We start from the raw sequence: 70,836 nt of genomic DNA on the forward strand, positions 1-70,836 counted from the left end.
ACTAATGTAGCTGGGGTGTGAGCAACTGGACTGACTCGTTCCCTCAGGGGCAGTGGGGCCATATTAACTTTCTGTTTCAGGAATTTAGGAATGTTGAATCGAAACCAGAATATGAAGTCTATTTCTCTAAGAAAACTCGATCTTCCCTTGGAGCTGTTGGCCCAGCTGTCAGCTTATTCTAGCCTCCTGGTTGTCCTCTTGCTCTTCTCAGCCAAGAGTCCAATTCCTGTAGGATGTAGTGAGAGAAACAGCCTATGATCCTGAGGTTCTGTTTCAAATCTTCTCAATAAATCAGATGCAAAGCGATTTTGTGTCTGTCCCTGTTTTCACTCATCTTTGATGCCTGAGGTCTTGGGTTGGGAGGTGATGGAGACATGAAGTTGTCAGTGAAGCTGGTGATGGAGCCCATGAAGTCCATGGGTATGAATTGGAGGGGGTTGTCCATTTTCCTGAGTACTGTCAGATAACTTTCTGAAGCACAGGGGATCCGATCCTTTTAGACCCTTTCACTTATGGGTCATGTGATATGCATGGTCACCTAAGCTGTCCATGTCATCACTTCATTTTTGGAAAATGGACAGGCATAATGCAGGTTAGACATCCTCAGAACAGCCATGGTAATGGGTCATTATCTCCTTCTTGAAAGTGACCAAGAGTCAATGACTACAGATGTCATCCTGCCAGCCTGAAGGAGCTGAGCTAGGGAACCCAAAGAGATCAGCCCTATTCAGTAAATCCTGATGAAGCTGCTCTTGTGTGCAGATATGTATGGGGTGGTGGTGGAGGTGACATGTGAAGCACACTCTGACCTCTGCACTAAGAGACCTCACTGAGGGAGTCTGGCAAATGCAGAAGACCCCCACCTGGATGACAATAATACATAATAAATTGGAGAAGAGTCACCAAGTGTTGTTCGAGGTGTGACAGAAAGGTCATTACCACTGGGCTTAACATTAGAAGCTGAGTGTGCAAGGCATGGCAGGGTAAGACATTCCAGATACAAAGCCTAGCGCTGGTCAGATTGGGGATGTGCATGAAAAGTGATGGGGTTTGATTAAGGCTCATGCCACGGCTAGAGAAGAAAGAGAGAGAGGAATCCAGGTTTGCTTGAGAACAGTGTGTCTCACAGTGTCTGAACTGGTCTAGAAATCCAGCCTGGTCCAAAATGAATGGGGCTTAGGGCTGCAAGGAATGGAGTCAGTGATGAGCTTTGAGATTAGTGATAGGAGCATATCTTCGCTTTGACAACTTAAGTTTAGCAGGGATGTTGCAGGATCAAAGGGACTGGCAGAAAGGGGTCAGGAGGTGACCTGGAGGGGGAGAGAGGACAAGAGGGAAGAGTGGGCAGGAGGCGACTGCAAGAGTCCAAGCAGGAGGTACTGATGATCTGTGCTAGGCTGGTGGTAATGGGGACAGAGAGCAGAGGACCAAGGCAATAAATGGAGGGCAGGGGAATCAACAGGATGTAGGGATTCATTGACTCAGCGGTAAAGACGAAGGAAGAGGCATGCCAAGCATGAAGGAGGTGCATGAATGAGGAATGAATGAATGAAAAATCATTTACTAAGCACTTCCTGGGTGCAAAATGCTAGTGCAACGATCAGAAAAGCCAGACAGTCCCTGCTTTTTAGGCGTCCATATTATAATAAAGGGAGACAACATACACTGGAGATTTCCACATCAGGACAGGTAGGAAGGCCCAATGGCTGCTTCCGCACAGTTGATAGTAATGAATCTTCTTTCTTTTCTTTCTTTTGTTTTTAGTTTTCAACATTCGCTTTTATAAGATTTTGAGTTCCAAATTTTTCTCCCTCCCTTACTCTCTCCCCAAGACAGCAAGCAATCCGATATAGCTAGAAGCAACAGGGAGGAGCAGGGAGTTTGCCAATCCCATTTTCTAGGTCTGTGACTCAGGGGGAGTGGAAGAAGATCATCCATTCAGGCACTTTCAGTAGGGGAAGAGTAGTGGTGACTGATAAGTAGCTGAAGAGCATCAAGAGCGAAGACCCCAGCACAATGGTGGGAATAGAGATCATGTCATGTGAAGGTCAGGTGAAGGAACCAGGGGATGTTTCACCCAGAGGAGAGAAAATTTGGGGGCAGCCACGATGGCAGCTGTGCTAGTGTATTTGAAGACTGTCACGACATGGAGGGATTGGACTTGTACTGTTTGGTCCCAGAAGAGAGAACAAGGAGCAGTGGTGGAGGCTGCAAAGGGGCAGGTTGGGACCAGACAGAAGGAAACACCTCCCAAAATGAGGGCTGTACAAAAGGAGATATGCCTTTGGAGACAGAAGCTTCTCTCTCACTGGAGGTCTTCAAGAAAAGTGGGTGCCTACTCGAAGAGCTTATAGGGGGCATCCTTGATCAGGTGCGAGTTACACTAGTTGGCTTCAGTGGGCGCTTTGCAATTCAAGAATCTAGGATTCATACACAACTATGGAAAGTGTTCTTGATGTTATACACAAACCTTTCCAAGGAGAGGCTCCATCCAGCCAACAGCTTCCTCTTCTCTGCTCATGTCTCCTTCTGAAAATCCAGGATCATATGTTATACCCAAGAATAATGAAATAAAGTATGAGATCTACAAGAACCCAGTGGAATTGAATCCTTCTGAACAAAATGAACTGGACCCAGGAGGTTTTGTTATTCCCCTATACTTGAGCACCACAGAACCCTACTTAAGCAAAAGAACAGAATCCTCTCAGGCAATCGAGCAAGCAAGCACCAGACAGTTATCAAACCCTTATTATGGAGCAACCACTGTGCTAGGTGTTGGAGATAAAAAGCCACTCCAGGAGCTTCCACTGTATCTGTGGGGACAGCAGGCACACATATAAGCATGTTGGGCATAAATACAAGGTAACTGGGTGGGGGAGGGAGGAAGGGAGGGAGGCAGATGTAGAGGGACTAGTAAATGGAGGAAACAGGAAAATCTTCATGCAGAAAGTAGCAGCCACATTTCCCACCCCCAAAGTAAACAGCTTTTGAATGGTGAAAGGGTTTGTCTCTAGCTAGAACATGGGACACTAGAACTCAACCTCAAGGACTTACACATACACTACAAAACCTGTATGTAGGGCTACATGGAAGTGCTACAAATGCTTCCCAAGGTTACCTAGTGAAAGCAGTGGTGTTGAGGTATCAGCACCACGGCCAGGGGCAGCAGGAAGCCTGAGAGTATAGTTCAGTCATTGTTCAGTCCTGTCCAACTTTTTGTGAGCCCATTTGGGGTGTCCTCGGCAAAGACACTGCCAAGATACAGTTTGCGCACTGTCTTGGGGAGGAAGGGGGGAGAAAAATTTGCATCTCAAAAGTTTATGGAAGTGATTAAATAAAAAAAAAAGCTGAAAGCAAGTGGCAGAATCAGAAATCTCTCTGAGACGGAAACTGAGGCACTGATGAGAAGAAAAGGTGATTTTCCAAGGGTCATAGGTCTTGTAAGTGATTGACCCAGGCTTCCTATCTTTTCCCACTTACCCAACTCCACTGACTATAATGCCATCCAGTCTTCCTGACTCCACCTCAGCACTCACAGCTGAGCTCCAGACCCACGTGTCACTTACCTGTGGAACACCTCCATCTGGATGGCTTACTGGCCCTTCCAACACAGCCTTCCCAAATGGGGTTTTCTTCCCCAAAACTTTCTTCTCCTTCTAGTTCTCTATTTATGGGAGCAATATAAATTTACTCTCCTGTTTTAATCCCTTTTTTTTTCATCTTTTTGGTGAGGCAATTGGGGTTAAGTGACTTGCCCAGGGTCACGCAGCTAGTAAGTGTTAAGTGTCTGAGGCTGGATTTGAACTCGGGTCCTCCTGACTCCAAGGCCAGAGTTCTATTCTGCACCACCTAGCTGCTCCTGTTTTAATCCCTTTCAAGCTGTCTATGACTGGTCCTTCCTCCTCCCCTCTCAGAGCTGATGAGTTGCAAGTCCCATTGCTTCTTGCTGCCCAACACGTCTTGCTTTGGTCCTCGGTTCTCTGTCCCCATTATCACCAGTCTGATGCAGGCTCTCAGTACCACCCACCCAGATTACTATAGTCATCTCTTACAAGCTCTTCCCTCTTCCACTCTCTTCCTCATCTGTCAAACTTCTAACCTCCTTTTGGCCTTCACTCTGGTTCCTCCAGTATCTCTGCCAGACTTATCTCAATTAGGCAATGATCTACTTTTATCCCTGATTTGCTCAGAAACTATCAGAGACTCCATTAAACAAACAAGGACTGTTTTTTGTCCTTCTTCATATCCTCTGCATGTAGCATGGGGTCTGGTACTTAAGAAACATTTGCTGGCTACTGACCGACTTGACTTGCTGAACAGAGCTCTGTATGTTCTGGCTCCACTCTGTGTTCTCAGTATGATCTCATGCTCCTCACTACCATTTAATCTCTTCTCCCGAAAATGTGCCCTCCACTCTGGCCTCAGAGAATCCCCTACAGTTTCATGTCACTGACTTGATCCATACTGTCCTTTATATGTGGAATATATTACCTTGGTGGTGAAGACAAATGGAACTTCTTTTGGCTGACACATAATATTCCATATCCCATCTCTATGTTTTTGCACTGGCTGTGCTCTGTGCCTGGAGGTGCCTTCCTCCTCACCTCCACCTCATTCAACTCCTTATGTCCTTCAAAACTCAGCTCAAGGGCCATCTACATGAAGACGTTTTTGACTCAACCATCTGCTAGTGATCTTTCTCCCCCCCAAAAAATGACCTTCTGAGCATTCACAGAGGAGATGACTCCTGAATTGTGCCTTGAGGAGAAGGAAACACACTCTAGACTTTGGGAAAGGCATGGGCCAGCATAAATAATTGTCCACTTTGGAAAATAGAATGACTGTGTTAAACTAGACCAGTAGCCAGATTTCAAAGAGCTTCAAAAGGTGGGCTAAAGAGTTTGCATTTTATCCCATGGTCAATAGGGAGCCACTGATTTTTCTTAAGCAGGAGAATGACATAGTCAAATCCATGCATTGGGGAAGATGATTGTCTTCAAGTCAGGCAGATAGAGACATGTTCAGGTGAAAACATCTGTTTTCTTCTGGCTCCATGAGAACTCGATGAAAATGAGATCTACAAGACTGTCCACATCATTTTCTATTCATGGTATTAAATCTTGGCAACATGGGGCCTTGTTTCAACCTTGGAGATCTTGCATTCATGTGCCAATTGTTCTTAGGGGCAAAGGAATTTTGTTTACTTTAACTGAGGAAGGTAGATACATTTGGGGGACAGTTCTAGCACCATACTAATTAGGAGGTAAAGGAGGTCCAACTTCACTACTTCCCTCCACTATTTGGGAAATATCCCAGATCTGAAGGGCTGAATTTCATGTATGTTCTAGCTTAGCAAATTGCAATCAGGTATAAGAGCCAACAGAGGAAATGGAACGTATGTGTTGAAACTCCATTAGGCACAAACACTATTTACGAGCTTCTTGTGTTCTCACTGCCGATTATTATGATCTATTTTCTAAAGATTCCCAAGGCAAATAGCCAGACACCTTCTCCCTTCTTCCCATGGGAACAGGAGGTTATTTCTTCATAGACAAGTTATAACTGTGACTTTTTACTCCAAGGAGAACACTTTTAAAGAGAAATGTTTCCCAAGTCACCCTCTTCCCTCTTGACTGCAAATATAATTCCCATTGGCCCCATTATTGACTGGCATCAAAGAATGTCTGCATGGCTCTCCAAGCCACAGTTGAATCTCTCTGATTCAAAATCATGTTCCAAAGAGCCAACTCCACTAATATAAAAGGATGCAAACAATCCCATAGCTTCATTTTCATAGGTTTTGACTTGGAGACAGAACAAAACCGATAATCTTAGTTGCATATATTTCCTCTATGAATGGAGAGAAAGTACAGGTGTGACCATGTCAGTCCCCTATTCAAGAAAGATCAGTGGCTCCCTGTTGTCTAAGGGACAATATGTCAATCTGTCAGCAAGCATTTAATAAGCACCTACTGTGTGCTGGGTACACTGAAAAACACTGAGAAGATGGCATTTAAAGGCATACTCCATCTTAATCTTAATATTTTAAAGCACTTAGCACAATGATGAGCATGTAATAGGTGCTTATTGATTACTTCCTCCCTCTTCTTCCACCTGGCTAAAGATATCAACCCACCCAGGTTCATTTGCCAGTATTCTCCATCAGCCAAACTGGCTTCCTGATCTCACTCTGCCACCACCAGTTGTCACTGAGTCCTAGAACGTACCCTTTCCTCTCCACCTACTTAAATCCTCTACATTCATCCTGCAAGGCCCAATTTCAGGGTCACTTCCTCCATGAAATCTTCCCCAAACCACTGGCTGCAGACAATCTTTCTGCCTTCCCATTTCTCCCCAGGCTCCTTGTGGAGATCTCCACCTCCTGGCCTCCCTGGCTTCCTTCTAGTCTCAGCTAAAGTCTCACCTTTGACAAGAAGCCTTTCCAGTCCTCATTCATCTTGGGGCCTTTCCTCTAAAATGATCTCAGTGTGTTCTGTACACATCTTCTTTGTTTACAGTGGTTTGCATGTTGTCTCCCCCAGTAATCCTTGAGGGCAAGGATTCTCCTTCGCCTACATAGTAGGCGCTTAGTCAATATCTGTTGACTTGTTGGACCTCTACTTCACCACATCACATTCTATATTATATTTATCTCTACACATGCCCTTTCCTAGCAATAGGAGGTAGCTCCTTGAGAGTAGGAACTGTGATACTTTTCATTTCTGAATTCCGAGTCAAAAACAGAGCTTATTGCAAGGGAGTGGCATTGAACTGAAGAAGACATAAGCATTTGTCCTGAAGATCAAAGCATCCCCTCAATTTCCAGTTCTTTGCCACCACAAAGAGAGATGATATAGTTTTGAATATGTAGGTTCTTTTCCTTTTTCCATGATCACCTTGGGAAACAGACCTCATCGTGATATTGCTGGGTCAAAGGATATACACTGTTTTGTAACTCTTTGGGCATAATTCCAGATTGCTCTCCAAAATGGTTGGATCAGTTCACAGTTCCACCAGCAGTATATGACTGTCCCAATTTTTCTACATCCCCTCCAGCATCTGTCATTTTCCCTTCCATCATGTTAGTCAATCTGACAGCTGTGAGATGATATCTCAAAGTTGTTTCAATTTACATTTCTCTAATCAATAATGATTTAAATCATTTTTCATATGACTAAATGATACCCATGTTGTAAATATTCTGATTTCTTCATCATAAAACTACCTGTTCATATTCTTTGACCATTTATCAATTGGGGAATGGCTCATATTCTTATAAATTTGACAAAGTTCCCTATATATTTGAAATCTGAGACCTTTATCTGAGAAACTATCTATAAAATTTCACCACCACCACCACCCGATTTTCTGCTTTCCTTCTAATCTTGACTATACTAGTTTTATTTATTTAAAAAACACCCTTTTAATTTAATGTAATCAAAATTATCCATTTTACATCTCACGTTGCTCTCTCTTGGTTATTCATAAATTCTTCTCCTATTCATAAATCTGATAGGAAATATGTTCCATGTTCTTCTAATTTACTTATGATATCTCTCTTTTACATCTAGGGCATGTGTCAGTTTTCACTTTATCTTGGTCAACCCCAAATCAGTTTCAACTGTGAATTAAAACACTGGATGGGAGGAGCATATATCGCCACCATGTGGCTGACTGACCCAACTGCTATTCACCAGCCTCAGCCTCCCCAGAAGCAGAGGACTGTCTTTTTACAGGTATGGTTCAGTTCCTCTAGCGCTATCTCAGAGCTAAAAGAGACCTCAGAAATCATCTCCCCTATCGAACTGGGGAACAAATGGCAGAGCTAATTAAAAGATTTCAAAATTTCCCTTTAATCATAAATGCTCTCAGTCAATTGAGCTTCTAGGGCTGATTTAACCCTCTGTCATGTCAAACCAAATGGCACATAAAATGATTTGTAAAGTGCTATAGATATGTTAGCTAGCATTACTGTTATCATTATTATTATAATAGCTGATGGAGAAGGAACTAACCCACATCCTGGCTTGAAGACTCCCATGGAAGTAGGCTACGTCTGAGATTTCTCAAACAGAGGAAGACCAAGCCTAAATTGATCCACACCCTGTTCTGAAGCAGAATTCCCCACCCTAGCCCCATCCCCCAACCCTATTCTCAAGCTCAAGATGCCCAAACGCCATGCATCCACCCACGAGGATGCTAGGGGCTGTCCTGATATCAGCACCCTGTTCATTCAGGTTCAGTTTGGGAACAAAATGAGACATTCATAAGTCATTGGACTCTTAAGAAGGAGAGGTTTACTTTGCCCCAACACAGCAAGGACATGCAACAAGGAATACTGTGACACTTAGTTTCTATAGACCCTCCCTCTTTGTCTACCTTAGGAAATCTGTCTGGTCAGCATTTTCCCTGAGAGAGAGAAAGAGAGAGAGAGAGATGTCAAGAAGGTGAAAGCAACAGGCCTTGGCAACAAAGGACATGAGGGGGTGAGAGGGGGTGAGGGCTCAAGGAAGACACCCAGGTTGTGAGCCTAGGGGACTAGAAGTTAGGTGGTGCACTCAATAGTAATAAAGACATTAGGAAGGGGGGAGGATTTGAGAGGAAAGATGATGAATTCCATTTTGGACATGTTGCGTTTAAGATGGCTACTGGTCACCCAGTTTGATATCCCCAATAGGCAGTTGAATACTCAAGACTGGGGGGGGGGGTCACCAGAGAGGTTAGGACCAGCTAAGTAAATTTGAGATTCATCAGCATAGAGATAATAATTGAATTCATGGGAGTTCTTGAGATCACCAAGTAAAAAATATGGAGGAAGAAGAGAAGTTGGCTAAGGACAGAGCCTTGTGGGACCTCTATGGTTAATGACTATGAGCTAGATGAAGATCCATTAAAGGAAATGAAGGAGAGATACAATAGGTAGGCGGAAAACCAGGATATCATGAGAACCTAGACAGAAAAGAATGTCAAGCAGAAACAGTGCTGAAAGCTACAGAGATGTCAAGAAGGATGAGGACTGAGAAAAGGTCATTAAATTTGGCCATTAAGAGATAACTAATGAAAATGAAATTGCTGCAATTATTAGGAGTTATTTTGCCCAGTTAAAGGTCAATAAAACTGACAATCTAAATGAAATAGATAAATATTTACAAAAATATAAATCATCCAGATTAACAGATGAGGAAATAGAATATTTAAATAACTGTTTTAGGAAAAGAAAAGTCATAAATGAGCTCCTAAGAAAAAAGAAAAAAATCCCCAGGACCAGATGGATTTCCAAGTGAATTGTACCAAACATTTAAAGAACAATTAATTCCAATACTATATAAACTATTTGAAAAAAAAACAGGCAAAGAAGTCCTATCAAATTCCTTTTATGACACAAATATGGCACTGATACCTAAACCAGAAAGAGCAAAAACAGAGAAAGAAAAGTATAGACCACTTTTCCTAATGAATATTTGTACAAAAAATTTAAACAAAATTACAGCAACATATCACAGAGATCATACCCTATAACCAGGTAAGATCTAAATCCAGGAATGCGGGGCTGGTTCAATATTAGGAAAACTAGCAGCATAAGTGACCATATCGATAACAAAAACAACCAAAAATATATGATTATATCAGTAGGTGCAGAAAAAGCTTTTGACAAAACACAATACCGATTCCTATTAAAAGCACTAGGAAGCATAGGAATTAATGTAGCCTTTCTTAAAATGATAAGTAATATCTATCTAAAACCAAGAATAAGCATTATCTGTAATGGGGATAAACTAGAAGTCTTTCCAATAAGATCAGGGGTGAAGCAAGGATGCCCTTTATCACCACTGGTATTCAATAATGTACTAGAAATACTATAGCAATAAGAGAAGAAAAAGAAATTGAAGAAATAAGAATAGGTAATAAGGAAACAAAACTATCACTCTTTACAGATGATGAGAGGTTATACTTAAAGAACACTAGAGAATTAACAAAAAAACTTGTTCAAAAAAATTAACTTTAGCAAAGTTGCAGAATATAAAATAAACCCACACAAATAACTGGCATTTCTCCATATTACCAACAAAATTCAGCAGCAAGAGACAGAAATAGAAATTTGATTTAAAGTAACCGCAGCTAGTGACAGAAATAGAAATTTGATTTAAAGTAACCGCAGCTAGTACCATATAAAATACTTGGGAGTCTATCTGCCAAAACACACACAGAAACAACAAGAATATAATTACAAAAAAAAAAAACTTTTCACACAAATAAAGACAGATCTAAACAACTGGAGAAATATTAACATCTATGCATAGGCTGAGTCAATATAAGGAAAATGACAATTCAATCTAAACCAATTTATTTATTTAGTGCTATGCCAATCGAGCTTCCAAAGAATTATCTTAAAGAGCTAGAAAAAATAACAAATGTCACCTAGAAGAACAAAAGGTCAAGAACATCAAGGGAATCAATGAAAAAAAAAGTGAAGGTAGGCAGCCCAGCAATACCACATTTCAAACTATATTACAAAGCAGTAATCATGAAAATAATCTGCTACTGGCTAAGAAACAGAGAGGTGGATCAGTGGAATAGATTAAGTTTATATCGTATAAGATTATAATACACAGTAGTAAATAACCATAGTAATCTAGTGTTTGATAAATCCAAAGATCCAAGCTTTTGGAGCAAGAACTCACCATCTGACAAAAACTGCAGGAAAAAAAGGAAAGCAGTCTGGCAGAAACTAGGTATAGATCAACATCCCAAACCACATATCAAGAGAAGCTCAATATAGGTACATGATTTAGACATAAAGGCTCATATCAGATGGCAATTAGGAGAGCATAGAAAAAAATTACCTGTCAGCTGTCTGGATAAGAGAAGAGTTTATGATCAAACAAGAGATAGAGAGGATCATAGGAGGCAAAATGGATTAATTTTTATTATATGAAACTAAAGAGGGTTTACACAAACAAAGCTAATGCTCCTAAATTAGAAGGAAAGCAGGAAACAAGGCAGGGGAAAGGAGAGGCATAGGATTATAGCAAGTTTCTCTGATAAAGGCCTCGTTTCTCAAATAGATAGGGAACTGAACCAAATTTATAAAAATAAGAGCCATTTACCAATTGATAAGTGGTCAAAGGACAAACAGGCAATTTTCAGAAGAAGAAACCAAAGCTATTAATAGTCATGTGAAAAAGTGCTCTACATCACTAATAATTAGAGAAATGCAAATTAAAATAACTCTTGAGTTGCTACCTCACACCTAACAGATTAGCTAACATGACAGAAAGGGAAGTGACAAATGCTGCAGGGGATGTGCGAAAATTGGGACATTAACACACCGTTGGTGGAGTTATGAACTGGGCCAACCATTCTGGAGAACAATTTGGAACTATGCCCAAAGGGCTATGAAACTATGTATGCCCTCTGAACCAGCAATACCACTACTAAGTCAGTATCCCAGAGATTTTTTTTAAAAAGGGAGTATAGGGGCAGCTAGGTGGCACAGTGGCTAGAGCTCCAGCCTTGGAGTCAGGAGGACCTGAGTTCAAATGTGGACTCAGACACTCATTAGCTGTGTGACCCTGGGCAAGTCACTTAACCTCAGATTGCCTCAAAAGAAAAAAAGAAAGAAAGAAAAGAAATAGGGGATAGTTTCAGGGCAAACCCAGGAAGACATATTAACTAATGCAAAGTGAAGTGAGCAGAACCAGAACAGTGTACATAGTAACAAAGATATTTTAACAGTGAGAGACTTGGCTACTTTGATCAAGACTGTAAAACAGTTCCAAAAGACTCGTGTTGAAAAATGTTATCCACCTCCAGAGAGAGAGAGAACTGATGAATTCTAGGTGCAGATTGAAGCATAGTTTTTCACTTCATTTTTCTTGCTTTTTTTTTTTTGCAAGTAGTGAATATGGAAATATGTTTTACACGGCTTCAAACTTATAAAGAGTATCTTATCGCTTGCCTTCTCAGTGGGTGTGGGAGGGGCTGGAGGGAGGGAGAGAATTTGGAAGTCAAATTCTTAAAAAACAATTTTTTAAAAGAGAGAAAGATCATTGGTAATTTGGCAGAGAGCAGTTTCAAGTAAGTGACAAGGTCAGAAGCCAAATTGTAGAGAATTAAGAAGAGAGTGAGAGGAGGGCAAGCGGAGGCACCTGCTATAGACGGCTTCCTCCAAGGAGTTTGGACGCAAAGGCAGGAGAGATACGGAATGACAGTTGAGTGAGGATGGATGGATCAAGTGGGCGGGTTTGAGGACGGGAGAGAAGTAGGCAGTAGGGAAGCATCCTGCAGGGAAATATTGAAGATGAGTGAGGGTGAGGATGACGGAGGGGGCAATCTGCTGGAGAAGACAGATGGAGCGGGGTCACAGCAACCCTGGCAGGAAAGGGCTGTAATAGTCCCCATTTTACAGATGTGGAAATTGAGGCAGGTATAGTTTGGGGGTTTTAAGTGACTTGGGCAGGGTCACACAGCTAGTTAGCGGAAGAGGCTGAATTTGAACTCAGGTCTCCTCCTTGGGCCTCAGTTTCCCCGGTACACCATGGGAATTTGGATGCTCCTCGTCCTAGCAGAGCTCCCCGCCCTTCCCTGGCCAAGGGAGACTTTACCGTAATTACCACCCCCATGAGTGCGGGAAGAGAGACTTTACGGTGACACAGTAAGCTTTCCCTCCGCTGTGCCTGCCCGGGGCAGAAGACCGAAATCGCCCCTCCACGGCTTCTGCAGTGGAAGAGGCTTACCGTAATTACCTAGGGAGCGCCTAAACCCACCCCCCCACCCTACCCTAGCCCAGCGGATAGACGCCTTTATCGTAATGAATCCACTGGGGCTCCCACCCCCCACCCCCAAGCAGAGCAGGATGAGATAGGGCAAGACAGACTAGCCCCCACCCCTGGGCGCAAGGCGAGGGCCTTGTACCGTAATCACTACTCGCTTGGGGCTTGCGAGAGGGTTTACGGTAATGACACCCCTAGGCTTCCATTCTGTACCGGCGTTCGGGGGCAGGGAAGAGTGGCTGTACCGTAGCGACTGCGAGGGGGCGCCCACGAGCCTCTACCGTAATGATTGAAAGGGGGCGCCCCCGAGCCTCTACCGTAACGACTCCGCGGGGGGCGCCAGAGCCCTTTCCCCGGCGCAGGCGGGTGACACTGGTCGCGTAACTGCCCTCGAGCCGCCCGGTAATGACTCTGCTGGGGCACCTCCCCCTACCGTAATGATCCCCGCGGGCGCCAGCTCGCTTGTGCGCAGGCGCAAGAACGGTTTTCACCCCGCGGCCGCCTCGGGCGCTCTTATTCCTGGGGGGACGCTTGAGGTGAGAGGCCGCAGGCTGTACGCCTGGGGCCGTTGGGGTCGGCCCTGGTCCGGAGCCGGCCGGGGGGAGCTGTCAAGGGCCCGGGTCTGGGGGAGTCCGGGGAGAGGTGCTGCCCCCAGCCCCAGAATGGGGGGAGGAGCGGGACGCAACCCCTAGCCCAACGGAGGAGGGACTCCTGTGGTGTTGTTGGTGATTGACAAGTTAGTTATTGACAAGTTAAAGAGTTCTCCCGCCCTCTCCTCCACCTGTCAACCTCTCCCGCCTCCCCTTCTCCCTCCCCCTCCCATCTCAGGTCTCCCCCTTCCCTCCCCTTCTCCCTCCCCCTCCCATCTCAGGTCTCCCCCACCTTCCCCTCCCCCTCTCATCTCAGGTCACCCCCCCTTCCCCTCCCTTTCCCCTCCCCTTCTCATCTCAGGTCTCCCCCTTCCCCTCTCCTCTCCCTCCGCCTCCTGTCTCAGCCCTCTCTATCCCCCTCCTATCTCAGGCCTCCCCCTCCCCCTCCCCCTTTCCACCTGCACCCCAGTCTCCTGGGTGACCTCTCCCCACCCTCTGCATTGGAGCCCTGCCTCTCCCCCATTCGTTAAACCCCTGTGGCTCTCTGTCACCTCCAGGAGTGCTCGGCTGCTGTCTGAACTAGGCTCCTTCTTCCTAGTTTTAGTGAGTCTGCTACCCACCCTGTGTCCCCTCACCCAATGTTACTCTGTAATTGCTATTAATATAGTTTGTTTTTCTTGTATCCCCAGAGCATTTAGTGCCTGGTATATCGTAAGGGCTTAATAAATGCTGATTGACCCGCGGAAGGGGACTGATCTTGGAATAGGAACTGTGAAGATAGGGCCCTGGTTTTCTCTGTCTTTGTGTCCTCGGGGGCTTACCATAGTCCCAGGCACACAGCAGATGCTGGATAAATGTTGATTGACCTTTTGGTCAGTCCTTTGGTCAAGGCAGGTAGCCTGGTGAAACCTATTATGGCCTGCTTCTCAGAATCACGTTTTCAAGGTCATCGGAAACCAGTGGTATTTAGACACAGCTGTCAGCATGTGAAAGACACCCCAGGTTAAGGATCCCTGCCCTGGGGTCAGATAGCAATAGAATAGACCATGTGCCTGCCCGGCTTCCTGGTTTGCCTCTCTCTGTGGCCGTAGCTCCTGGGGCTGTGTGGGGCCAGTGGCAGGTGCTTAATCAGTGTTTAGTGACTGACTGAGTAGAAGGGGGGTTTCTTTGGCCGGTACCAGAACTGATTCAAGCCAACTTTTTTTTTTTTTTTGAGGGAGGGGGGTGTGGATTCCCTGCATGGAATCTCCTTCCACTGAAGCTGGTCAGTTCGTCTGTCACTTCAGTTCGACAAATCGAATGGCTGAAAGACAAAGAATGTGTGCCAGGCATTGTGCGGGGGAGGGGGCTGGAAATAGAAAGGTGAGGTAAAACAGGCCTGCCCTCTGGGAGCTCACGTCAGGGTGGGTGGGAGGGGGGAGGAGTTGGGGGGAAGAGACAGATGAAATCTCCCTTCCACAGCCCCATCCCCCTCCTGATAGCACTGATTATCTAGACCTACTTTGGACCCAGTTGTTTGCATGGTGTCTTCTCCATTAGAAGGGGAGCTCCCTGAGGGCAGAGCCTATCTTTTGCCTTTCTTTGGCTCCTCAGTGTTAAGCACAGTGCCTGGCACACAGTGCTTAATAAATGTTTCTTGAGTGACCACAAATATGTACAAAATACATACCAAGTAGATATGTGTTTTTCACGAAGGTGGGGGAGGGAAGTAGAAGGAGAGAGCATTTGGAACTGAAAATTAAAGAAAATAAAATTTAGGCAAAATAGAAGAGGGAAAAGGGGGGCACCAGCTGCTTTGGGGCTCAGGAAAGGCCTCCTGTTGAAGGTGGTGCTTCAAAGGGATGCATTCCCCAAATAGGGGACAGCCAAGGCAAAGGCCCAAAGGGGGGGAGATGGTGCTGTGGGTGAGGACTTGTAAGAATTCCAGTTTGGCCAGATGTTAACAGGCAGAAAGAGGAATACAAAGTAATGGGTGAGGATGGATGAGCCCGGACGAGGAGGGCCCAGCGCTGATGCTAGAGGCCTCCAGAGCCACAGGGGTCTGAGAGAGGAAGACTTCAGCATCCAGCCCTGCGCATTAGGGGAATCGTTAGCAGCATTCACAGGCTGACTTGAAGAGGGAGACCAAGTGAGGAGATTTTGCAATAATGCAGATGACCTCAAGGGGCTCTGGGAGGGGCAGCCAGGGGCCACAGGGGAGGTGTTTCAGAGGCAGAGATCACAAGCTGTGGGGTGAATGGGAGCCAGGAGGCAGAGCTGATGGTAAGTCTTGAGGCTGGAAGGTTGGGAAGCTCAGAGAGGGGCTGGGTTCTGGTGAGGAATGAGCCCTGTTTTAAACATGTGGAGTTTGGGGAGGAAGTTACCGGGCATTGGGTTTGAAAAGCCCAGTGGGCAGTTAATGGAGCTCATATCTGTAGGTCTGAGAGTCATCAGCACAGAGATGATCACTGGACCTGTCCAGCCAAGGAGGTCACAGAGAAAGTAAGAAGAGAGGGCCCGGAGGCAGAGCCTTGGGGGGCACCCACAGTGGAGGGGCACAGTATGGATAATGATCCAAGAAAAGAAACTTGGGAGGAGGGGTCAGCCAGGTAGGGGGAAAACCAGGAGAAAATGGTATCACTGAAACCCAGAGAGGAGAGACTGTAGAGGACAGGACAAGGAGGCCTGAGGGGCAGCAAAGAGATCGCTGGCGCCCTTGCAGAGAGCAGTTTGAATTGAGGGAGGATATTGGAAAGTGACAAGTGAGGGGAGATGTGAACACACTGAGGATAGACAGGCAACTTTTTCTAGAAGTTTGGCTGAGAAAAGGAGCAGACAAAAGATGACGGCTTGTGGGGATAATAACAGGGCCTTGTCTGAGGAGTTTTGGTTCCATTCTGTTACCATTGGTGGGGGTTTGGACGTGTTTGGGGGCAGAATGGAAGGAGCCAATAGGAAGAAAGAGATTGAAGGTGGGGGAAGGGATGGACTCTGTAAATGGGAAGAAATAGAGGGTCTGCCTTTTGAGGAGGGTCACCTCTTTATGAGAGACTGGAATGAGGGAGAGGAGAATAGGACAATGTCGAGGGACTGTGAGGGGAGAAAGAAGCCCCTGTTTTCCAAGGAACGGTGGCTGTGAGGGTCAGGTGAGGAGGGATCAAAGGAGAAAAGAAAGTTTGGAACAGCTGCAGACACGTGGTAGGTGCTTAGTAATGCTTGTTGATTGGAGAGTAAGAAAAGGAATAAATTAAGGAGGAATCGAAGGGTTGCCTTGGAGTGAGGATCCAGTGGAAACTAGTATAGAGATGTCAAACCCTCCAGTGACAGAGGGGCCCAAAACTCCCAGTGCGGCCTGAACCAGATTAATTAGGAAACAGTAAACAAAAAATATAACAAAGCACAGGTAATGTTAATCTGTGGTTTTCTAAGTCAATATGCGGGCCACAGGACCCCTTCCCAGCTGTGGGCCTCAGTTTCCTCACTTTAAAAATGAAAGAACAAATTGACCAGGGGACTGAAGAAGGACAAATGTCCTTATTTTCAAAACAGGAAGAGTGGTTTCCTCAGACTTTAGGCCACTGTGAACTTGGCTACATTCCTGGTCAAACCCCAGAACATAGTATTAAAGCAATGGTTAGTGAGTATCTGTCCAGAAAAGGAGGAGGTTTATCACAAAGAGGCCTCACAGACTCCCCTCATTTCCAGTTTTTGAAAATACAAATAGAATGGTAATTGGACAAAGTTTCTCGGAAATGCTTGAGCACAAGTTGAGGAGATGTTAGCAACAGTAGAACTGAGAGGCTTTGAAATTATTTAAGTGTCCCAAGTTCCCAGAGAGCTGAGCTTGGCTCTGTGCTATTTAACATTTTTGCCAATGACTCAGAAATAAAGAGCGTTCTTGTTCAGATGGCCCAAAGCCAGGAGGTATAGTTAATCTGATGTGAAACAGAGTGAGGGTCAAAAGAAGTCTTGGCAGGCTAGAACACTGTCCTTAATCCGATAGGACGACATGGAGTAGGAATAAATGTGAAGATTTGAACTTGGGTTAAAAAAAAAAAGGCACAGTGCTGGAGAGACACAGCTTCCCTACTAGCTAAACTGCTTCTTCAGTATAGCTCACCTGAAGAAAATCTGGTGAGGGGTAAACAAAGTGACGGCAACCAAACCCCCACTTCCCTCAGTTTTAGACTGCAGTAAAAGATGCGTGGTCTGCAGGGCTGGGCAGGGAGTGGTCCCAGTGTGCCATTTCTGGGCTGCCTCCTTTCAGGCACGGGATCATCTTTTAGGAAGAATGTGGACAAGCTGGACAGAGTTAAGAGGGCGTGCCCAGTATGGTGAACGGGCCGCAAGATCAGGCCACGGGAGGTTGGCTGAAGAAGCTGAGGACGCCTATGCTAGAGAAGAGGATGTGCTGATCAGCTGGGAATGCTGGAAGGGGTGTCCCCTGAAGGCTATCCCAAGGCCCAACCAGGAGTGAGGGTAGAAGGTGCCCGGAGTCCAATTTAGGTTCAATAAAGACGATTCCTACCTAGTGGCTGTTGAGTGGCGTCTGACTCTTCATGACCCCAATTGGGTTTTCTTGGCAAAGATAGTGGGAGCTTCCTTCTGAAGCTCATGTTACAGATGAGAAACTGAGAGACAAGCAGGGTTAAGTGACTGGCCCAGGGTCACACAGCTAGTGTCTGAGGGCAGATTTGAACTCAGGTCTTTTGGAATCTACTCCTGGTGCTCTGTGCTCTATGGCGCTCCCTAGCCGCCAGCTCTGATAAACAACTACCACAAAGTGAAAGGTCCCTCCCAACAGCTGTTCCTCCTCCCTAGAGACTGTCCGGAGAGGGCCCTTGGTGTCACATCTGGCATGTTGTAAGGGGGGGATTGGCTTTGGTGAGCTCCGAGGGCTGACATTTTGTGCTTCTTTGTCCAGATGGAATCCAGGACCTTATGAACTACCACCTTCAAGATGGCTGACATCCCATGCTCCTCCCAGTCCGGCCATTCTGACCACCGCTCATACATCTCTTGCAGCTCCTCCCAGTTCATCACGGGTCAGTACCTGAAGCCTTTCCAACTTGGTGGGAACTGCTAGGTTTGGTTTGGTCTCTTGTGGCTTAACGTTGGGAAGCCCAGAAATGCCTGCACGCCATGAGAGGGGCTGCGTGGAAGGTGCTGCCCACAGACTCCACAAACCCAGGATTTCCCACTGAGAGTCCATCCTCTCCCCAGACAGATGGAAGCCTCTGCACGTTGTAGGAAAACCATGGTCTGTGAGAAGTACTAGGGTCACATCAAAAAACATCCCAAGCCACCCCACCCCAGCCAGCCTGGTGATGAGTGTCTCCACATTTAGCCAGCCTGGGCTTCTCATAACAAATAGGCCATCTGTCACTGCACCCTTATGGAAAACCTTTCCAGCTTGAGGTATTGGGGGGGGCAATTGGGGGCTGTATCAGAGAGAGCCATGGAATAGAGAAGAGAGGGTTGGCCCCATCCAGGAAGACCTAGCTTTCAGCCAAACCTCCGAGGCAGGCCCCTTAACCTCTCAGGGCTCAAGGCCAATGGTGCTGAACTCAGAAATGGACCACTGAACCTTCCATAAGGCTTACCCCATGGTAATACTATCTCTATCACTGCATTTTTATTTTGTTAAAATTTCCCAGTTACACCTTAATCTGGCTCAGGCCCACCTCTGGGAGGATTGTCAGCTGGCGTGCCGCTGGCACCTCTGCTCTAGCCCCTCGGGAGACCCCAGGTTGCAGGGTAGGTTCGACCTGATTTGGTGGAAGGGGTTTCCTCCCTCCACTAGTGAAATCTGAGGTCCAGGTGCTGGCCTTATTTGGAGGCAGGGTGGTGCAATGGAAAGAGCCTGAGTTGGGCATTGAGAGGCCTGCCTTCATGTCCCATCCTGGGAGCTGGAGGAGGAAATGGCAAACCACTCCAGTATCTCTGCCAAGAAAACCCCCAATGGGGTCATGAAGTTGGACACGGCTGAATAACAAATTGAATAGAGGAAGAAAAGAGAACTATACGTAGATATTGCTATAGACATATTGGTAGAGATAGAGAGAGGTAGTCAGGAAGACCTGAGTTCAAGTCCAGCTTCAGATACTTCCTAGCTGTGTGACCCTGAGCAGCCGCTGCCTGCCTCAGTTTCCTCACCTGTAAAATGGGGATCATGATATCCCTTCCCTACCCCAGGTGAGAGTCAGATGAGATGATATTTGTGAAATGTGCTTAGCATAAGCCTGGCATGCAGTAGGTACTCCACAGATACTTGTGTCTGTATTACCCTTACAAAAATCTCCCTTGGAGATCCCTCCTTCTGCCTGTGCCACTGAACCAGACACTGTCTTAAAAGGCTCTTGGTTTTGTGCTGTGGGTCCTCAGACTTCATTCATCCTGTTATCGTGGTTCACGGCGGAGGAGCCGGCTCCATCTCTAAGGAACGCTCGGAAAGAGTACGCCTCGGTGTCACCAAAGCCGCTCTGCTGGGCTACAGCATCCTCAAAGAAGGCAAGAGTGCCCTGGACGCTGTCGAAGGGGCTGTGGTGGCCCTGGAGGATGACCCCGAGTTCAATGCAGGTAAGTTTGGGGGCAGAAGTGAGTGAGACCAAGAGAGGTGCACACTGAGGGCATGACCTTTCCCACTAAGGCAGCCCCCGCCACCCTCCCGTGTTCAGAATTGGCTTGATCTTTCATTCTGCCCTCCCTTGCTGCTCACGTCCAGCCAGGCCCCACAGCATCCACCCCGTCGGTTCTTTTCTTGCTGTCCCTCCCCCTGCCCCAGGGATGGCTCTCCAGTGAGGGCCCCTGCCTCCCAGTCAGACTTTCTCCCTCCTTTCTCCTCACTTTGATCTTCAGTCCATCCTTCTGAGACTCACTTCATCCCACCAGTCAGAATCTCCTTTCTCACACATGGTTGTGGTCATGTCACCCTCCGAGTTGGAAGGCCCCTCAGAACTCATCTGGATAAGAACCCCATCTCCGACGTACTTGACAAGTGGTCGTCTGGCCTTTCCTTGAAGACCCCCAATGAGGGGGAGCCCCCTGCCTGCCGAGGCAGCCCTGGATAGCACCCATTCCTCAAGCCTACATTGGCTACTCCCACTGTTACTCCAATTTTCACCCAGTCCATCTTCCTCATGATACAGCCCTTCCAGGACTTGAAAATGGCCCTCATGGCACGTCCCCCACCCCGAGTCTTCTTTTCCCCAGTTCTTTTAAGCAGTCTACATGTAGCATGACCTTGAGGCCTTCCTTCGTGGCCCTCTTGTGGATATGCCTCAGGTTTATCAGTGTCCTTTTTTAAAATGTGGCACCCAGAAATGAAAATAGCACTCCAGAATGCTCTGACCAGAGCAGAAGATGATGGGACTGTGACTCCCCTAGCTTTGGTGCTGTGAACCTCCTACTGCAGCCTCAAACTGCCTCCATTTTTTGGCGTCTAGATCACATTGCTGATTCATGGAGTTCTCAGTCTGCTAAGACACCCAGAGTTTTCAAGGCCTTTTCCAGTATGGGAGCATCATCTCTTTCCTGTCTTAATTTTATATTATTCTCTTCCCTGAACTATGTGCTCCAGCTCTCCCAAACAGAGCCTTGGCTTTCCTTTGCCAGTGCCTAGGAGGGCCCCCCCCCGCCCATGGTGGCTCCTACCGGTGCTGTAAAGCCCAAATCCAACACTCTGTCACCGGGGTTGCCCTCCCCCCAGTGGGTGGGGTCAGTCCCTCCTCACTGAGGGTATCATGCAGAGGTCCAGCTCATGAGGGAATAAGCAGTTGTCAGAGATTCTGTCGAGGGGGGTCCCATTCCAATATAGGCTGGACTCAGTGGCCCCAGGGTTCTTTCCTGTTCTGAGATGCCACGACATAGAGGTCTTTAAAGAAACAATATGCTTCTTAACACATTGATATCAGGCTGTATGTGGTCCAGCCACACATAATAATGACTCACATGTGTGTCTTAAGGTCGACAAAGTACTTCGTTTTCATCACTCTGTGGGTTAGGTACCATCCTGTGTGCACAAATACGTAGATCAGCAGCTTAGAAAAAAAAAGAGATGCCTTCATGAAACTCCCAAGAATCACAGAGGGGAATCAGTTCAAGCATAGGTTCACACGTGTGAACTGGAGTCTGAACGGAAAGGATATTTAGGAGAGGCCGGCTCCTATTTTCCCATCTCCATCTAGGAGGCCAGACTCCCTCCCCTCTCCCTTCCCTCCCTTCGCCTTCCCTCTCCCCCAGCTAACTGGCTCCCCAAAGACAATTGGGTCAGAGGTTCAGATAGGGTGGAGAGAAGAAAGAGGCAAATAACAAAATCTTCCAGGAAGGAAATATCTTTTTAAAAAAACTTTTCTCAAATCTCTGTTTTTTCCTTTCAAATTCAGTCCATGACCTTGTTCCCAGAAAGCCACTGCTAAGACTTTCAGCATCTGAAACCAGTAAAAACAAATTTCTTTCTAGGTCTCATCTTGAAAAGGAACAGATCAACTTAGCTGTTCATTAAGGTAGTTTTGTAAAAGCTCCACCCAGACTGCACCTTGTGTGAAACACTCTGAATGACACGAGTGATGGCAGATGACAGGCCAGGGGCCAGATCCTGCCCAAACGCTGTCTGTTTCTGGCCAGCCGGTGAGCTAGCTGGCAGGCCACACAAAAAGCAGTGGCGGCCTGGAGGCGGCCAGCGGGTTTGCGTCGTTCGCCATCCCCTGGTCCGTAGGGCTAAAGTAGACACCTGTGGTGACTGAGTGCCACTTTGAATCCTCTAGGCAGCCAAGCTGGCATGCTTGGGCGTAACCAGAAACCAGACTTGGGATACAGAGACAGAGTACTTGGTTCGCTCTCTAGCTGAATAAAAAGTCCTGGGGAGTAAACCCGTACTGCTGTGCGCCAGGACGAAGGGAACTCGGTCCTTTCTCCACGCTCTCTCCCTGTCCACTCCCCCAGGCACACGTTGGAGCCTGGAGGCCCTAGGCTTGTGGGTGGTGAGAGGCAGACTCTGGTTTTGGGCGGGTGGGGAAAATCCCAGTCCCGCCTAACGCCTGAATTTCTGTTTGAATGCGCCTTGTCTCCCGGCCAGAGAGGTCGAGCGCTGCCTCCTTCCCTGCTCCAGTCAGGTGTGCCGAGGCCAGCTTAAGCCTGGAGCCATTTGTTTAGTTTTGGAGTGAGCATGTGCACCTTGAAAATCAGCAAGCGCCGCAGAACTGGACTTGGTTTGTCATTGTTGAGACTTAAGACAGTATTGCTAAGGCAGACTGAACTTAAAAGTGTGTGTGAGTGTATACGCTTTGCTTTTGGAGAGCCACTTAAGAGAGTGGTTAAACAATTACCCACTGGTCGGCCGAAGGAAGAAGGGCAGGTTGGTGTGCTGCTTAAGCTCTGCCCACTGGCCACCTTCCCAAGCCTCATCCTGCATCAGGCCCACCCGCCCCAGGACGCTGAACTTGAGACTTCCTGCAGAGGGGTCCGGGGTGCGCTTCTGAGGAAGGGAGACTCCATCACGTCTGGTTCTTGGAGTGTGCCGTCAGCCAAGGAGTGTTCCAGGCAATGTGCCCAGTAGAAGTACAAGGAATCTTCCCACATCCATATGAGTGACAGATGAAGGAGACACTGGTCCTGCTGGAGAACAGGAGACAGGTCCGGGGGCCAGATCTAGTACCCATCTGATGTAAGTGAGGTACTAGAGCATCAGAGGAGTCAGAAGGCCTTGGCCCTTCAGCTCTCTGGTGGGTCTCGGCCTCTTCGGCTGCCAAATGAAGCCATTCAGACTGCATGATCCCTGAGGGGCTTTCTGGCTTTAATGTGTTATAATTTTCCACATTTTACTTGACTCTCTCCTTCCTCTGTAGTTCTGCCTCTGTTCACAGGGTTCTCAGACATCCACTGAGTAACCATGCAGATATCCCATCAAAGCAGGGCCCCCAAGCTCCCCAACACAGTCTTGGTCCTGTTCCCCACGGGTGACATAGAAGAGAAGTGCCCTGAGCCTCTGAAGCAGAGAAATAGAGCCTGGGAAGTTCTTGTGATTGATTGCCACCAAGAACAGCTGTGTGCCTCCCCGACTAGGCCCTGCCCTCTCTTTTCCCTGGAAGTTCCTGCATAAAAAACCTCTCAGGGCCAAGTCCTCCTGGTCCTAAGACGAGGAAGTGTCCATCACTGCTGGGACCACCTCCCTCCCCTGCCCTTATCTATAAAGAGACATCACTCACGTTGCTTCCGTCAGGAGCTAAAGCCCCATACCAGCCCTTGGGTCCTCAAGAAGCTTAAAGGACCTCACCAGTACCTCCTGAGTAGAGAACAGCACCTTAGTGCTGGCAAGAAAGAGGAAGCCTGGCCCAGGATGAGCTGCTGTCTTATCTCCCCAAAACAGCAGGCAACACCTTTAACCCCATAACTCCCAGGTAGATCACACTGTAACTGATATCCTGAAAGCAGCAAACTTGCCTCTTCCAAAACTCCGTCTCCTAGTCAGAATACCACCCAAATGACCTATCTCTTCAGGGAGCTGTGGAAGGGCCAGTTAAATATTTTAGTTTCGTCCTTCCAGGACCTTGGGTCTTTTATTTTTCCCTCTTCCCTGTTTATATTTCTGCAGATTCATCTCCTTTCTATTCTTTCCACCTAGTCTTCTGGTTCACAGATAGTACCTGATTCCCTCATCCCATTTTGCAGAGGAGAGCAAAGGCATTGGCCTGGCTGCTCTCAGAGGAATTCTCCCTAATCCATTGGTTAAGCTCCTGCGTCTCCTCCAAGGTTTAGCCAATGATGTAAGCCAACTTTATGGACAAATATCGTCCCCTCCCACCTTCTCATGACTTGCAGAAGGACCTGTAATCTGTCTGTCACCACCAGAGATGCTCACCGGCCCCTTCTCTTCCTAGCTCTGCCCATGAAACTACAAAGTCCATGCAGAGAGGCAGGGGCATGTGCAGTATGCTTTACTGACAGCATCAGAAACGAGGCTTTGTCAAATAGCTCCTGGGAAGAAAAGAAACCCATGAACCATCTGTCATCTTGCTTTCCTTGGCCAGGGAATGTACAGCATGTGGTACACATGGAGCTTATTTGGGTCCTGGCACCTTTGGACCCACAGTTGGGTGAAACCCACAGACCCCTTCTCAGAATAATATTTTTAAATGCACAAAATAAACTACACAAGATTACAAAGGAAATCAATTATGTTTAAATAGTTACCAGAATTTTTTAAAAAAAGTTCATAGACACCCCCCCACACACCCAGGTTAAGAACCCCTGAGGGAGAACCTTTGTTTGAGGGAGGTTCTTTGTTTAAGACACTGGCTCTGGGAATAGTTTACTTATCAGATCTGTGGAGAACAGAAGAATTCATGACCAAGCAAGAGATAGAGAACATTATGAAAAGCAAAATGGATAATTTTGATTACATTAAATTGAAAAGTTTTTGCACAAACAAAGCCAATGCAACTAAGATTAGAAGGAAGGTAGAAAATTGGGAAAGCATTTTTACAACCAGTCTCTCTGATAAAGGCCTCATTTCTAAAATATATAGAGAATTAAGACAAATTTATAAGAACACAAGCCATTCCCCAGTTGATAAATGGTCAAAGGATATGAACAGACAATTCTCAGATGAAGAAATTAAAGCCATCTATAGTCATATGAAAAAATGCTCTAAATCGTTATTGATTAGAGAAATGCAAATCAAAACAACTCTGAGGTACCACATCACACCTATCAGATTGGCCAACATGACAAAACAGGAAAATGATAAATGTTGGAGAAGATGTGGGAAAACTGGAACACTAATCCATTGTTGGTGGAGTTGTGAAATGATCCAGCCATTTTGGAGCAATTTGGAACTATGCCCAAAGGGCTACAAAAATGTGCATACCCTTTGATCCAGCAATAGCACTTCTGGGCTATATCCCAAAGAGATCAACAAATGGGAAAAGGACCCACATGTACAAAAATATTCATAGCAGCTCTTTTTGTGGTGGCAAAGAATTGGAAATTGAGAGGATGCCCATCAATTGAGGAATGGCTGAGCAAGTTGTGGTATATGAATGTAATGGAATACTATTGTGCTATAAGAAATGATGAACAGGCTGACTTCAGAAAAACCTGGAAAGACTTGTATGGTCTGATGCTGAGTGAAGTGAGCAGAACCAAGAGGACTTTGTATACAATAATAGCCACGTTATACGATGACTAATATTGTGAAACTGAACCCTTCTCAGCATTACAAGGATCTAAGACATCTCTAGAGGCCTCGGGATGGAAAATGCTGTCCACATCCAAAGAAAGAACCATGGAAGTTGAATCACTATCACTTATTTTTTACGTTTTGTTGAGTTTTGTTTCATCTTTCTGATGGTTCCTCCTATTGGTTTTAATTTTTACTTACAACTTCACTAATGTGAAAATATGTTTAATGGGAATGTAAATAAAGCCTATATCAGATTGTGTGCCGTCTTGGGGAGGGTGGGGGGAGGAAGGGGGAGAAAAATTTTCAACTCAAAAACATATGGAAGTGATTGTTGATAAATCAAAATAAATTAATAAAAAGTTTTTTAAAATAAAATTTAAAATTTTTTTTAAAAAAAGACGCTGGCTCTGCAGCTGCCTTCATCAGGGCTGATGGGAAAGGCTTGGCCATCGGGCTGAGGCATTGCTAGATGCTTCTGCCCCTGTGCGTGAACAGCTCTTGATGCTCATCGCAGTATGTGGAGATGATAATGAAGAGGAACCAGTGAATCAAGCTCCCTGCGGAGATCCATTCTCCTGGGACAGAATCCTGGTCATCTCACAGACACGTTCTGTGCCCAGGAAGCCCACGCAGGGTTTGTCGTGCTGTCCCAACGACTGGGCTGTCGTCTGCTAGTGACTGCCCGTTGTCAAGGTTCATCGTGATGCTCAGAACGGGATTTGGTGCTTGATGACAACGAAGACTTGGGCGCTGAGGAGGCGGACGCAGCCGCCCGTCCCTGGCGGGCGCCTCCTGCCAGAAGATGGGCGGATTTAGAGGAGGAATGACTGGTGAAGTAGATGGGGTCTGAAAACACTGATTGGATTTCTCTACCGTGGCTTAAAGTATGGGGATTGCTTTTAGCAAGCGATGGAGCACATCTCACAAAGAGAGGGCAGTGGAATACATTTGCCTGACATATTGTAAATCTAAACAGAAGAGTTTTAAACTGAAAGGGAAAGAGGAAAACCGAAAACCGTCCACATCTCTCTGCCAAACTCAATCCCCGAGAGACTGGCTAGAGTATTGGAAGAAGAAGAGCGCCAGCTACGTCCAGAAGCTCCCAGGAAACCAAATTCAAGGACACAAACAGCAATGAGCCAAGGCCTCAGACGTCCATCCACAGACAGACACGCAAAGTCCAGGCAACAGGCAGGGTGCATCGAGGCAAGTCTCTATCTCCTAGACCTTCCTGGTTCTTTCTCCCTGTAACAGAACTGTAACCAGCCATCACTGATCATTAATATCAGGTGCCTCCCATCTGTCCTTTAGGCACAAATCTGCCAGAGATTATTACATAGTTCTAAGCATTTTTGCTTAAAGAGAAAATACAAAGGGACAGAAATCCATCCTGCCTTTGAAAATCTCTCTGACGCAAGCCATTTCCCTCCCAAATTATAGCATTCTCTACAAAAGCTAAAATTCCACTGTAACCTAAAACCTACTTAGAGAGTTCAGGTAAAACTACTCATGAAGTGCAAGAGTCCATCCTTGGGGGGCAGCCTGGGGAATGCTTTCGCTTTGGTGTGACAGTCCCGCCTCCACCTTGGAGCAGCACGTCCTGTGCAACCAGAAATCGGCGTTCCTTGCCGAGCACCCCAGCCTTTGGGTCCTTGCCAGATTCCATTCTCTGCTGCATCTCCGTCCTTTGCTCATCTTAAAAAAAAATCAGGACACTGTCCTTTTTGAGTGGAGCAGCACGAACAGTACTGTGGGTAGAACATTATGAGTGCAACGGGCTGTTGTAGTGCCTTACATTTCTCAGGCACAAAAGCCTCAGAATCCTTTGCAACATGTGGCTTTTGGGGTGATGGAATTTAAAAAGGCTTTCCCAAGCCCTCCTCCCCCAAAAAGGAACACTGCATGAATATCTGATAAAGAATAGCGGATTCTTTCCATACCTTTCAGGAGAACACAGAATACCTTTCTCTGACCCTCAGACACCCTGTTTCCCAGTTTTATTCAGTGAGGCATTTTTTAAGCATTTCCTGTGGATGGAGACCAGTTCCTCCCCTCAGGGTGCTGTTCTAATGAGGGAGACCACATGTACTAATGAGTACTTAGAAGATCAGGAGTGAACACTAGTGCCTCGAGTGGGCATCGGACCAGGAAAGGCCTTGGGAGGCACGGTCAGAGCCAGAGCTTTGCCAAGACCTTGACCCAGCATGATGCTGCCCAGCACAAGACACCTCGGGGGCACCCATGCCCCTGGGGACAGGAGGGAAAGCCTTGGTGAGGACGGAGCTGCACTGAAGACATGGTTCAATATAGATTTCAGCTTATATGCAGCGTTGCTCCTTCGTATTTGCTGACGTAGGAATGGACTGTTGAGTTAACTGGATGTTGGTGCTTGTTTTTAAATTGACCTCCCAGTTTTGAACACTCCAGATATTCTCTAGAGCTATTTTGATAGCTATATTTCATGGAATTGGTTTCCTGTGTAATGCTATATTTTTTTTATTTTATACATTTAAAACAGTGGTTTGAGAAGGGATCCACAGACTTCCCAGACTGTCCCAGGGTCCAGCACACAAGAAAGATAAAGACCATGTGCTCTAGAGAATGCTAACTTGGATCATGACCAGAAAATGATCTTTGGCCTTCAGTAGGGTTCAGTAAACTTCCACTCACCTTGTGTACAACATGTTAACAATTTCAGTTACTCTTCCCAACAATTCAGTCTTGTTAGATAAGGAACAACATCTTTTGAGGGGTTGACCTCCTTCCTGCTTCCTCAGACCTTCTTTAGCCCTAAATCTTGGGATTTGTCAGCAACATAGAGGTTATCTGTTCTTGTCTTTTCATTTACCAGGAGGGAAACTGAGGCCAGAGACATTAAGTAACCCACCCAAGGTGACACAGGTAATTTGAGGTAGAGCCAGGATTTGAACCCAGGTCTTGTCTCCTGATCCAGAGGTCTTTCCATTTCACCACACTGCCTCCATGTCCCCATTTATTTAGATATTGCCTTGTTTTGATCCTTATGTCTTCCCAACCAAAGCATTTCAAAGAAAAGGACTCCATCATTTCTGCGCCCTTCCTAGCACTCAGAATAGCTCTGAGCACTCTCTTTGGCCCTTAGAAAATACTTATTGGTTTGACCTGTAACATTTGCCTTGGCCCTACCTACTTTACATTTGTTTTTTTTTTTTTTAACTTCTCTACTAAGACTTCCCCCAAAATGGAAACCCATGAGGCAATAGCTACTCTTCCTGATCCCATCTTAACAGAACCCTTGCTTCCACCTGAGTTTGGAAGATTATTTTGTAACGAGACAGCCTCCTCCTTGTTATTTCTTGCCCCTCCCTCCCTAACCTTCCCTCAGTCACTGTAGCAGCCACAGTGAGAACTATTCCTGGTTCACTCTTTCTGGGCAGATTAACTTGCTTTTCATGAGGGCGAAAGAACCCACAGCCTTAGGCCTTCAATGACCCCTCCCTCGCCCTTTTGTCTATACAGAGCCCTACATCTGGAGTTGGGACCTAGATTCAAATCCTGATTCTTTCCTTCTTACCTGTGCTAATATTATGCGGGTCACTTAACATTACTGACCTGAGTCTCCCTATTTTTTGATAACTTTTTTAGCCTTCTTAAATTTAAAACAGTAGCAGTATTTCTGCAACATGTGCTGTGTAAGCTACTACACAGTTTTGTCCTTTGGCCAATGTTTCCATAACACTGGATTATACTTGGCAGTCATTCCAAGCTAAGAACAAATTGAAATTCAACCTGGTTCTCAAAAAGCCAACAGATCTGAATCAAGTCGTTTTTTATGTCATTTCCACATCCCAAAATCCTTGTCTTCCTTCAGGGCTCAGCTCAGGTCTGCTCTTAAGCCTTCATGTATTGTCCTCAGTTGTCGATGCTCTCTCCTGCCTAGGCTCACCTTTCATTCACTTCTCGGGGTGCACATCAGCCTCGTGAGGGAAAGGGCCTGTAAACTGTGTGCATGGAGTGGGAGAGAGGAGTCATATCACCAGTAGGCACTTTGTAAGTGTCAAATGACAGTTGGGTCTTGGTCCTTCCCCATCCCCCATCTCTCTTTCTTGTAGGCTGTGGCTCTGTCTTGAATGAGGATGGTCAGATTGAAATGGATGCAAGCATCATGGAAGGAAGAAGTCTGTGCACGGGAGCCGTGTCTGCAATCAAAAGCATTGCAAACCCCATTAAACTTGCCCGTCTTGTTATGGAAAAGGTATGGCTAAATGATGAGTATCTTGTTTCTACTAACTTAGCAGTGACACCCCCAGACTCAAGAGCTGTAACAGCCACAAGAAGCCTGTGCTTCCTGGAAGAGTTCTATAAAATCGGTGAGATGAGTCTAGACAATGTTATCTGAGAATCCAGCATTGGTCTGTGCTGGCCCGTGGTAGTCTGGTCGCGGAGGTATTGCTTACTAGCAGGAAGGGCATTGATGTGGGAACTTAAGCGTGACTACTTTCTTTCCTCCTCATTTAGGCACCAGTTAGACCAGCCAAACTGTTAACTGACGGCTGTTCTTATGACAACCATGTATCGAGTGGTATCTGCTCCCTCTTCTGTTTTGGAAAGATGCACTTTTTCAGGCCCTGCCAGAAAAACTAAACCAGTGGAATTTGACTTTTTGAACCTTTGTACTCAGAAGATGTGGCTGCCTTCACACAGTCAGGACAACCCAGGAGGTCTAATTATGTTCCTTTCCTTTCTGCGTCAGACAGATCACTGCTTCCTGACCGATCGGGGTGCGGCATGTTTTGCTAAGAGCATGGGGATCCCAACGGTTCCTGGAGAAAGAATGATGACAGAACGAAACATCAAGCGTCTGAAAAAAGAGAAGGCTGAAAAAATGAATTTCCTAGCAGATGCTGACAAGTAGGTATTTCCTGTGACTCTGAAGTGCATCTTTGGAATGTTTAGAGATGTGCTAACACTTACAGAAGGATTGAATCGCCCACATTTGTATACATCAGACAGCATCCCATTCCATCCCTCTGTATAAGAAAGCACCGATTCCACCACTAAGGAAAAGCCAGCCTCGATTAGTGAGAGCTTCTCGGGGGGGAAGAGCGGAGAGGTTCAGATCAGGTCAACCAAGGACAAGACTGGCCAGCCACGAGCCTGTGTCCATGCCCTGGGATACTTTTCAGGAGCAGCGGAAATCGGTTTTCCAGAAGGATTTATCTGTCCTATACAGATTCCCATCTGGGCCCTTTTCTAAATGATAACACAGTGATATCACATTCCTCCTGTCTGTGTTACGACCAAGTTTAAATTAACGATGTTTTGAGGTTTTCCTGTAATGAGTTTCTAAGTCCCAGGGGGATAACAGCCCACTTGTTTGAAGCAATACTAAATAACAATAAAATTAGAACAGCACTTTGAAATGTATCAAATGGGTCTTGACTTCGATGTGATTGGCTCAAGTTATAAGTCTAACCCCAGAGTGGGAAAGGACGTTGGCAGGCCTTAAGCCTTCCCTCCTGCCTAATGTCTCTTCGTGTGTCATGGTCCTTTTCGAGAACCAGCGAGCAAGCTAGCCTATCGATGGGACTCTTGGAGTGACCTGGAGTGTGCTGTGTCATGAGGCAGCTGGGAGGGACAGAGCGAGGCCTGGCGCCCTCTCCTTTGTCCTTCGGAAGTTCTTCGTAGAGTGAATCTGCATTCTTGTACGCCCTGGTTCTCCCTTCTGAAACCGTATGGCATGCCTGGCCTTCAGTGGGACAGCGCCCAGATCCCCCTCAGCCGCATCCTGGATTCCTTGCAGCTTTCGCACCTTCCCTGCCTGCTCATACACCCTCCAGGTTGTCCTGTCCCTCTTAGGCTGTGGGGCCTAGAATCAAGCACAGTGGCCTGGATGTGCCAGCTTTCTCACACTGGCCTTGGATTAGGGTTTTTTAAAATGAGTCGTTTTCTCCATAACTTCAGAGATCATTTTGGCTCATGACTTTGTCAGCTAGTGTATTTACTATCTGTTCTTCTCAACTTGGTGCTTTCTCTGATAAGTTGCCTTTCATATTTTCATCCAAGTATCCAAAAAATGTTAAACGGGACCCAGCTCCCTTTTGGTGCCTGGATCCATCGGTTAGCGGCCTTTGGGCAGAGGTGTTCAGCTGGCTGGGAAGTCTCCTTCCTCCCCTTCAGTTCACACTTTGTCATTTTGTCAGCAAGGGAGCTGAGAAACTTGTCCAGTGCTTTTATGGAATCAGGACGTGCTGTGTCTACGACATTGCTCTCATCTTTCAGGCTGGTAATTATGTGAAAAGAACATTAGGTTGTCTTGATATTCTGTTGTTTTTCTCCTGTAGCATTTTTATTAGCTTAAATGTCTTTCCTGTATTGTATGTGATCTACTTGGTATTGTCTTGTTTTTAGTGAGTCTGTTTCCATTGTGGAAAAAAGTGGGGAAGACTAAATGCTCCCAAGCCATTGACTTAATCACTCATTCCAGAAGCTGTTGGGTATGAATCTCAGGTCAGCCAGGTTATTGTTTCCATAGTCATCCATTCCTTTATTCATTCCACAAGCATTTTTCAGCTCATACCATATTGCAGGATATATGCTCAGCGTTAGGAATACGAAGCCAAAAATTAAACAGTTTCTGTCTTCAAGGGGTTTACATCCTCTTGGGGAAAAATAATATGGATGCAGAAAAAGACATCCAAGGTAGGAACAGGATGATTTCTGGGGAGAAGGCACTAGCAACTGGGGGGGAGAGGATTGGCTTCCTGTGGGAAGAGGTGCTAAGGTTGGGCTTTGCAGAAGGCTCAAGAATCTAAGAGCCAGGAGGGAGGGCATCCCAGGTGGCAGGGCCAGCCTAGGCAAAGGTACACAGGGAGGAGATGCAGGGTCCTCTCTGAGAAACAACAGATGGTTGAAATCTGGCCTCAGACACGTAACACTCACTAGCTGTGTGACCCTGGGCAAGTCACTTAACCCCAGTTGCCTCACCGAGAGAGAGAGAGAGAGAGAGAGAGAGAGAGAGAGAGAGAGAGAGAGAGAAGAGAGAGAGAGAGAGAGAAAGAACAGATGGACCAGTTTGGCCAGAACACTGAGTAAATGGAAAGCAGTAACATGCAGTAAGACTTGCAAGGTCGGCCTGATCCAGATTTTAAAGGGTTCAAAGTTTCCCATTTCACTTGTTAAGGAGGAAAGCCATAGCATGGTCAGACCTCAGTTGTAAGAACATCAGCAGACTCAGAGCCTTTCTCCCAAATTCTGCTCTTTGCAGGTGTCCAGGCAGCCGGAGTTTGCCCCATCCTCCTTCGTAGCAAGTGGTCCCTAGCATCCTCCCGCAGTCACGTCTCTCCCTCTCTCTCCTGACCCCAGTGTTCACCCTCATGTCATCTCTCTGTGTGACACGTCCTCTGGGGCCGCCAGCTGCCAGACCCCTTTGTCCCCAGGCACTTCCTTCTCTTCTTTCTTGATCATACCTGCCATTCAGTTTTATATTCCATTTTATAAGAGCTGTTTTCTTCCCTTGAATTTTCATCTTAAAGCCTTCTTGATCAGGTCTGTGAGTCCGACATGTCCAACCTTGTCTTTCCCAACTTAGTATGTGTCGTTCTAGCCTTTCAAGGAGAGCCTGTCATTTGGCTTCAGAAAGCCAAATTCTGCCCTGCGCCATCTCTGTATGGACTTCACACATTCTTTCCTTTCCAAAGTCATTATCCTCCACTGCTGGGAAAGAGCAGAACACTTCCAAAGTACCTCGGTTCCCTAAGTAAGGCTTCAAAATCAGACATTGTGGTTCCTCCTGGCTGAATCTTTTAAATGGGTCACCCTGTGTCTCTTAAAATATGCTCCTGGGAGACCTTTTCTGTCCCATTGCATAAAAGAAGGGAGGGGGAGGAGTGGAACCAAGATGAATGGAAGCTGGGAGATGAAAAGAAGAGAATAAAGGGAAAGAGAGGTCCCCACAGTCAGGCTAGCCACAGGAGCTTGGCCTTGGGTCCCATCCATTGGCATTCAGTGCCATCTCCTGACTCACAGTTTTACCTGCTTGAGGAGCCAAGAAGAGGGTTAGGCAATCTCTTCAGTCAGTGCTGGTCATTGTGGGTGTTAAAAACCCATCATCCATGGCCTCTTCTGTCTGGCTTCTATAGAGTAAACAGCCACTCGGCTCCTTGGGGTCTTTTCCTGGCCTGGGTACAACTGGGCTTCGCTGAAGTGGGACTTTGATAAAGCTTGCATTGTAAGCTTTAACCTGGCCTTCTGTTCTGCTGTTTGTTTGTTTGTTTTTTTCAGGAACACTGGAACAGTAGGTGCTGTGGCCCTTGACAGAAATGGAAACCTTGCCTATGCAACATCAACGGGAGGGACCATTAATAAAATGGTCGGCCGTGTGGGGGACTCGCCCTGTGTAGGTAAGGTCAAAGGCTCCGTCCCCCTCCTGCACTCCTCCTACCCCTGCTTTCTTCCCTCCAAAATACTACATTCATCTGTGTCATTCTTCATTCTTGCCAAGAAATTCTCACAGCCTTGGTCTTAAAGGATCTGCTCCATGGAGAGAGACCAGAAGCTGAGAATAGAAATGTAATATAACCAAGCTTAGAAGCGGTCAGAATAATTCACCAGTCAAAATAACTGCACCTTTGTGGCTGAAGTGATATTTCAGGCTTAAGTTATTTTAAGTTCACATAAAGTGTACTGGACCCAATTCCAGGGGTGGAGTGGGGTTTGGGTTCTGCCTTTAAAAAAAAAAAAAACAACCACGAATGATGCCGACCTTTTTTGTAGCAATAAGAATGTAAGTAACAAATGCCCTTATCTACCATCTACCCTTGGGGCGCTGGTACTGGCAGTACAGGATTTGAATAAGAAGTGAGGGGTTTCCTTGATTCCCTTTGAAGGGGATGGCTCTCCCCAACCCCAGTCCTTCATTTCTGGTTCAGTTTTATTCCAGAGCCAAATCCCTTCTGATGCTGACCCTTAGTGCAGCCTGTTCTTTCATGAAAGAGCACTGAAGTGACCTTCAGGAGATGTGGCCTTTGGTTGTTTTTGAGGAGAGGGGAGCTGTTCCCATTTTTCCAAGACAGTCACAGCCCCGAGCTGACAGTCCCCAACCTAGCTTTCAGCCTCTCATTTCTAGAACAGTTCTGACCAGAAAGTGCCCGTGAGGGCACCCCCAGGGGTGTCCATCCTGTTCAGGGAGCTGAGCCGAGCTGTGAGCGCACTCAGGACACTCATCAGAAAGCTCTTTTTTTATCTGAGGAGTTCTAGATGCTTGCTCATGCTGACATGTGTGTGCGTGCACCCACAGATACACGCGTATCAATGTTTATTTACATATTCATACATTCCCTCTTCTTAGCTAACCCCAGACTTTGCCCTGCTTGAGTGTTCTGTTAAAATCTCATGTGGGATGGAGAAGAGGATGAAGAGGATGAGGACAGATGCAAATAATTTACTCATGGGTGCTCCTAAGTTGACTGTTAACCAGATGGCAACTTGAGACTTACATCAGCCACAAAACCTTAGGAAATGCACCTTTCCCAGAAGCCCAGCTGGACATACGTGCACATACATACACAGACACACACACACACATATGGACATACATACACATAGATACCTACATACCTGAGCACCAACCTCTAAACCACTGAAAGTAATGGAGGTCTTTTCGTGATCAATTGGGTTTTGAGGTTACAGTCGTTTCCCCCAAATCTCCCAGCAATAAGACCATAAAATGTCCAAACTGAAAGGGACCTTTGAGATCACCTGGTTCGATCCTCATTTTGTTGACGATGACACTGAGGTCCAGAGCAGTTGGCTCCGGAGCGGTGAGCGCAGCCACCATCCCAGTGCACCTTTGCCTTGGCCAGGCTCCTTGAAGCACAGAGCACTGTGCCTTTGGGCACCTCCTTGCCCCCCTGTAAGAACACCCATTTTCTTCTTTGGGCAGGTTCTGGAGGCTATGCCGATAATGAGATCGGGGCTGTTTCTACCACTGGGCATGGAGAGAGCATCATGAGGGTCAATCTTGCCAGACTGGTTATCTTCCACTTGGAGCAAGGTATCAAAGGGCCAAATGGGATTTATCTGCAATCTTCCTAGTCTGATTGGAAGTCAACCAAACAAATTCAGGAAGCGTGTTCACTGAGCTGAGTCAGACTGGATGGAATTCATTAGGATAAATGTAAATCTTCCACTTGGGTACCAAGAATCAGCTTCACAAGGGCAAGAACTGGAGATGTCAGTGCAACACAGGCTGCAGCAGAGGGAGTGGAGAAGTGGGGCCACCCCCCCCCAAGCCTCTGCCTTCCTCAGACCTCCTCCAGAGGACTGGGTTCAGTTTGGGCCCTGCACCCTAAGGACCATGGCAAACTGGAGAGGCTGGTGAAGAGCCTTGAGTCAGGAACATTGGAGGAAGTGGGCTGTGATGTAGAAGAAGTGGGGAGGCTAGGAGCTTGGGCTGTGCACGAGGGGAGCGGCTCCCCTGAGATTCAGGCAGGGCAGACAGCCACAGCTCAGTGGGCTCTAGAGGCCGCTGAGGCCCCTTCCACCCCTCAGACTCTAGGATTCGGTGACTCTCCCTTCCCTTTATCAGAGGTTCCACCAGTGAAGTATAAGCTCTGGGCCTGGGACTGACAAATCAATGGTCTCTGTCCATCTGGGAGCCAAGCACCAGCCTGTGTCTGTAGAGGCTCCATCTCTTTTAGCCACAGGCCGATACAGACGTTTTCCACCACACAGGCTCCTGGTGAACCTCTGCTGAGTTGTGGAAGGCCCTTGGTCTACAACGGGAGACAGAGTGTTCCACATTGTTGGAGTACCGCCATCTGTGCTGACCACTGACCATTCTTGTGAGGCTCTGGTGGAGCCTGTCTGCAGCGAGTCTTGTTTGTAGAGTCTTGTGGGTGTACTGGCTGTTCCTTACACTCCCACCTCCCACCTAGAGGGGTCTGGAAGACAAAGCTTTTTAAACTAAGTATTTAGTCCCCTTGCCCAGATAATAAAGGAAACTAGAAAAACGAGTAGTTTGAAGGAAGATTTCAGAGGGCTCTGCCGGGCTTTGTTGTATCAGGGTGGCTTGGCCATCAAGGCCCCGGATCAAGGGGAGAATTTAGTGGGCCCCCGTTGTGCCACTTCAATTAAAATCATTTTAACATTACAATTAAATCGTATTTTAAGTAACCCTGGGAGATGATTTGCTCCACAAAAGGACTTTTTATAGCCTAGAAGGTATTAATGTCATATTTCTTTGCTAACAGCTAGGAAGTGTTCCCTAACCACTCCCTCTCATTTTTAGGAAAGAATCCACAAGAGGCTGCTGATGCTGCCTTGTGTTACATGAAGTCGAGGGTCAAAGGTTTAGGCGGCGTCATTGTGATTGATAGAACGGGAGATTGGGCTGCGAGGTGGACCTCGGTCTCCATGCCCTGGGCCTCAGCAAAGCAGGACAAGCTTCACTTTGGAATCGTCCCCGGGATGGTGCATATAACTGACATCGGCAAAGGCAAAAGCCCTACCTTATGTATGTGACTGCCAGGTCCGGGGTGAAAGAGACAGTGAATAAAGTGGGCTGGTCTCCAGCCTAGGCAGCGGTAACATTCAGGAGAATTTTACCTCCCTCTGTTAGGTCTACATTTGGAGAAATCACGCGCCCTGTCACACTTGATTTGTTTCCTTGATCACAACATATTCCCAAACTTTCTATTTTGGCCACTAGGAAATAAAGGTCAGAACAAGCCTTGCCTCAGGACGCCAGAGGACCTAGCATTAGCCATTCTCTTGACTGATTATTTTGGTCTTGAATTGGAAAGAAAGCATGAGAGTTTCCATCTTAAGAAGAGACTTTGGACTTTGGAAAATCCATAGCTTTTACAAAAGCTGTGGCCCTTGAACACAGTTCAGTTTGGTGAACCTGAAAGAGGCTGTGAGAAAGACAGGGGTTCTTTTTGATACGGTGGAATAGACACACCTAGACAATAATTTATTTAGAACCATCCAATCCAAGGCTCTCCATCTTTGCAAGGACCTTGTTTTCTGCGCAGTCAATATACAGTTAAAGGAGTAAAGAGCAGGATGTAGGGATTGAACCATTTTGTTCTGGGGGGGGCAGAGAAAGGCAAAATGGAGTCACTCATGCTGTTTTTAATGTAACAATTCCTGCTCTGAGGTTCTTAGCCCCCAGGGTCACTTATTTCAACACTTCATCGAGGATTTCTGGACAAAATGATGAGGGGTGGGGTGAGAGGCACAGAGAATACAAGCAGACTCATAAGCTCCTATGTCCCCAAAGGGGATAAACATGTTAAATAGACTCTCTAGGTAAACTAAGTCAGCTTGCAGATGAAACTACTCAGAGGACTCACCATGGGCTAATTTGAAAGGGGAGATTCACGTGTCACCAAAGTGACCAAGAAACCTCAGCTCACTTAGATGCCATGAAGCAGGGAGTTGAGGCAGTGCAATAGTGATCGTCAGTATTAAGTAACATCAAGCCTCGTTGTAACCCAGTGTCCACTTAATGAGCCCGTTTCATCTTGATGCCCAGATGTCCCGGGTGGCAAAGTCCTCCCTTGGGCACTCTGGAATGGGTTTTGTTCTCAGGATGGCTGAAGGGGACTCCTTCTAGTAGATCTGCTTCTCTTGTTCCACGTCACTTGCAGAGATTCTAGGTAACATTGCTGAAATCTGCCAGTCACAAGACTCGACACGATTTTGCACAACCTCCTAAATTTGGTTTTCCAAAACTAATTTTTGTGATGAAAACCAGCTCAAGCCTTATGGTTCTGATGCCGTTAACAACAAGGCTACAAGAAGGACATCAGATCGGGAACCCATGATTCACTTCAGAGAATTTCAGTTTTTACATACTGCTCACTGTTTCTGTTTTTACCTGATATGGTAATTAATAGGACAGTGCCATCAGCAGGCTGATGAAAGAGTCTTAAAGATCCGTGAGGGCCTGACTTTTGAAATGAGAACTTACGTCTGTTGATATTATCAGACAGATACTTCAAAAGAGGAAAATAATGTCACTTTCTTTACAATTATGAAGGCAATTTTGAGAACTTGTTACTAAAACATACTGAAGGGCCTGTATATCCCATTAGAAACATCTGGAAACCAGTCATACACACACACACACACACACACACACACACACACACACACACACACACACACACACACACACACACACACACACACACACACGTGGACTGTCCGGCAGACCTCCCTTTCTCCTCACAGGGACCTTTGTGGCCCTTCCACCCCTTTCAGCTCTTTGGCCCCCCTCAGCCTGAGTGAGGAGTGCCTGGAAAGGAGGCCCCCTGGTGGCTATACCAGCTGTCCCTGTCACCTGCCAGAAGGTGGAGCCTGGGCTAGCACTAGGAAGTTAAATTTGAGTAATGTGAATTTATGTAAAGCAAGAATTGTGTGTATACATATATGCTTGTGCACACACGTATATAATCTTATAGAAAACAGTCTGATCCTATTGCTTTCTCAAATTTTACTATTCCATTTGATCAGAACATTTTTTCTTTGTCTTAATCCTCTCTTTTGAGGAGATTATCCCCATATCACCCTGAAAGAATGAGAATGAGATACTTCAAAGACCTGGTCTATACATGAAAGTTAGAAAGTAGATGGCAAGCCCAAGAAATCTTAGTTGCTTAGGATATGGAATTCTACAAACTCAAATTGAAAAGATCTTTTATACTTGCATCCTGTTATAGTAACTCAGAGATGTTTTCATATTAATACATTTAGGACTGCAGTGACAAAACTTCCAGTTCTCCTGCCCTGATTCTAGAAAATCGACACGGTTATGACAATAATCAAGACTGTGTCCTCAAGACGTAAGTCCTACAAGGAGAAGTAATGGAGGCTCACTAAAGAATCAAGTCCACATTTATGTAGCGTCTCCTACAGCATCCCCCGTTGTGCCAGGTTCTCGCCATGTGAACATTAAAAGGAAAGCCTTCTCATCCTTAGGGAGCTTGCATTTTACCGGAGAAAAATGTGTGTACATACAGATACATACAACCCGTGGTCCAGGATCCCCCAGGCACTCTGGATTCGCCTGGAATGGATCTCATCCTTACAGGCTTGACTGCAAGGGTCAGTTTCTCTTCCTTTGGCTTGTTGATCGCATTCATGCAAGATGCAATTTAGGCATAGCTTGTGGGTAGTACATCCCAGATGCGGGTGGCAGGGTCCCTAAATCCTGCACAGGCATTCAATACACAATATAGTTACTGGATTGGAGAATATATTTCACCTCACAGAAAATACCTAAGATGTGTTTCCAAACACTAAGGAATCACTGGAACCCGGAAACCAAGAGAGAAAAAATAAAAACTCAAGCAACCTGTCAGCTTCACACCTCCTCCCCTACAGGTCCTGAACTTGGAGTCGCCATCAGGGCAGTCCTTTTGTCATTCCTGTGAGTCCTTTTCCACAGCCTCCTACACAGTCTTCCCCGTGGCTGACTCCCCTAAATGGAAAACATACTTTGGAGTTTACTAAAAAAGCAAACCTACTCTTCTCCAGCCCACGCTGTCCCTCACCCTACCCCTTGAGTTACTCTAGAAGAAGTTGCTGAATCCTTCAAAATCCAAGGGTCCCAGAGAGTTGGGCCACCATTTTCCCCCATAGGCCATAAGGAGAGATGGCTGATCCTTAATTGTACAGTTTTGAGGAGTCCTCTGCGTCCCATGAGTGGCCTTCCAGTAATGACCCATATCTTATAATGTCATCATATGTCATCAAGCTTCCCACTTCCCAGGGACCTATACTGTCCTCTAGGCCAGTGGTTCCTAACCTTTTTTGTTATTCTGAGAACTCCTTTCAACAATAACAAGTCATATGTTGCGAACCCCAAAGTGATTTAATATACCGCTCGTAATAAACTTTTAGATTTGTTCATTAAATGCTTACAACGACTACAATGATAACTTTGCCCATAAAAATCTCCCAACTAAAATTGACATATAATTTTGTTTATAACGTATAAAATTTTATTCCACCTATAGTGGTGAAAACTCAAAATATGAGTCTCATAATATAATTACAAAAATCTAATGGGAGACCTTCTGTGTGAATTTCTGAAAAGTAACCCAGCAAGATTTCATGTGGAATCTGACCTTCATAAGGGAAGATGCTCTTTCTCTTCCAAAACAAGCTACATTGTCACTGGAATTATCGAATGAGGAACCAGTGTTGCCAACCAGTTTATTTGAAAATCTACCAGACAGTAAAATAGTAACATGAGGAATAAATTCAAGTCAGAAATCCATTTTTTTTTCTTTTGGGTTAATCTTTGTGTTAATAGTTTTTGTGATTAATAAATTTGAATACTTTAGAGAACACAAGTGCTATTTCATAAGCATTTTTTTGTCAGTGGGGTGCAGTGTAATCTGGGGCAGGATCACTAGAATCCATCTTCTGCAACCCCAGAGTTACTTCTAATACTAACAGCCTCCCAAACGCCCCAGCCACGAAGGGGATAGTACGCCTCTCACTTCTTCATCCCTCTCCTCCACCCTTAAGCCCCATCCTTATGGTAAACTAGACTTCGAGTTTTTCCCTCCCCATATATTATTGCTAACCTTGTGGCTGTCCTTCCTCCTTCACCGGTCTTCCCCAAAGAGGCTGCTATGGATCTACAACCCTCTCTGATTCTGGCTTTTCTTCTTCTTCTGTTGCTGGTGTGGACCGCATCTCTGGATTAATCTCGAATCTTCTCCTTGTTAGGAGAAGTTCAGTGCCATCCAGACCAGAGGGCAAAATCCCAAAGGTTTTGTAGTTGAAGAAGATAAGCCCAGCCACTATGCAGAAGAAGCTACCCCACCAGCTGAAGTGGAAGATAAAGAGATCAGTCTTAATACTTCAATAAGAGGCAACACACAGTTTGTTTCTATAGAACATTTGTGTCGGTCCCAGGTGGTTTCAAGAAAGCATGTAATATGATGTGCATGCCCAGAAACTGTGGTCTTCAAGCAGCCTGACATTTGCTCTGTAAGAACACAGGCGTTGCTGACATTGTGATCACATGATTATACAACTGATCTGGTGCATTTAACAGAATGCAGCTGAGCACGTGCACCCATCCTACTGCCCTTTTCTGATAGTTTGGGAACAATTTGATGGCGAATTGAAAAACTGCAAGAACACATTGGGCTTTGTCAGAAACCGTCAGAGCCTGATGTGATCGAGCCGTACAAACAGCAAAGTCATTGTGCATACGACCATCACGGTTCAGATCACTGCAGAAGCAATCCTATCTTGCTTCAAACATGCACACGCTCATTGTCACAGATCAGAAAATGTCTTTATAACAATTGGACAATTACTGCTTAAGGAGCCATTGAATGACTTTCACACTGTAGAGCACTGCTGTGAACCCCTAAGGTAAATGATAACCAGGGCTATAGATAATAGTGTTTCTCCCACCATCAAAAGTGGGACAGTGCTCACCTGTGAGTCTGACTCCCTTCCCCCAGCCCTGTGGGATCTGAGTGGCACAGTGCCAGGGAAGGGAACATCCCGGGCACGTACGCTCTTTGGTTCCCGCTTCCACTGTGTGGTCCAGGGACTCTAGCTTACTACTGCTGCTCGACCTGGGAGCTCTGCACTACTAGGACAGTGCCTCTGATGTCATCTTTGGGTCTGCATGGTTCTCTGGAGAGGGAACATACCTACACGCGCTTCTTGCCAATGCACCGTGTGTGTGTGTGTGTGTGCGCGCGCACAACCATCTTCTCTCTGACCGAGCTCCCAGCTCAGGTTTGTGACAAATACTCCTTTATATTTGTACGTGTTATCAAGTTTGCAGTAACAATTCAACGATCAAATTATGGACCTCAACTCAATAAGTTCAATTTAATAAGCATTTATTAAGCACCTACTATGTTCTAGGCATCTGGCCAGGAAAGAATGAGATTTTCTCTGAATACCAAAAGGAAGCACTAGCTAAAGGAAAGAAGAGATATTGGGAGTTAAAGAGGGATTGGAGACTTACAGCTGAAAGAGACCTTAGGAGGGCAGGCCTTAGCCTGGGGTTCATAGACTCATGATGAGCCTTCAGGGAGTATATGACATGAGAGAGGCTGAGAACATTTGACTTAGAGCCTGTCTAGACCAAATTCCTTATTTTACAAATAAGGAAACAGAGGCACAGAATAGTAAAGTGACTTGCCAGATGTCACACCAAAGTGACAGAGCCAGTGTGCAATCTCCGGTCCTCTGACCTGAGCCAACATGCTTCCACTTCATATTGCCTTCTGAGGACTCACATGGCTCCAGAGATGGAAACAGAAGAGTGGGACCAAGTTCCCCTGGCCAGCTGGGCAGGGGTGGCTATGATAGAGAAAAGAAAAAGGGACATTCATTGGTTAAGAAAAAAAAAACTAGTGGCTACGTGAGGAGAGTCTCTTGAAAGATTTGCTAACTGCTTTCATTCCAGAGCCACCCTAAAGTGGAGTGACCATGACATAAAAGATATAATTATCTTTCTTGGAAAAATAAATGATCAAAGGGTATGAACAGGAAGTTTTCAAAAGACGAAATGCAAGTTATCAGCCTTGGCAAATTATTTCACTTCTCTGGGCCTCAGTTTCCTCATCTGTAAAATGAGGGGATTGTACTTGATGACCTCTAAGGCCCACCCCTTCAGTTCTAAATCTATGTGACTATGATCTTATAATATAAAAAGTGCTCTGAATCATTAATAACAAGAGAAATGCAGATGAAAACGATGCTGTGGTTCTACCTCATGAAATTGGCAAAAGTGACAGAAGAAGGAAATGGCAATTGCCAAAAGGGCTTTGGTGCCTAACACCCCCCCCCCCAAAGAAAGAGGACTGTGGGAGGACAGGCGCACTAAGGCGTTGTGGGTGGCGCTATGAAGTGACCAGCCGGTCTGGAACTATGCCCAAAACAAATTCAACTGTGCGTGCCTTTTGACCCAAAATACCACTTGTAGGCATATGTCCCAATGAGGGAAAGAGAGGGAAAGGCCCCATGTACACAAAAATAGTTACATCAGCACTTTTTGTTATAGCAAAGAACTGGAAACAAAGTAAGTGCCCAACAAATGGGGATGGCCAAGCAAACTGTGGTATGTGAATGTAATGGAATGTTATTATGACTTTACTGTAGATTTATAGGAACTGATACAGAGAGCAATGAGCAGAGGCAGAACAGTATATACGATGAATAAAAGACTAAAGAAAAACAGCTCTGAAGGACTTAAGACTCTAGACAATGCAGTGACCCAGCATGGCCTTAGAAGACAAATGATGGAGTTTATTTCCTGCCTCTTGGCAGAGATGATAAATTAAAGGTACAGGGTGTAACCTACATTTTTAGATAGCCAATGTTTGAATTTGAGAAGAAAGAGAAAGAGGAGGAGGAGAAAATAATCAGGGAAACTTTTTAAATGCACAGAAGAGAGCTGAAGGAAGTTCAGAAGGGAGTACCAAACAGGGCAGGTGGTAAAATGTTAAATTTAATATATACTTTTTCTTTAAAAAAAAAAAACCAACCAACAACTATGAAATAAAAGCACAGTTTTATATACAGTCCTCTTTATCTCTCCTTCCTACATGGAAATGTTCGTGTTGATTGATATCTGTCAACTTCATAATTTTAAAAAGGAAATTTTTGAAAGAAAAGAAAAAAAAAAGTGAATGGCCCTAGTATTTCCCAACGGCAGCTGGAGGCTGAGTTCATGGCTATCTGGATATCTTGTCCTTATTCCATGCAGCCCAGGCAGAGTTCTGTGACATAATCCTCAAGATGTTTTTAGTTCTCTGGAAAAAAAGACAAGACAAAATCCGGCATCACCAGGGAAGGTGTTGGGGTGCTCTGTGCTTTTACTCTTCTGTCCACAAGAGGGCAGCAAAGCTGCAGCTCTGCATCCCAGGCTTTCAGTTGTATAACTAACTACTCCAAAAGAGAGATGAATTAATCACTAGTGTTTCTATGTGGCTTTTAAGATTTTTACTAAGCACTTTCCTCTCAACAGCTCTGGTAAGTCAGTAGTGTAAGGAATACTCACATTTCACAGATAAGAAGCAGAAAGAGCTTAAACAATTTAAATAATAACAGTGACAAGGCAATGCAGACCTGCGTAATACCAGCCTCGATGTCCGCTCGGAGAAGCAGGAAGTGGACTGGAGCAGATCTGGGAAGTGTCCTAGCAAAAACGATATTAGTGATCAGCCCGAAGCAGCTATGGGATGATGAATGCTCTTCAACAAAAAAAGGGGGAGGGATGGGTAGAGGATCTCAGAACACAAAAGAAAGAGGTCCAGCCTTTACAGACGTGTTTCTGGAACAAGCAAACACTGCCTCCCCAAGCAATAGTAAAGGACCTTCCCCAGGTACTTGCCTTGGCGTTCTGATTAACGTTTAACAAGTGGCTTGGGGGGTGGGATATGTGGCACACTTCAGTTTAAGCTGCATTATTAGCATTTTTCCATCACTTTCTTAATTCTAGACAAAACAAATCAAGCCTTGAATTGTAGCATTTGTTGATCTCTGAGGCAGAAATGTTCAAAATGAAACTATGACAATTGGCACTAGCCAAAGGACATGGCTCTAACATTCCCCTACATACTAATGAATTTGTCAAATGAAACCAAAAAGATATTTACCTCCAAAAGGAGCCTATGAAACAGATAAGAACCAGGAGTGCAATCCAAAGACCCTCGATGGGTGACAGCCACAGGAGCTCATCTGCATGAGTTCAAACAAATGGCCGTCATGAGGATTTGTGTATGGAAACTGATCCCACCTGGCATCTTCCTCCCTCGATTTCTTCCTCACTGTGTCTGGATGCTTCATCAAGGCTGGTTTGCCTATCCCTTGCTGGTGGGGGGCGGGGGGGGACAGATCTACATCTACTAAGCATGGAGATGTCCCCAGGCTCTGTTCTGAGCCCAGTTCTCTTTTCTAACTACACTCTTGTCTGGTGACAGCATTACCTTTCATGGGTTCAATGATCATTTCTAATGCAGAAGATTCCCAGATCTATATACCTAGCCCCAGTGTCTCTTGACCTGCAAGTTCATATCATCAACTGCCTATTGGACATCTCAAATTCAATGTGTCCAAGGAGGAAAACTCCCTGCAGGTGGAACAAGGGAAAAATCACTGTGGGCAGTAAAGAACAAAAATATCCACTCTAGACAGACATGGATACAAGGAGATGGTCACTGGAGGAGGAAGAAGCAGCTTCAGGGAATGTGAACCCCAGCAGCAGAGAAAGCAGTTGGACTGTGGCAGGGTGGAGGGGAGGCAAACCCCAAGAACCCAGCTGAATGAACTAGTCAGGAGGGATCCTATACCCAGCAAAGGCTACGGGAAGAGTCTATGAAGGGAATGAGGATTTCCAGCCCCTGTAGTAGCAGAAATTGGGAGGTGCCTTTGCCATACATGTATCCTGAACCTATGTCTCACTACCATTGTACATTAAGTTTGAACCCACTCTTCCAATGGATGCTATGTATATTTTTAGGAGTCTATGCCCCAGGTTAATAGGGAGAGTTCTTTCTGTGTTAAAACAACACCTAAATTTGAATAAATGCCTTTACTAGAGCTCTTTGAGTCTACTGGTTAATTGTTAATGGGAACCACACTGGTAGGGGCTCTTGGGCTAGAATAGGAGTACAGCCCTACTCCTACTCTTAGGAGTGTTACCCCCTAGAACATGAAGATTCTCCCCTCTGAGGAGAATCACTCCTCCACTGAAATTCAGGAAATAACATAGAATGGGTACTATACATATATGTACATGTCTCTCCTGAGAAAATATAATTCCTTGTGAGCAGGGACTGTTTTGTCTTTTCTTTGTATAATTCAGTGCCTGGAATATTTAGTTGTTTCAGTCATGTCCAACTCTTCATGACCCCATTTAGGGTTTTCTTGGCAAAGATACTGGAGTGGTTTGCCATTTCCTCCTCCAGCTCATTTTACAGATGAGGAAACTGAGGCAAACAGGGTTAAGTGACTTACCCAGGATCACACAGTGTCTGAGGTCAAATTTGAACTCCAGGCCTGGCATTCCATGGCACCACCCAGCGCCCTACCTGGAACACGGTAGGGTTGGAATAGATGCTTCTTGGTTGGTTAGATTGATTTTCCTCTTTCCCCAAATATAGCCTTAAAAAATCTTTCTGTTGCCATTAACTTTCCACTGCAGCGCTTTCTTGGGGGCTCATGACCCACACATTGGTATTCATTCCTCTTTACTTTCTGAACATCTTTTTAAAATCGAAGTTGGTCAGTGAGTCCCCTGCACATGCGTGCACAGCAGCCTCTGTAAACTCCACTCCCTACTCCTCGATGCAGATGATGACGCATCTGTGAATCGAGCCTTCATTTTGCCTCTATGCTTCAGCTCCACTTTGGCGAGACAACCTGGGCATCCCTTCAGCAAGTCAAACTCAGAAGGTCCCAAATGGAATTCATTCACCCTCCTTCTTCCAAGCTGAGGGTGCCGATTGCTTTCCAGTCCACCAGATTCATGACCTTGGAGTCATCCTTGACTCCCTAGCCCCATCCCATAGCAGAGGATATAAAAAGGGAAATAATATGGAACAGAACTAGAAAATTCAGTTGGAGATTGGCCATGTGTCTTAGGGGACTAGGGAGCCACAGAAAATTTTTGAGCAGGGAAGTGGCATGGTCAGAGCTGTGCCTTAGGAAAATGATTTTGGCAGGAATGTGGAGAATGTGGAGAGGAGACAAACCAGTTAGAAGTTATAAAAGCCCATTTGGGAGGAGGTGGGAATTTTAACTAGAGTATGGCTGTGTGAGTGAAGAGAAGGGGGTCAATGTAAGAAATAGTGGCAGCAAGATTTGGCAAATGACTGGAAGTGAGAAGTGAGGAGTCAGAGGGAACTCTAGGCTTACAAATCTGGGCCCCTCCCCCATAGAAATAGGGAGGACTTAAGGAGGGGACAGGTTGGGGGAAGAGAAGTGAAGGTTCTGCTCTGGATGTATTGGGTACCAGATGTCAACAGAACATACAAGCTGCCGCTGGGAAATCAGCATTCAGAAGAAAGAGGAGGGCTGGAGAGAGGATCATTGAAGCCATGGGGGTGGAGGAGGTCACCATGGGAGAACATGTAGAGAGGAGAAAAGGGGGCCTAGGACAGAGACGGGGGGGGGGGGGAGGCATGGGGGGAATGGCCACACACCTGAGAAGCATAGAAGCAGTCAGATAGGAAGGGGGAAGGGAGAGAGACAGAGACAGAGAGAGAGAGAGAGAAAGGATGTGGTCAGGTGGAGGAAGACTCCCAGAGGCAGGCAGGGTGGCTAGGGTCCAAAAACCACCAAAAGGTCAAGTAGCATGAATTCTGAGAAAAGGCCACTGGGTTTAGCACCTCAGAGGCATGTGCAGCCGCCTTTGGAAAGGACTTTTAGTCAAGTGGCTGGATCAGAAGCCAGATTGCAAAAGTTTGTGGAGTGTTTGGGGAAGGGATGGAAACAATGAGTGTACATGGCCCTTTGAAGGATTCTGGAAAAGAAAAGAAAGAGACGTATAGTATGCTAGGTTGACCAAAGGTCAAGTAACGTACCCAAGGTCATACAGATAAGAAGTGGCAGAGTGCAGGTTTGAACATAAATCCTCTTACTCCAAATCTGACACTTTTCCACAGTGCACCACACTGACACCCACTTAAACTAACCCCTAACAATCAGCTGCAGTTTGCTGAAGGAGTAAAGATACGCCTTCTACTCAGAGAGCTCAGTGAGTGCACTCAGAGTCCAAACACCCAGGTTCAAATCTTTCTTCAGACGTTTACTTGCTATATGATTCTGAGTCTGTTTTCTCGTGTGTTAAATAGAGGTAACAGGACTTTCTGGTCCCTCACGAGGTCATTCTTGGTCTCCTCCAAATGAGTTCTATTTGTTAAGGATGGTTTGGCAAGGCTGGGGATAGGACCGCTGTCCCTTCTATCACCAGCAGCAGGTGGATGGAAAAGCCACCCAGAAAGGAAGAATGAGTAGGGAGGGTAAGGAAGAAACAAGGCTAGGACCCTTGTCAGGAGTGGGCCTAGGCCAGGAGCATGTCTGCCTCTATGGACGAACATGGCTCATTCATTAACTGCCCCCACTGAAGGCTCTCCATCCTGTTCCATCCAAGGACAGGACAGTATTCGCTTTCTTTCCCCTTTGCTCTAGACAGCTTAACAATTTGTTGTCATTTTTTAAATGTCTGGAATTTATGGGTATCAGAAATGCCATCCCTAAATACTGGTGCAGTAAAGAGTGCTAGATTTTGGAGTTAGAAAACCTGGGCAGCTAGACGGCGCCATGGTGTATAGAGCGCCAGGCCTGGAATCAGGAAGACTCATCTTTCTGAGTTCAAATCTGGCCTCAGACACTTCACCCTGTTTGCCTCCGTTTCCTCATCTATAACACGAGCTGGAGAAGGAAATGGCAAATCACTCTGGTATCTATGCCAAGAAAGCCCCAAATGGGGTCACGAAGAATCAGACCCGTCTGAAATGACAAAAGCAAATCTCAGCTCTGCCCATTTCTACCTGTGCAACCTTGGGCAAGTCACCACCTCTCTGAGCCTCGGCTTCCTCCTCTATAAAATGAGGGGGTTGGATTAGCTGATTACCAAGGGTCCCTTCCAGCTCCATATCCCATGATCCTATGACTCTGTGACTGTCTTTTCCTTCTCTTCCCCTTTTCCCTGCCCCTCCCCTCTTCTCTGGCCCCACCCCAGTTTGGCAGACTGAATTTGAGTCCAGCCAGTAGGGATGATTGACAGGAGCCTGGAAAGCACCAGGAGCACAGAACTAGCCTTGTTTCATGGGCTGGCTTCACCCTTGCAGTCAACTTGACCTTTTCCCAGGGTCTGCTGGGACCCTGGGAAAGGGCAGGCTTGCCACACCTGCACCCTGCCTGGGTCAAGGGGAGTGGAGTGTTTGCCAATGGGCTCAAGTGGTCAAGCTTTATTCAAAGCAAACCAATAGGGAAGTGGCCGATTCACACGCGACTGACGCTGGCAGAGCAGACTGATGCCATGCAGCTGACAGCCCAGCCTCAGCCCTGATCAGTCGACTCCTTACACCCCACGTCTGAAGGAAATGTTCACCTTCCTTCGCCTTCCTTCACCTTCACCTTCACCTCCACTTTGAAGCCCCCAGCCATTCCCCCTTCAAACAAGACAGAGACACACACACTCCTTTCTTTCTCCCTCTCCAGTTCATCCTCCACACAGTTGCCAAGCCAACGTTAACCTGTCCAGCCTCCGAGCTTTTGCATAGGTGGGCTCCCATGCCTGGTGTGCCCCTCCTCGGCTCCACCTCCTCCATGAGGCCTCCCTTGATCTCCACAGTGGTTAGTGCCTTCTCCCTCTCGAAATGACTTTGTTTTGCTTTGTTCATTATTGAAAGGCAGTACGCTCCAGTGAAAAGAGAGCTGAAGTGCTAGACCCAGGACCTGAGTTCAAATCTGGGAGACCTTGGGCAAGTCACTTCTCTGTGCCTCAGTTTCCTCATCTGCAAGGTGAGAGGGTTGGATTAGATGAGGATGACACCCCCTCCCACTCTGGATCCAAGATCGTAAGCCCATGACCTCCACAATCCGTGTTCATGTTTCTCTTCCTCCTCAGGGGTCCCAGACTGTTTTGTGACCCCAGTGGCTGGCCCAGCACCTGGAATACAGTAGGTGTTTAATACAGACTCATTGAATTGATAAGTTAGAGGGTTTCCTTTTCCTTCTCCACTGGGCGTGAAAGGGGGAGGGGAGCAGGAGGGGCAGCCAACCCCCAGGACATACACCACCTCTTGGGCACAGGCCCTGCCCCCTCCTCCTTCCACAGAGTCTCGGGTCCTTGTCACCTGCCTCGTACTACTCTGACTAGCCCGGGGACCTGCTGGGAGCCTGATCAGGCTCTCCCAGGATCCTTCCACAGGCCTCTGCAGGGCTCAGCCCTCCAAGACTAACATAGCACATTCTTCCTGAGTGACCTCACCCTGGGTCTATCTGGCTTTCCTATCTGGTTTTCTCTGTCCTGGGCCTGCCTCCCCAGGCGCCCCAGCCAGCTCATCTCCTCTTATCTGCAGCTGGCTCAGATATCACACTCGGCCTGTTTCATCATTCACAGCTGCCCAGATTCCCTCCCCCCACCCCCACCCCCCAAGCCCTTTCCCACCCCAGACATTCCAGAGGCCTTGGACACAGCAGGGGCTGTTTACCAAGTGTGTACTTAAAAGGGGCAGGAGACCCAGCCAGAGGGAAAGCTATGTAGAGAAGCCTGGAGCCCATCCCTGCTGCCTGAGCCAGGCCCACCCCAAGCACCCAGGCTGCTTGGCCTCACCAGGACACAAATTATCATAGTTGTGATGAGGATCAATAATCCTCACCCATAACTCAAATTTGCCCAACTTTGGACCCCTTGGGCAGTCTGGGGAAGTTTATGGATCCCTCTCAGAATAGTATTTTAGATGCATAAAACATAACATGTAAGATTACAAAGGAAATCAATTCTATTGCAATATCATTATTGTAATATATATAATTTTGTGATAAATAATACTTTTAAGTTATCAAAAAAATTTAATGTGTGGACCCCAAGTTAAAAATTCTGGTAGTCTGCAAAACACTTTCCAGCCATTATATCATTTGGTTCTCACAACCTTAATATCGTCTCCTTTTTACAGATGAGGGAACTAAGGCTCAGAGAGGAAAAAATGACTTGCCCAGAGTCACAAAGCTGGTAAGAGTCTAAGGCAGCACTCGAACCCGGACCTTCATTCCAAGTCCAACATTCTAGCCACTGCCCCACCCTGTTTCTATTTTTCCATCCCGCCGTTGCACATATGTCTCCCATCAGCATGCCTGAGTCTGGAAGGCACGTTCCCTCCTTCACAACAAGAAGATACACCCAAGAAAGCCCCAGAGAGCATCTGTATAACAGAGTAAGCCGAGGTTCCCTCCTCTCTACCTGGCCAGCCAGGAGAGTCCAAGAAGCGGCCAGCCCAGAGCCCAGAGAGGCTGCCCAATGCCCTGGGGCCAAGTGGCCAGTACTAGGGCTGGAGCAGCCCAGGGGCTGAGGCTCAAGTCTTTGGGCTGCAGTGGGCTTTTTCCTGTCCCTGCTCAAACCCCACCCCCCATGCCTCCCTTCACGTTCCCCCCAATTTACCCCTTTCATGTTGTCTCCTCCATTAGATTGTGAGTTCCTTGAGGGCAGGGGCGGCTTTGGCCTTTCACTGTGTCCTCAACCCTTTGCACAGAGTAAGGACTTACTAAATGCTTAACAATTGTACAGTCAACTCACCACAAGCATTTATGAAACACCTACTATGTGCCAGGCACTACTGGAGGCTAAAGATACAAAGACAAAAAGGGAGCAGTCCCTGCCTTAGTTTACATTTGAAGAAAAGCAATACTGGCGTCTCCGATTTGGAGCTAAATTAGAATGAAATCACACACCCAGCTCATTCACTGGGTCTCGGAACCTGTAAGCTAACACTCAAAACCGAACTGCCTCCGGGGGTGCCGGGGGACATTGTATCAGAAGATGACAACATTGTATACCCTTGATAAGCTAGAGTTGTTTGTCCTAAGACAGCCCCTCACCACTGGGGTCCTGGATTGACACCTACGTGACACCCACAGTTATGATTCAACATCACGAATGTTCCCTCTCCTCCTAATGAAAATTCTGTTCCTGGGCTTAACTTTCATTTACAACCTCACGGTCTGCAGGAATTTCAAGAACTTTCCATGGGAATTTCCATAAGGAAATCACAGACTTCATGAGTCAAACCAGGACACTTGGTTGTTAGATAAGCATCTCTGTCCTGCAAGCAACTGCTTGAATGTTTTCTTATTAAATGGTTATTTCTGCCACAGGGGCGTGGCGCATACCCAGACCGGGAGGTTCTGGCCACCTTTCCAATAGTCCTGATGGCCAGTCACAACAAGGAGTGACCACAGTTTATCTGCTTCAACAAATTAGTTAGGAGGAGAAACAAGTGCAAAGTATATTGTATGCAGCAGCCACCATCGAAATAAGAGATTCATTACCCAGACAAAGTGATGTCTAGGCATGAGGGCAGGGCACCAGTACCTAGGAAGATCGGGAGACCTTGGGCAGGGACTGGCACCCGGAGCTAAGCCTTGGAGGAAGCTGGAGATGCTGAGGAGAGCATTCTAGCTATGAGAAGCAGCCTCTATGGAGACCCTGAGGCAGGAAGGAGACAGAATGTCATGGATGGGGCCATCTGGACTGGCATTGAAAGTGCAGGAGACATCAATATGTGAAGATGGCCTTCAACCAGAGTGTGAAGGGCTTTAAATGATCAATGGAGGACATTACATTTTATCCTAGTAGTGCCTACATGGTGGACAGTAAGAGGAAGAGACCTCTGTGTCTTGAACAGGGCCCTGGATTTGGCTCAAGAAGACCTCATGCAGTCATGTAGTTGGAATAACCCATCATAGTCCTAGAAAAGAGGCTACTACACCTCCTTCCTTTCCCAAGAGAGGCGAGGGACTATGGCTGAGGAATGTTGTATACATTGCCAGTTACAGTGACAAACACTGTGCGGGCTGGTCTTGCTTAATTTTTTTTTCTCTGTCACAAGGGCATGTTTTCCAGGAGAGGAGTGATTAATCTGGAAATGACTAGGATGTATCAGTACAATTGTTCTCCTTTCCAGCCCCAGCTTGGCTATTTTCTCCCTGTGTGTCTTTAGGCACTCTGGGCCTCATTTTCCTCCATCTCTGGAGTAAAAGGGGTTCTGTGACCCCCCAACATTCCTATGATCCCATTGTGTCCAGTTGGACATGCAAGTACATTAGGCAACACACCTCTCTCTCTTAAGGTTAGATGGCATTACTCCAGGGGGTCTGTGGAAAGCCGTGTGGTTTGGAAGAAGGGTTCTGGACACCAGGTCAGTGGCCACGCAGCCCTCAGCCTCCCAGCCCCTGTGCTCTGTGGGGGCTGCTTGGGTGGCAGTTCACGGATGCTCAGGAATGAAGACACAAGGAAGCCCTGCCTCATTCCTCAGATTCTGCTCAATTGCCCCTAGGGTGTCCCTCGCTGAGCCAAGAAGGGCTGGGAAAGAAACCTCCCAGACATTGCCTGGACTGAGTGATGCTGGGAAGGGGCCACACAACAGCATTCTGCCGTGTTCAATGGAAAGAGCTCTGAGAATGGAGCCCGGGGACTTGGGTTTGAATCCTGCTCTATTACCAGCTGGGTGACCCCTAGGAGCTTGGTCAAAATTATCTCCCAACTCTGAATTGAGGATTCTCTGACCCTGCTCTTTGAGGTTTTGAGGGCAAGGGAATGCTCTTGACCCCTATTTAGAAGGCCCCTTGGTAAATCAAAATAACCACTCTCATTTGGCATCCTTTCATCTCCCAGAATCTCCCAAGTCTCGGGTGTCTCATCCTGATCCCATCACTCCTGGAGAGAACTGTGGCAGAGCCCTTCTCAAGGACAACTAGGTGGCACCATGGTGCATAGAGCGCTGGGCCTGGAGTCAGGAAGACCTGAGTTCAAACCCAGCCTCAAACACTTACTAGCAGTGTAACCTTGGGCAAGTCATTTCACCCTCTTTGCCTCAGTTTCTTCATCTGTAAAATGATCTGGAGGAAAAATGGCAAACCACTCCAGTATCTTTGCCAAGAAAACCCCAAATGGGGTCACGGAGACAGACACGACTGAAAACAACTGAACAATAACCTTCTCAACACCCACCGGGCTCCCTGTGAGTACCAGAGTGAAGCACAGGACTGGCCGGTGAGCTCAGGCCCTATAAGTGTGTGCAAAGTGCTGCAATTCTCAGAACGGAGGAGTCTGGGGATCTGCTTCTGGGAGAGAAATACCATGTGGGAAGGGAGTGTCTCAGAGAGTCTTTGGAAGCTGCATTTGGAACATTCTGTAATGGGTTCCACTCTGCTAATTGTGTTCTGAAGAGAAGCCCCAGAACTTGGTGGGGGGGGGGGCGTTCAGACAGGGGTTAGTCTGCCTCAGCCCTTCTTCTCTTGGCTACTTTGCTTGGGTGGGCTTGTCCTGCTCGGCAGGAGAAATGATGCTGTAAATTCACGCCCTCCTCCCCATCCCATTCCCCCTGGCCCCCCGCAGTGCCCCCTCCCCCAGCATTGGCCTCAGCTCTGGGCCTCGGTGAAGAAAGTTGTAGGCTCTGACTTCGTGAATCCTGAGAAGTCAGGAAATACCCCCTCCCCCTTTGTAATCTATTAAGGGTTTTCAGAATTATCTTGTTTAATCCTCGAAGCAACTTGGGAAGGAGGCAGGCCAGGGACTCTTCTCCCCACCTGACAGCCACCCAGGAGTCCAGCAGTGAGGCCATGCCAGGTTTGACAGCCGGCCCAACATCAGCACCTAGAGGCAACAGGGATCCAGTAGTAAGAGCTAATTAATGTTGAGTGGTTCCATAGAACTGAGCCAGGTCACCAGCAAGGATCATACCAAGCTCTAGATGGGAGACACCCCCAACCCCTCAGAGGTACCCCTAGAGCCCCAAGGAGGAGATGTAGCCAGATCGGCTCTGGGATACTGGATATGCTCTACACAAGAGGGTCATGGGTCATGGGTCAAGGACTGGAAGGGAACATTGAGGCTGTCCAATTCCTTTTACAGAGGAGGAAACTGAGGCCTGGAGAGGTCCACGGCAGTGCTGGAATTCCAGGCCAGGACCTCTGACTGCATTAGTGCATTAATCACAAGCATAATGAGCTTGTATCTAGGGCTTCAAGGCTCACAAAGCCCTGGCCTCATAATAGCCCCAGGAGGCCAGAAGTGTCTAATAGACCCCAGTCACACTGGCAGTTCTGACCCGTACAAAGAGCTATTGTGAGCAGCCAGTGAGATCATGGAGCTGAAACATGCTGTGAACCTTAGCGCTGTTATTATCAATATGGCCTTCATTTCTGCATAGGGAAACTGAGGCACAGAGAGGGGCAATTGCAGGCCCAGGACTTCAACCCCCGCTCCAGTGCTCTGTGACACCCCGGCCTGCTCTTTACGGTCTGTGAAGGGTTTTACCAGCATTCTCTTATTTGACCCCCACAGCAATGCTGTGAGGTAGTCAGGACAGGGATCGCTGTCCCTATTTGACAGATGAGAAAACTGAGGCTTGGTAGCATGACTTGTCTCATGTTAGCAACACCTAGCAATAATAAGTGACAGGAAGCAGGTGGAGGCTCAGCTTGCCCTGCTGAGGGGCCTTTGTCACCTGGAGCACCGTCGGAGGACGATTGGCATCCTTACCTCTTAACACTGTGCCCGGCACATCGAAGGTGCTTAATAAATGTTTACTGAGTAAGTGAAGGAGCCCACAGTCTGATGAAGGGTGCCATGCTGCGAGGTCTGGGAAGTTTTAATCTAGTTTCTGAATTTTAGCCTAGGATTGAATATGAAATATTACTCATTGTTACAATTATTGAATAATATTATTAGATTTTTATCACCAAAATAGAATTATCATTTTAAAATTTAATAATTATGTTATTAGAATGGGAAAAAAAATCTACAGTTTGTTATACCTCCCCCATCCCAAGCTGGAATTTCCCTTCTCATTCTCAGCCCCTCGTATTCTGAAGACACAGGCAGTGTTCAATTTACGAGACGTATGGGGAAAGGATGGGAAGGGGACACGCGTTTATTAAGTGCCAGACATGACACTGAGCACTTTACAAACATTATCTCACTCATTCCTCACAATAACCCTGGGGAGGTAGATGCTGTTCTTGTCCCCATTTTAGAGATGAGGAAACTGAGGCAAAAAGCAGGTCAGTGACTTGCCCAGGATGACACAGCTAGTAAAGGTCCGAGGCTAGATTTGAATTCAGGTCTTATTGCTGGGTAAAGAAATACTCTTGAGGCCCTCTCAGCCAACCATCTCTTGGTCTCCTCCATGACATAGGAAAGGAACGAGGAAAGAGAACATGTGTGCCCTAAACCCTAATCCTGGATGGAACTTCAAGATCTAACCCTATGCCCTCCCTCCACACTCCTCCATAGCTTACAACCCTCAGCACTCTGAGATTTTCCTCGACAATGCAGGTCACTACAGTCTTGGATCTCGCCAGCAAGGTGGGCAGGGAGCCTCATCTCTCACTGCTCCCGGCCCTGAAGAGCTGACGAGAAGTCCTTCCAGGACAAGAAGGAGATGTCACACCTGAAGACCAACCCACAGGACACCCCCCCCCCCCAGACCCTGGCCTTCTTGACACCCTATTGCAGGCACATCCTCTGGCCAATGTCTTGTCCAGGACCTCTGTGACTCGGTTTCTCCTGTGGGAACCCTGCAGGGCCCCTCCTCCCTGAGAGAGATTGCAGATTGGATTAGACAAGCCCGAAGCCCTCTCCACTTCTGCATCGTGTGACAGCTCCAAGGTGCCAGGATGCCAGCCAGCATTTCCGGGTTTGCTTGGAGAGAGCACAGGACGCATAGCCGGCACTCTTGCAGCTCTCTGAATTTTACCCCTCTCCTCCCTTGCGACAAACCGGAACAGGGGCTATCATTATCCCCATTTTACAGAGGAACAAACAGGCTCAGCCGGCCGGACCAGGATTCCAACCCCGACCTGGGGTTCCAGGTCCAACCCCCTTGCCACGCCCTCCCTTTCAAGAGCAGGGGAAGTGATCGGCCCACAGTCACACACCAAGTGGCTGAGCCCAGATGGAAACGCCCGCTGCTCCCACCCCCCACCCCTGGGAAGGGGAGCATGTCTCCCTAAAAGCTTGAATGACATCCAGAAAGACCCCGCCCTTCTGGAGCCCTTTGAAGAAGGGCCCTGAGATAAGCCTGGGCTTCCGACAGGTAACAAGTAAATGCCAGCTCCCAAGCAGAACCAGATTCCTGCCGACATCTCTCCCTCTCTGCATGGCTGGCTGTCCCCCCAGACCCAGCTAGCTGAGGTTTGCTCCCTGCCTCCCCCCCCCAAGCATGTAGCTGTTCCCCTCATCCCGGGATGCACCTTGTAAAGAAACTGACTGCCCGTGCCTGGAAAGCCTTTGTCTAGGGCAGGATCTGAAGCCTGGCCAGAAACTGCCTCAAGAGAAACTCGGAATGGAGTGTGGTTGAATTCCAGGGGGTCACAGAGCCCAGAGGGCTAGAAAAAGGGCCTACAAGCCCAGGCTCTATCTCCATAGGGCAGCTAAGTGGTACAGTGGATAGAGCAGAGCCTGGAGTCAGGAAGACCTGAGTTCAAATCTAGCCTCAGAGAGCCCTAGCTTGGTGACCCTGGGTAAGTCATTTAATCTCCCTCAGCCTCAGTTTCCCCATCTGAAAAACAAGAGGGGGGCATTCTACGGTCCCTTCCAGCTCCAAATCCTAGGGAATTTTAATGTGCCAACTCTTATACTTCCTGGGTTTGAGGGTCACTTCCTCATTTGTAAAATGGGAATAGTCATCCCTCCTGTTGTGGAGAAAGACCCTTTGAATGCCCACAGAAATGGGAGCTGTCACTCTGTGGCCCTCCTTAGGACTCGGGGGTCATTCGTGGACTGCCTGGTTTCCTCTCCTAGACTCTCAGAGGGCAGCAGCAGCCATCATTATCCGCCCATGTGTCCCCCAGAGTGCCAAGCACTATACGTCATGCGGAGCAGCAGGGGCTCGGCAAATATTTATGAGGAGGTAGAGCAGAGTGAGCAAAACCAGAACAGTTTCCATGAGGCCTCCAGTTAATGCAAAAGGAAGCAATATTGGAAAGCTGAGGGCTAAAGGGAAGCATGTCTCTCCTATCTTAGAGGTGGTGGACTATGGGTGCGTAATGAGGCATACGTTGTCAGATTTACCAGTTCTATCAGTGAATATGGGGAGCAAAGTTTCATTGGGAAGTGCCAGTGATTTTTCTTAAGCGAATCAACTTTTTTAATGTTTATCGGGTGGATGGGTCAGTCACCTCTCTCTGCCTTGGTTTCCACATCTATAAAATGGGTACGATAATGCTTACACTGCCTATTTCACAGGGTTGCTGTGAGGAAAGGGCTTTATGGACCTTAAAACATCAGAAATGTGTCGATACTATCAAGGATGCAGCCTGCCAAGCAGGGATAACTCTGCCCCACACACACACACACACACACACACACACACACACACACACACACACACACACACACAGCTGCTTCTTCCAGCCCCCTCACTACCACCTGTGGCCTAGCCTGTGGGACTTCTCCAAGCAAACAGCACCAACAAGCATCGGGGAAGCAGCCTCAGGGAGACCCTCTGGGAGACCTTTGATCTCCTCATCACCAGCGTCTTCCCTGGAGCAGCTTTGGAAGAAAGGGAACTGTGGGAGGGGCCTGGGATAGGTGGGTGCAGAGCCCCATGGGGCTGCCTTCAGTCCCACTCATATTGATTTCCCAAGAGGCCAAACCTCTTAATTGCTGGCTGCCCTGACCTAGGGTGGGGGTAGACCTTGTTGGCCCCATTTTACAGATGAGGCAACTGAGGCTGAGAGGGAAAGGAATTTTCCCAGAGCACAGGAGACTGCCTCTTCCAGATGCCACATTCCTGCATAGGCACTGGAAAAGCCAGCCAGTTTTGTGGCTGCTTCCTAGCCCCACTCTGCAAGACAAAGTACTTGCCTCAGGGGCTACGGTTCTCTCATCTGTCCAGCAAGGGGCTTGACGGTGTGGTCTCTGAAGTTCATTCTAGTCTCCAGAGGTCAGTACGTTTGGCGTGGAGAGATCTAACAAAGCCAGCGCCTACGTCTCTAACACGGGGTGAGCCGACTGGCCCACCCCAAGCCAGACCCGTACTCGGGTCCCTAGACCACATACAAGGCAGAGCGTCCAGTGGCTCCAATTTACTCCTTCTGTGAAGCCATCCACAGGGCTCCATCCTGACCCTCAGACAAGAGGAAAAAATGGGAAACTCTGGATCTCCTACCCAGTAGGTGGAGTAGGAATCCCAGCAGAATCTGATGCAACCCAGCAGTGTAACCCTTTACAAATCATTTACCCTCTCCGAGCCTCAGTTTCCCTAGCTGGAAAATGGGAGAGCTGGACTAACTGATCTCTCAGACGCCTTTCAGTTCTGATGTTCTGTGGCTGACACAGGAATACATTTTTTTCTTCAAGCTATCAAAGGAAAATTGTCAGGGGGAGGGGGAGATTAAATCTAGCCAATGTTTATTTTTTCAAGCATTCTGCAAGTCTGAGATCACTGTATCACATTAGGAACATAAAACATTAAATGTAATTTCTCTGAGTGTCAGTTTCTTCATCTGCAAAATGGTGGTAATTAGATCTGCACTCCTTATAGAAGATCATTACAGCAAAAGTATTTTGTAAACTTCAAGGTGTAAGAAAAATTTGAGTTCACAGAATCACAGAATCTCAGAGTTGGAATCTCCAACACCCTCCCATCCAAAATCTACCTGAATAAGACAGCCCTCAGCAGAATACCGGACAAGTGGGTCAGCCAGCCTCTGCCTGAAGACTACCCATGATGGGGAGCTCACTACCTCCCAAAGAAACCCTTTCAACTTTGGAATGGTTCTAATGATGCAATCAGTTCTGCTATAATGCTTGGTATCAGGGAATAGTTAGTGCACAAGGTGAATTTTGCATTTGCTTATCTATCATTTTGGTTTTAGGTGAGTTGAGTGGAGGTATGCTGGCAGTATGCAGTGAAGCCTGTGGGAAGAGGCGGTATGTGGCAGGGGGATGACGGTCGTCTTCCTCAGCAGAGCAGCATCTCCAGGCCAAGGATGCCACTATGTACTGTACTGTTGTTCAGTCTTGTCAGTCCAGTCTGACTCTTCATGACCCCATTTGGGGTTTTCTTGGCAGAGATCCAGGAGTGGTTTGCCATTTCCTTCTCTAGCTTATTTTACAGATAAGAAAACTGAGACAAACAGGGTAAAGTGACTTGCACAGGGTCACCCAGCTAGTGAGAGTCCGAGGCTGGATTTGAACTCAGCTCTTCCTGACGCCAAGCCTGGCACCACCTCGCTGCCCACTGGGTATTAAAGTATCTCTGTATTTCTTAACCATTGACCACGTACAGAACTGTGCTTCCATTTTTATCAGACTCCCATCTTCTTTTTAAAACTCCTCACTGATGAAGTTTTTTGCACTGTTGTGCCCAACTCCATTTCCCCCATAAGCCCTGTGGATTTCAGTGAGTGATTTTGCATAGCAAAGTGATTTTTAGGAATGCGTATGTCCTATTATAGCAGATCATTCCTCTTTTGGTAGGGCCAGACAGAACATCTAATCCCCTTCCCCGTGGTAGCCCTTAAAATGCTGACAGCCAGCTATCTCGTCCCCTCCCCACAAACTCCCCTCCAGGCTAAACAGCCTGGGCTTCCTTCAACTGCCCCATGTCCTCTTGGGACCACATCACTCAGAATCCTCCTCCAAGGACATCTGGTGATGACCTCACCCAGGGAGACACAGAGGCAGGTGGCATTCCGGGGAGCCTAACGGGCCCCACCCTGAGGACAAGTAGAAGAAAAGACGCGATTGCAGAGCCGGGGCTGCCCTGGGTGGGCAGATACGGAGGCATCCCCCTCCCCAGCTCATACCGGTTCCCCACCGTCCGCCGGTGCCAAGGAGGGCTGCGGCATTCTCCGCCGGTAAACGCCTGAGTCTGGGCTTCATCGACGGCATTTCTCCATCACTCTGAGCCTGGACAGTCGACAAAACAAACAGGCTAGCCTCGGTCTTCAGCCTTTGCCAGTTTGTGGCGCTGACAACGCAGAACCAGAAAACAGCATTTACGTGGAATTCAAGGTTTGCAAAGCATTTTTCACACATCACTTCATACGATCATAGGGAAGCGCGGGGTTCTTCCTCTGCCCTAGAGAGCCCGCTCCACGTTGGCACGACAGATGTAAAGGCCCGTAGGGGAAGGGCAGGCAAAGCTCGTCAGGCTCCTGCGGAAGGGCTGCAATAACTTCTCCGATGAAGCCTCGCCATCAGCCACCAGGGGGAGCTCCAAGCCCCTCTGCCCGTGCAAGAGCGGGCTGGCCTGGGTTTCCAGTTCTTTCTAGCGCCTTCAAGTCCAGGTTCTGTCTCATCTTGTCTCAACTAGGGTACAAAATAGGAACGCTTCCCTCAACAATTCAGGATATATCAAAAGGGCTTCTGCCCCCATTCCCACAGGACCCTTCTCTCCTCCCAAACTTGCAGGACCCAAAAGGAATTCTTCCCTACAGTGGGGATAAAACCGATTCATTGTTAAATAAAATCAAAGCCAATAAAGTACAACTTTTGAAGGGACTTCTTGATCACCCCACACGCCCTCTTTTGCCTCCTTGTTTTCTTATGTGAAAGGGGGATGCCATCCCCAAGACCTTCACAGGAAAAGAATGCCAATCCCAAAAATAAAAAATCAAAGTCACAAAGGGTGGAAAGGGACCAGCTCCCAGTGGAGGGGGCGGGGTGATTCTCCACCTTGGTTCCTATAAGAGGAGCTGCCAGGTGAATGGGTATTAAGGCCAGCTACTGTCTTCTCCCCAGGACCGCCAGCACCCATAACCCACTACACACCCACTGCCCATGCCGTCACCCCCTGGCCTGGTCCTTTTCCCCCATAAGTAAAGCAAGGGACATTCTTGGTTTTTAAATGTTCTGATTCAGCTGGGCATAGAAGACAGCCCAGTGGAACGCCATGTGAGTAACGCCGTTTTTGTTGATTCCCTAAGGGTACCTGGCCAGCTTTGCTCCTATCTTTGGGACCTTCAGGATGGGAACAGTACAGGGAAATGCAAGGGGGAAAAAAAACCCAGTCAAACAAGTTTTACAATAAAATCATTGTGGTCAGGATTTCCAGAGATCATAGAACTCAGATACAACTAGTGAGTGTCAAAGGCAGGATCTGAACCCAGGCCTGCTGACTCCTACTCTTTTCTGCTTTACTGTGCTGCCTCCATAGCAGAAGGTTTTTCATGAGCTCCTGGGGCCAAAAAAAAGCATCATCCAGCCGCTAATGAAGAGCACCTACGCTCCTCCTTAAGCCGGCATTTAGGCAGCAGACATACGAAATATCTGAATTAGTGTTATTTGCTTCTCTGAATTTGTAGGATTTTTTTCTCTTGAAATTAAAAGGAGAATTGATCCCTTCTCTCCTAGCTCTGTTCCTGACTCTGGGGCCTCTTCCAAATAGGAACCAATAGCCCACTCACCCTGAAGATAAGCGCTCTGCCTCTTTGGTCTTTCCTCTGACTGGCAAGTTGCTGCCCATGGCCACCATGTCATGAAGAACCGAGGCTATCTGAGCTCACTTCTCTCCCAGCTCCAAAACTGACTTTCCAGATTTTTTTCTGCCTTTCCCCAGCTCCAGGTGCTTTCCTCCTCTCCTCTTTTAGATATTGTCTTCCCTCACTAAAATGTAATTTATTCGGGGGTGACGGCTGTCTTTTTTCACTTGAATTTGCATCTTTAGAATTTAGCATAGTGCCTGGCACATAACAAAGTTTTATAAATATTCTATCTATCTGTCTATCTATCTATCTATCCATTTGGCCACAAAGCTCTCTCCAAATTAATGATTTTGTATTAAATCAGCATCCTTACTAGGAAGGGAAAAGGAAAATCCATATACAAAAAAACCTTACATATCCCAATGACCTGGATTGCAGCCATCCCAATTTAGCTGACCCTGACATACCCTCCTTCTCTCTTGGTTGGACCTGTCATAGCGTGGACTCAACCAGCGCAGACCGGGTTCACCTTATGCTACAAGAATGACTGGAGGAGGAATTGAAGGGAGAGGTCCCTGGTCTCATCTGCGTAGGCTGGAAAAGGAGCTCATTCGGACACTGCTCATGAACTCTTCTCCCCTAAGGTCTATGCAGAGAGTGGAACTTTATTGGAGCACAGGACTTAGCCCTGCCATGATTTATAACAAGACCTTGGCAGGAGGAGTTGTACTTTTCAGTGAGTGTGATCTACTCCCCTTAATTGAGAATCCACAATGGCGCCAGGGAGTTCTGGTTGGACTAGATCATCACCAAGGTGTCTTCTCACCTGAAGACTCTCTGATTCTGAATCTACTTCCCACACTCACAGGTTCTGAAGGCTGGCAGCCAGACACTGAGAATGGAGGGACCTGGGTGTGGTCATTTAGGTCATCCCCCTGCCTCCGGGCAGGGTTTCTGCCCCAGAATCACCAAGGGCAGATGTGTGTCCCTGCTCATAGACAGCACAACCCTGTCTTTTCTGAGCCTATCTTTTCTTTCAAATAAACTCTGACCTGGGGTGGAGGAGGTCAAGACAATGGGACATTCCAGCTCTGCAGGACAAAAACTGGTTATTCCGTCACCACCTCGGTCTAATCTCTGAGGACCTGTTGGGGTGACTTTGGAAAGCTGACAGGACGAAGGCGAGAGGGGTTCATGGCCCGAACTTTCCCATGATATTTTCTCATTATTGCTTAATCCTAAGTAATCTTTGTTCTGCAGGTGAGTCATCGAGAGTCTTGCCTATTAATGCCTTCCCCGGTAGGATTCCAGCCAAAAGACAAGAGTGCCCCGGGCACAGCTGGGAATGTTTCAAGTACTCCCAGACCTCTGAGCTGACCTGACCGCCCCGACTAGATCCGAGGACTCCCAGAGAGTTTCTTTTTTGCCTTTCGCACAAACCCTCCCCCTAGTTGTTCTAGTAGGGCTGACCTATCTTCCCCTCGAGGCCTTTGCACATGTGATGAGCTATCCCCTGGAATACAGTCCTCCCTCTTCTGCCTCTTAGAATCCCCATCTCCCTCCCCGGACCTTCTGTTCAAGGCCCCCCCACTCCCAGCTGTCATTAGCCCTCTCTCCATCCAGAAATTTCTTGTGACATTCATATTTATATTCAACTCAATGTAACGCAAGCTCCCTGAAGGCAGGAACTATTTCTTTTTTGGTCTTTGTAACCCAGCAGCTAGCATGGGAGCCTGGCACATAATAAGCATAATAAGTAAATACCCATTGAACTGAATTGGCCAAGATCAGTTTGGAGAGATGGGTAGGGCGAGGTTTCGAGGGCCTTGAATGTCAGACTGAAGAAGTAAGCATCAGCAGATAAAGATTAGAAGCTGTAGGGACTTTGCGGCTCATTTGATTCAATTTCCTCATTCTATACTTGGGGAAACTGAGGCCCAGAAAGGCCCAAGGTCACACAGCTGAGATTTGAACCCAAGTCTCTTGACACTGAGTCTTCTATGCACTCTGCCATACTGCCTCTTTTCTTTTTAGTTTATTTTCTTTATTTTTAAAGTAACGAGTGTTTTTAAAAATTATTAACCCATCTCTCCCTTCATTTACTGATCTGATGCTGGAGGCACCGGCGGCCAATGTGAGCAGAGGACTGTCCATTTTAGGAGGATTGAGCTGTGTAAATTGGGTTGGGATGGGACAAGGCTGGAAGGAAAGACACGGCTGAAGAGATTTAGACTCATCCAGGCAAGAGGGGAGAAGCATGTGGGCCCCAAATACTTGGGGCCATAGGGCCATGGGGAACTGAAGAGAACTTGGAGACCATCCAAGAGGCAGCATGGTGCAGGGGATGGTGCAGGGGGAGCAACGTGGGGGTGTGGAGTCAGAAGCCCAGGGTTCAAGTCCCTCCTCTGACAGGTTTGCTGTGTGACCTTGGGGAAATGGCTGCTCTTCTCTGGGCTCCACAACGAGAGGGTTGGGCAGAATGGCTTCCAAGGTACAGCTCAAAATCTGTTGATGCTCAGTCCAATCCCCTCCTTTTACAAAAGAGGAAACTGAGGCCCCAGAGGGATCATGTGACCACCCAGGGAATGTCTTCCAGCTCCCAATTCTATTGCTCTCTCCCCTCGAGCCTCAGTAATCCTGAGCCTTTCAGGACTGTCTGTGAGTCAGAGGAGCTCCTAACCCTGACCCTCTCCCATCCTCCCCACTCAGCCCAGGACAATGCCCCGCCCCCCACCCCAACATACACACTTTATTAAGAGGCTTCCGGAATGAACTCCTTGAGTTGGCCATCCTGAGTCTTCTGGGTTCATTGTGAAGGCAAGACCCTCCATGAGTCAAACTGCAGAACAAAGATTATTTAGGATTAAGCAATAACCGAGAAAACACCATGGGAAAGGTCGGGTCACAAATAACCGCCTTTCTTCCTGTCAGCTCTCCAAAGCCACCCCAACAGGTCCTCAGAGATTAGACCAAGGTGGTGATGGAATAACCAGTTTCAGTCCTGCACAGCAGAGCTGTCCCATGGGTTTGACCTGCTCCTCCTGGGGCATGTAGCACCAGGAAAGGAAAGGAGGTCTAACCCTCCTGCCCCATCCCAACCCCCAAAGAGGCAATGCCTCTCCTCTGGCTTCTGGAATGTGGACAGGGTCCTGACAGTGGAAATCAATTTGTATAGGGCACTTAAGGTCAAATGAGGTGAATTCCACAAAGAAACAGCAGGTCTCAAGGAGAGGGTTAATATTCCCTGGGGAGATACATTATTTTCCCAAAATCTGCACTGGGGGAGATTAAGTCCTAGTCCTTCCTTTGCCTCCTTCCCTATTTGCACTAGAGCTAGATAAAGAATTCAAGCCCCACCAGGAGCTAGGAACTGGAGGTCTCTGACTGGAAGATAAAGTCCTTCATTCATTCATTGACTCACTTTACTCAACAAGAGTTTATGAAGCTCACAGTTGCACACATTCTTGAGCATTTTATTTATATTCTAAATGTAAAGTCCTCCACTTGTGTTCCAAGTGTGGCTAGACAGCAGACTTGTTGAAAAAGATCTAGGTTCTCACTTATTTTGAGCTGGCATTGGTATAGGGTATAAAATCAAAGCAGGAATATGACAGCCAAGAAAGCTTGGGAGGCAGGGTGATTGGTACAATGATTAGAGGACACAGGTTCAAATCCCATGTGACCTTAGAAAGTCACTTAATCTCCCTGGGCCTCAGTTTCCCCATCTGTAAAATGAAAGCATTGGCCTCTAAGGTCCCTTCCAGCTCTAAATCTATAAAAGTTCATTCGAGATTAGGCAGCATTGAGAGAAGCTGAATGCCCCTGATTAGGGTGGGTTTTGTTGGGGGGCTTTGAGCTGAGAACGATAAACTTTATTAAGGACAAAACATGGCTCTCATAACGGTTCTGCCCTCCTTTGCCCTGGTCAGGCGTCATCAAGAGAGGTGCCACCCTTTGATGATCCAAAGAGCTCCTGAAGGAGTGACCAAGATGGTGAGAGGAGGACGGGAAGCTGCCATCTGGAGACTGATTAAAAATACTAGGGAAGTTTAGCCAGGACCAGCTGGGGGCGGGGGGGAGTGTGTCTTTCAGGCAAATGGAAAAGGGGCTCACTTTGCTCTGGCCACAGAGGGGGAACAAGGAGTAAATGTGCGCTTGGGTCCTCCGCCTCCACAGATGGCATTTTCTCCAACGTGCCATATTCCCTCCCTCTACTTTCAGATATTAATACAGCCCAGCAGAGGAAATGCCAGTGGGCACTTAGAAGCAAACTGGGTTAGCGTCCAGCCCATAAACACTCATCTGTGATGTGGGCTCCAGTGCTCACAGGTCCTGGGGCAGAGCCTGGGACCCACCAGGATTCCACTGGTCCAAATGCCAAGCCCTGAGCAGGAGCAGCCCTGCCTCCTACCGTGCCTAAACCCGTTTGTAAAGACCAGCCAGACCAGCCGGCTCTCCCCACCTCCAGGGAAATCCAGGCCCTTTTTCCAAACCAAAAGATCACGAAGATGCCACTGGCTCTTCCCTTGACCTTGGTGATGCTGCTGGGCACTCCTGACCCACTGGGGAGGGGGCTGGGGGGGGCCCCCGGCTCTGAATCCGCTTCTTCCTTAGCACTGGCTTGCTAGAGAACTCCGCCTGTCTCCCAGGGGAAGACTTGTTATGTAAAGACCACCCATTCAGCCTCAGACACCTGATACGTATTAGCTGTGTGACCCTGGGCAAGTCACTTAACCCCATTGCCTAGACCCTCCCCCCCAAAAAAAAAGATCAGCCATGCTGCAGAGTCCCAAAGTGCCTTCTCTTCCCCTAAAGCCCCTGAGGCATCCCAGTCCTGGGACTGGAGTCAGACCACTTGGATTCCATTCCATGATCTGTCCCTTGCTGTGTGACTTGAGACAGGTGGCTTACCTTCTCTGAATCTTGTGGAACAGGCCACTCTCCTCCAACCTAACCTTTCTCATGGAGTTATTGGACACAGGATGTGAGCTAGTGCCGACAAGGGAACCTGGGAAACCACAAAGCATGTTATAAAGGTTGGCCATGATCTCGTTGATGTGACAAGCTGGTAACGAGCCAGGGGAAGCCCCTGGTCAGCCAGCCGCAGCTCAGAAAGACTGAAAGTGCTGTCAGAGGAAAGTGAGTTCCCCATCCCTAAAGGTCTTCCAGTGCAGGAGTGTTGGAGGGAGATTCAGAGTCGGCTGCGGGCTGGAGGCAGCCTGGTGCCAGAGGACCCCAGGAGCCGGGCATTCCCCTGTCTGGGTCTCTGCTTCCTCCTAGCTCCCAAATGCACCGCATCAGGGGAAGGGCCTCACGGGCTCTCTCTTCCACAGAATTTATAGCTATTAGGGACCGTCAAAAGTATTTGGTTCAAAAAACCCCTTCTTCTCCAGAGATTCAAAGGAACTTGGAGGTCAGTGAGTCCCCCTTTCTCGTTTTACAGGTGAAGAAACTGAGGCATAGAGAGGTGAGGTGACTAGGGATCTTATTCAGCCAACATTTTCTCCTGTCTCCCATCCCTTAACTGTCAGGGCTTCCCCTCCTCTGACCTCATCCGTTCTTCCCCTACTGTTCGGGGATGGTTACTTGTCTCCTCCGCCCCCTCAGGGAGGGAGTCTGGACAGGACTTACCTGAAGGGACAGTCAAGCATTTGCCCAGCAGCTTATTTCATAGACATAGGGCCAGAGAAGGCCTTTGAAGAGGGAGCCCAACCCCCTTGTTTTACAGAGAATAAAGAAAAGAACAGACTGTCCAACCACACGGGATTGGGCCATAGGATTTGAGTGTAGCCCTGACTCCGATAAAGGCAGGATGGTGTAGTGGTTAGAGCACTGGACCCGGAGTTGGGAGGAGACCCTTCAGAACATCTTGCCTCTACTTCCAGCCTTTTCTGAGAGGCCCAGTGCCCTCACAGGTGGATGCCAGAGATGTCAGGGCATAGCCAGTAGAAACAGGGGAGGAGGGGGTAAAAGCCAAGAACACCGGAAAAGGGGGAGGGAGGAATCCCAAAGTCCTTGAGGCCACACAGCAAGAACCAGCGTTCAGCCTTGGTGGCCACCCCCAGACCCCTGGAAGCAAAATCTTTTATAAAGATGAATTTTCTTTTCTGGAGGCCCTTTCCTGGGGCAGGCCTTCATGTCTCCAGCCAGGGACTGCACAAACAGAGAATCAGGGACCTTTGTGATCATTCCCACCCCCACCCCCCAAGGCCTAGAGGAGAAGTGACTTGTCACAGAGGTAGGAAGTAACCAAGCCAGGATTTGAACCCAAGCCCTCTGACTCCTGAGCTGTAATTCTTTTCACTACCCCACATTGCCTCTCATTACCCTGTGGTTTGGGGACGACACCACTGATGATAACCCATTCTGCCTAGCACTTCAATGTTTAGAAAGCATCTTCCCCACCCCCAAAAAGAACCCATTGAGAGGAGGAAGACTTTGGAAGTATGGTTATCCACATCGTACAGAGACTCGGAGACAGAGACTCAGCTAATTTCCAACATTACATCGCTAGAAGTCCCACCAAAGCCGGGACTCGTGTCTCCTGACTTGACCTGCCGAGGGCTCTTTCCCCAAGACCAAATCCTGGGAGCAGCAGCTTCTGGGGAGATGGTGATAGCCTGGCCTGAGACAAAGTGGTGGGTTTGAGCTCCGTGAGAACCACCTTTCACATGGATCGAGACATTTGGACCTGCAGCCTCTCCCTCTGGGCCAAAGGCCTTCAGTGTCCCTGCCTTAAGGCCACCTCGTCTTGAATCCCTGTGGTCTGAAAGAGGAACCTGGCCCAGAGCAGGGCCTGGCTTTTGCCTTTCTTTGCATGCCCAGCATGTAGCGCCATGCCTGACATGTAGTAGGTGCTTCATAGATACTTTGACTTGATTCCAGCCCCAGCTCTGCAGTTAATGAGATGTGTGACCCTGGGCAGGTTCCTTTTCTTCTGTTAGCCTCAGTTTCTTCATCTGCAAAATGGCCAGGGGCAAGGGTTGCAGACTAGGTGATCTTTATCAGCCTTCCTAGCTTAGACATTCTGGGTTTGGGGTTCTAAAGACTCTTCCAGTTCTGATAGTCTGACGTCTCTCCCAGCTCTGACATTCTATGTGCTAAGGTCCCTCTATTCCAGCTCTGATGTTCTATGTTCTGAAACACACAGTCCCAGTCTCCCAGCTGTGAAGGCTGTATTCTGTGTTCTAAGGTCTCCCCTAGCTCTGATACTCTATGTTTTAAGGTCCCTCTGTTCCAGCTCTAATGTTCTATGCACTAAAACACAGGGTCCCACCCTCCCAGCTGTGTTCCAAGGTCTCCCCCAGCTCTGACATTCTATGGGTATTTTATGCTAAGGTCTGCTCTTTCGGCTCTCCCATTCTATGTCCCAAAGTCCCTCCCATCTCTGACAGTCTCTATTTTATGTCCTAAGATTCCTTTCATTTCTGACCAAACAGATTCTCTGTTTTCTTCTAGCTCCGGCACTCCAGACACCTTCTAGCTCTGACTTTCCATATTCTAAGGTCCCTCCCAGCCATGACATTCTGTATCCTCACTACATTCTTAGCAGTCTCCTCACTTTGCCATCCTATATTCTAATGTTCCTTCCAGCTCTGATATTCTGCATTTTTTTAATTTAATATTTTATTTTTTTCTGATTACATGTAAAAATAATTTAACTCTCTTTTTTCAAATGTTGAGCTCCAAATTCTCTCCCTCCCTCCCTTTTCCCCATTGAGAAGGCAGGCAATTTGACATGGGTTACACGTGTCTTGACATTCTGTGTCCCTTTAAGCTCTGACATTCCAAGTTCCCTTTTATGTGCTTCTGTTCCATCTTTCACCAGCATTCAGGTCCAACTGGAATGAGGCCAGCAAAGGCTCGCCATCCTGGGTGTCCTGTGGAGGCCAGAACAAAAGAGCTCTTGAGGGGGCCCTAAAGTATTGCATTATGGAGGACCATTTTCCATGGGAAAGAGAACAAGCAGGATATTTGCGCTTTTCCCCTAAGACCCAAGTAAATATTGGGGTAGAACCGCCCTGACCCCTCTCCATCTCCCAAGGGGAAGGTCAAGGTGCTGCCCATGGGATATAAGAGTGAAGCCTTTGTGGGTTACACTAAGGGTGCCTCCACCACCTTTCCAGACACAGGCTGACCGACCCCGGCTCCACCATGAAGCTGACCACTGTTCTCA

The 70,836-nt window shown here is 47.2% G+C and overlaps 2 protein-coding genes and 1 long non-coding RNA gene across 8 annotated transcripts in view; 2 read left to right on the forward strand and 1 right to left on the reverse strand.

The window, feature by feature from the left end:
- Nucleotides 1-13,057: 13,057 nt before the first annotated feature.
- Nucleotides 13,058-37,265, forward strand: ASRGL1 (asparaginase and isoaspartyl peptidase 1). 6 transcript variants are annotated; one of them, XM_020967994.2, is made up of 9 exons: nt 15,602-15,625; nt 15,781-15,844; nt 18,267-18,387; nt 19,727-19,921; nt 29,615-29,757; nt 30,256-30,413; nt 33,786-33,904; nt 35,446-35,556; nt 36,793-37,265. In XM_020967994.2, the coding sequence occupies exons 3-9, from the start codon at nt 18,303-18,305 to the stop codon at nt 37,023-37,025; spliced, it is 1,044 nt and encodes a 347-aa protein (XP_020823653.1). In that variant the 5' UTR covers nt 15,602-15,625; nt 15,781-15,844; nt 18,267-18,302; the 3' UTR covers nt 37,026-37,265. The 6 variants fall into 6 exon arrangements, with proteins under 6 accessions (XP_020823656.1, XP_020823651.1, XP_020823655.1 ...); XM_020967997.2 differs by lacking the exons at nt 15,602-15,625; nt 15,781-15,844 and adding an exon at nt 13,058-13,175; XM_020967992.2 differs by lacking the exons at nt 15,602-15,625; nt 15,781-15,844 and adding an exon at nt 13,188-13,309.
- A 6,823-nt stretch (nt 37,266-44,088) lies between these two features.
- Nucleotides 44,089-45,363, reverse strand: LOC144455387 (uncharacterized). Its single transcript, XR_013484121.1, has 3 exons — nt 45,155-45,363; nt 44,625-44,993; nt 44,089-44,308 (listed from the first exon to the last, which is right to left on the reverse strand). It is a non-coding gene; the product is annotated as an uncharacterized LOC144455387 (long non-coding RNA).
- Nucleotides 45,364-70,799: 25,436 nt separating this feature from the next.
- Nucleotides 70,800-70,836, forward strand: part of SCGB1A1 (secretoglobin family 1A member 1) — a 3,440-nt gene continuing 3,403 nt past the window's right edge. Inside the window, 1 exon segment of the mRNA XM_020967978.2 lies at nt 70,800-70,836. This exon segment is cut by the window's right edge and continues 33 nt beyond it. Within this exon segment, the coding sequence (XP_020823637.2) occupies nt 70,815-70,836 (22 nt within the window). The 5' untranslated portion in view covers nt 70,800-70,814.

Source organism: Phascolarctos cinereus, unplaced genomic scaffold (assembly GCF_003287225.1).
Source record: "Phascolarctos cinereus isolate Bilbo 61053 unplaced genomic scaffold, phaCin_HiC Scaffold_9;HRSCAF=440, whole genome shotgun sequence".
NCBI lineage: Eukaryota > Metazoa > Chordata > Mammalia > Diprotodontia > Phascolarctidae > Phascolarctos > Phascolarctos cinereus.

What these genes read in the sequence shown, in the direction of transcription:
- ASRGL1 (XM_020967997.2), top strand. Translation starts at nt 18,303, where the DNA reads ATGGCTGACATCCCATGCTCCTCCCAGTCCGGCCATTCTGACCACCGC. An exon ending in CCCGTCTTGTTATGGAAAAG is followed by an intron (nt 29,758 to 30,255) that starts GTATGGCTAAAT and finishes TTTCTGCGTCAG; the next exon opens with ACAGATCACTGCTTCCTGAC. An exon ending in GGGGGACTCGCCCTGTGTAG is followed by an intron (nt 33,905 to 35,445) that starts GTAAGGTCAAAG and finishes TTCTTTGGGCAG; the next exon opens with GTTCTGGAGGCTATGCCGAT.